Below are 70,603 nucleotides of genomic sequence, written 5' to 3' on the forward strand. Positions count from 1 at the left end.
TGGTTGGGGTGTAGCAAATGATCAAGTCCTGTAGATATCTGGGAGCAGTTCTATTGATGCATTTTTAGGCCATAACCAGGGTCTGGAATTTGATCCGGGCAGCTATAGGAAGCCAGTGCAGAGAAATGAGTAGGGGAGATACATGCAAACGCGTTGGCAAGTCAAACAGAACTCAAACACCAGCGTTCCGTATCAGGTGTAAAGGTTTGATGGCAGTAGTGGGAAGGCCAGACAGGAGAGAGTTGCAGTAGTCCAGATGAGATGTCACCATGGCCTGGACAAGTAGTTGCACAGAGTTGGTTGTGAGGTAAGGACGGATCTTGCACGTTATGCAGGATGTATCTGCAGGTCCGAGTTGTGGCTTCAATGTGCTGAAACATAGACTTGAGTCAATCGTCACTCCCAGACTATTAGGCGAAGAGGTAGGCAAAATGAGTGAGTTGTCCAGTTTGATCGATAGATCATGACAGGAGGACAGGCCAGCTGGGATGTGTAGGATCTCGGTTGTGGAGAGGTTGAGTTGTAGGTAGTGAGCAGACATCTATGCAGAGATGTCTGACAGACAGGCAGAGGAATGGTTACCTCTGAATCCTTAAGAATGTGTCCTCTGTATCACATCCAGTTCCTTCTTCACCGAGTAAAGTATACATTTTGTATAGACTAAGGTGGACTGTAGTGAGATAAGCTGGAGACCTAATTACTAGGTATTCATTTGCTATCACACTGTGATAGTGTTGATATGGTAAAGGGCTACCACTGAGGAAAAAACAGTTTTCGAAAGAACTTCTGCAACTTTCACAAAAGAAACAACTAATATAGCCCTGTACCCATATGAATGTTTTACACAAATTTTAGTGATAATTAAATCAGGATGTTACTTGACAAGTGAAATTTACGCATTAGAATAAACCATAAATTTTCTAGGGCAGCACTCCATTATGAGTTTGTTGTATGTCTATCTAAGTAAGCAAGAAAAGTGTGTAGCAGGCTGTTAGTGTAGAGGTTAGAGCTATTGTCTTTAGACCCAACAGTTACTGGTTCAATTCCCACCTATAAGTCTAATATCATAGATTGAGGTACTCACCCTAAATTGCTGCAGTAGAATTAAAATAGGTAAATAACTTTAAGTACCTTGACATTATAAGCTCCTTTGGAGAAAAGCATATACTAAATTAATAAATGTAAGGGTAGTTGTATATTAAATATCTCCAAAATATGCAGCTAGAGATGTAAAAAGATGGATGACAGTGAATTAAATCTTTAGAGGACCATTGTCAGATATTATAATAAAATAAATGTTAGCATAAGATCTCTTGGCACAGTATGTGTCAGAACCAATTAAATGGATTTTCATCAATATTCTCAAAACAAAAATATAGTTAACCATTTGGATCTGAAACAGTATGTAAACACTGCTGCAATGGTTTGGTATTAATATACATACAAGGGGTGGACAAATTAATAGAAGCACTTAATGAGAAATAGACTCACTCTGTACCTTCATAACACCTTCAGTCCTTCTTGGAATACAGTCATACAGGTCCAGAATGTGTGTGATGCCATAGGGTTCACCTGGTCCAGTGAAAAGGCCTGATATTCTTTGGCCATTGTATGACCACACAGAGCAATCACCAGACCTAATGAGCCTCAAGAGATGGCTACCTGTACTATTATACACCCCACACCGTGTTTAACAGCTGGCAACAAACTCGGGTTGAAGGCATCTCTCGTCTTTCTCCAACCGTAAACCTACTCCTACGTAGGAAATCAGGTGAAAGATGTTCTTTCATGGCATTTAGCAACTATTCTGTCAAGTGCCTACCCATCCCTCTTCGTGAGCGACCACTATTCCTCTTTGCCGATGCAGTTTGTTCACGTTGGGCATGAGCTGCCATTTTTAAGAGTGTTCCCTTTGACACATTAAGTACTTTTGCAGAGTTTGTGACCATTGGACATGCAACTTGGGCACCAACTATTTGTCCTCTTTAGAAGTCTGTTAGTTGCATCATGTTGCTCTGAAAAGTCACATGTGAAAGAGCTTATTGTCAGACTTTTTACTGCATATGCAGTATATGACACATACCTCTAATAGACAAACTAACATGCCTCACTTTTGCAGTTGAATCTCTAATTGTGTTTTGAGAAATTAAAAGTTAAACTAAAAACATCAAAGTTAAACCTTTTTCAAGCAGTATTTCCATTTATCCCCTGATCTTTCTACATTTAAGACAACTGACAAGATTAATGTAAAAATAGCATTTCTACATTATTTAATTGTAATCATTTAAAAAAATTGTATTCCTTAAATTTTATTTACTGCATACTAATTCTGTCTGGAAGAAACAACAGGAGCTATTATTGCAAGCTTTTATTATTTTACTTCATTTTATTGTGAAATGTGAATCATTACCACATATGGGTTTGATAAATGTAAAGAAATTTTAATGCTGTTTAAATACCCGCAAACAGTGACCTTTTTCGGTCTTCTTAGTACTGTTATCCAATGCAAATTTGTATTTTAAGCCCATATACAATAATTACTTTGTTACAGAAAATGTTCAGCTGTTTGAGTAAATTTGGTTCAATGTGGATGGGATGTATGTAAACTTTTGAAAACCATGCTCATAAAATAAACTGTGTAATTTTCCACAAAATACATTTCTGCATTCTGTGAAGTGCTATGGAGCTAAAGTATAACGTCCCCTATCAGCATTCCTGAATAAAAACAGTCCCTGCCAGTACCCATACTGTAAAAGTAAGACTAGAAATGATTTATATGTTCTCTCACACACACACACACACACACACACACACACACACACATACACACACACACAGTCTGAAACTGCTTGTCCCATGCAGGGTCGCGGGGAGCCGGAGCCTAACCCAGCAACACAGGGCGCAAGGCTGGAGAGGGAGGGGATGCCAGTCCATCACAGGCACCCCAAGCAGGACTCAAACCCCAGACGTGCTAGAGAGCAGGACACAGCCAAACCCGCTGTGCCACTGCACCCCCTCTTGATTTATATGCTGAATAATATAAATTAAAAGGATAAAATAAAGTATAAAATACATAGTTTATATAAAAGCATGTTATTTTAAATTAACATGGACAACAGAAACTACCATACTTTAAAAAAACAGAAGACTGGTAGAAATGGGAGCGAATACAAAAGGCACCGGTTAGTGTGGCAGTTAAGAACCACTTTTCACCTCAGAGGATGAAAAGGTTATTTAACAAAATTATAAACAATCACTTCAACCTTCTGTAAATATAAATAAGTACTTTATGTGCTTTAAATTAATCTTGTACATCTGACAGTGCAATGCTCAGCAGGCTCTTAATTGATAAGACCTAAATTCCAGAAGATCCCCAAGTACACATTATAAAAAAAATGTAATTTGTAAAAAAAAAAAAAAAAAAAAAAAAAAAAATCATCCGAGATATGAACACGAAAAAGATGCTTGTATAATATCAATAGTGTCCCAAAGAAAAAACTAACAGAAAAATCTCAGGAGCATACTGAACTTATGCCTGTCCTGTTTATCAGCTGCTGTGTTTTAAGTCCTTAAACACATGTACACTCTTCATTCGAAGCTACAATGAAACTTACACTGACCACTTGGCAGATGAAAATGTCAGTTACAGTAAAAAGCCAATATTATACACCAGAGAGTAAAATGAGGCCATTTCCATGAGTGCCACAGTCAAATATCCCCCTGTGCATGCTGCATGTAATGCATGTGCAAGTCTAGTTCCCGTGGCAAAGAACAACCACAAATCATGCACTGAAGAAGGGGATTTGGAGCAAATGGCAAAGCAGCACAATGGAGAGCACCATCCTGTTGACAAGTTTCTGCAGGCTGTGCTGCCTGCACTGGTGGTAAAGTCTGAGAGCTGGCTGGCTCCTCAGAGATTACATTCTGCTGTGTGAGATAGCTGTTCTGGGATGAAGGTGCGAGAGTGCCGGCTACATCAGAATGACTGCACTGAGGAGGTGACAAAGTAACTGGAGTCAGTGGCTTTGTGGGACCTTGAGGGTCTGCTTCCCCTGAGTGCTGCTGCTGTTTGCTTGCACGGTTCAGAGTCTGAGTTACAGCTGGTGACGTCTGAATGCCCTGCACTGCAGTTCCATCTCCGTCTGGGTGCTGAGCTTCATGAATCAGAACTGAGGCTTGGCTTCCTTGTGTTGAAGTGGATGTACTAACCCTGACCAAAGCTTGTTCCTGTTTTGGCCCGCCTCCTGATTTTTCTGATGGGCTGAGGGTCTGTGGTTGGACAGGAGGTGCTGGGGAGTCCAACATAGCTTTCCTTTCCTCCCTACAAGGAGGGGACTCTTCAAAATGGACTGCAGGCTGGCTCTCTGCAGTCGATCTGGGTGTGTCAGTGCAGCTTACTTGGTGTTGCTGCTGCTTTTGTCCATCTGCAGGGTTGTCCTGAGGGTTCTGGGCCACGGTGGGAGACTTTTCAAGTGTCCACACACCACCTTTTTCACTGCCTCGAGAATAGGCTTCATCAAACTGAACTGCCGACTGGCCCACTTGTGTGGATGCTGACCCACTGGCCCAGCTCAGATTCTCTTGCTGCTTTTGCCTGTGCCCAGATTTCTCCAAATGAGAAACACTCCGAGTTGTGACTGGATGTGTCTTGAGTCCCCATGCTGCAGTTCCATCTACTTGATGACAATAAGACTCTTCACACTGAACTGCTGCTCGCACCACTGGTGATGATCTAGCTGCACTAGCCCAGCTCACAGGCTGCTTCTCTTGGGGAACTGGCCTGTCTTGTGCTTTAGATTGACACTGTTGCTGTCGCCACTGACCACAGATGTCCAAGTGGGGTGTAAAAAAGGGGGGCTGTTGATGCTGAGCCATTCTTCTGTGCCAGTCCTGCTCTCTGGATATCTGGCCTGCATACCCAAGCAAGGAAGAAGGCGGAGCCATGTCTTCTCCTCCCACCCACCTGGGCCAACTAGATGCCCACCTGCTTCCTCTTCTGCCCCTGGTTCCTCTGGCCCTTCCCCTGCCTCTCTGGGGGGCCAAGGGCAAGGAAAATGGTTGACTGAGTCCTTGACGTTTGCGGGCATGGATCTTTTGGTGTACCAGCAAGCTGCTAAGCCATGGGAAGGACTTGTGGCATTCGGAACAACGGTGAGGCCTCTCCCCAGTGTGAGTGTTCAAATGGTCACGCAGCAGGTATGCAAGGCCAAAGCTCTTGTCGCAGAGTTGGCACTTGTGAGGCTTGTCACCAGTGTGAGACACCATGTGGCGTCGAAGTTCACCTTCCTCACTGTAGCCCTTGCGGCACTGTGTGCAGCGGTACGGCTTCTGCTGGTGCAGCCTCTGGTGAGTCTTCATGTTTTGCAGGAAAGCAAAGTCCTTACCACAGTCGGGGCACTTAAAGGGTTTCTGACCAGTGTGAATGATCAGGTGCTGCTGGAGGTAGCTGCTGAACTTGAAGGCCTTGCCGCACACCTTGCACTGGAAAGGTTTATCCCTGGAATGTATTCGCATGTGGAGCTCCAACACGGAGCGGTGGCGGAAAGTTTTCTCACATTCAATACACTTCAGCATTTTCCTGCTCAGTGGATCAACCCAGTTTCCTCTTAGTACTTCCATACCATTATTTACAGCAACCCTGCTCAACACATTTGTTGCCTGTTGTGGTGTTATGTGGCTCACCATGTGTATCTCTAAGCTTCTCTGGTCTGGCAATGTAACATGACAGCAAGGGCAAACAAATGTGGTCGTGTCCTGATCCTCACCATTACTTGAAGTACCCCTGCCCCTTCCACCAAATGCCTCATCAGCTTCATGGATCAACATGTGTGCTTTTAAGCTTGCCACATCCGGGAAGGTGAGGGGACAGAGAGGACAGGAGTTAATGCGTTGTACACCGCTCCTGCTGTTTGCACTCATCCTGGTGGCTGAAACTTCCACTGTCCCGTGACTCAGCATGTGTGCCTGCAGGCTGGTCAAGTCCAGAAAGGAAAGTGAACAGCGAAGACAGCGGTGGGTACATTTACGATGCTGCCGCCAGTGCGCCCTCATGTTCTGGGCAAAGGCGAAGGTCTTGCCACAGTCCGGGCAGCGAAACGGCTTCTGACCGGTGTGCAGGAACTGGTGCTGTTGTAGAAGACTGCTGTATTTGAAGCGCTTACCACACAGGTTGCAGTGGTGTGTTCGTTCTTCTGCGTGTTTGCGGCGGTGGTCCTCCATGACAGAGCGGTGGCGGAACACCATGCCACAGTCTGGGCATTCAAAGGGTTTAAGGGCGGCATGCGATCTCTGGTGGATGCGCAGAGTCAAGCCACATGGAAAGCCCTTGTTGCATTCCAAGCAACGGAAGGGAGTGTCCAGGGAGTGGGTCTGCATGTGCGTATTGACTGAGACCCTGTACTGAAACTCCCGCCGGCACAGAGGGCACCTGTATGGCTTCTCTGGGGCCCGTCGGCAGGGGTGGCACCTCAGCTTTCCGAGCGTGGGAAACGTTTCAGCACAGTGCTCGCACTGCAGGCTCCGGCCCTCCCTGCCATGGGGTCTCTTCTCCTCCAGTCCTGCGAGCAAAGCTTTCTCCTTGTGCTCACTGCGATGCTTAATTAGACTGCTGCGGTGCTGGAACGTGAGACCGCAGTCCTTGCATGTGAGGGACGCCAGCTCGTCCTGGTGTGTGTGGAAATGACGGTGCAGGTTGAAAGTTTCCCGGCGAGTGAACCGCTTCCCACACTCGCGACACACCAGCCTGCTCTTCCGCTGCTTCACTTGCATCTCACCCCGAGTTCCGCCACTTTCTCTCCCCTCCAGCTCCTTGCTCAGCCCAGTGCCCAGCTCCTGAGGTGACAGGGGCCCCCCTTCCACACTAAGCACAGATTCCTGAGCTTTCCCAGGGGTCACTTCCGACGAGACAGAGCTCCTGATCTCGGGCGCTGTTCCGAGACAGTGTGACAAGCACACATTAACGGTCACAAGAAAAGCAAGGACACGAACAAAACTAACACATGTCATGTGCAAAGACATTTTTGTAATTTATTCAATTCAGCTGGTACTGTGCTCCAAGCAGAAATGCAATTTTATGTTTGTGTACTAGGGTACAATTCTACTGTATCAGTTCAGATTAAGTACCTGAATGAAGGGTACAGCAGAGGGAGTGGAATTTGAACAGCTCTAACCATCACTCCACCTGCTGGCCATACATTCACTTTTTCTATTAGATGAACACCTGTAATGATCAGTGGCAGCTGTATCAACAACTATGTTCTCAGCAGCTACAGAGGCACCACAAGCTCATACAAACAAGCCAAATGAGCTACTGTTCCCGGAACAGAGCGGTTACAACTTCTCTGCACAATGTGTAAATGAAGACAAATGTCGAAGTGTCCAGAAATGCTGTTTAAATGCGCTTTGTGTGTTTCGCTCACCATCGCTCTCCCTGAGAACCGGCGTTCGCTCTCGCGACTCGTCATCCGGTGCGGACCACTCCGGCTCGCACTGGCCCTCACTGTCCCCTGCGCGGCCCTCCTGCGCTTCCACCGCAGCTTCCGTTAGGTCGACGAGGGGGGCGCGCGCTTCTCGCACCGGGTCACTCAGCTCCTTCACACTCGTTTCACTTTCACCGTCACGCACCGCCGCCATGCCGTCAGCAGACGGAGTACTTGCCCCTCCGCCGTCTTTAGTTTCAGTGCTGCAGGCCTCGGCCACGCAGTCCTGGCCCGGACAGGATGTACCCACCGGCGCGGAGCTATGTGCCATCCCGACCGGGTCCGTAACTGACCCGAGGAGCCGCTCCGCCAGCTGTGCGTCGGCTCCTGGCGAACGCACGACCGCCATCTTTGCGCCGCTCTGCGCCGCTCTCCGCGCGCTCCCAGGGTCTGTCCGCGCGGTGACGTCCAAGCGACGAGCGCGAGAGGCTGCTCACCCTTCATTTCACATCTGATGTCCAGCGGCTCGGTTCTGCTCTCCTTCCCTCAAAAGACACTGATTTGGAAACCCACCTTCGAGGGTGGTTCTCGTCATAGTAAATATAGGATCGAACAAGTGAAGAGACTCGTCATAGCCCGTCTGTGGTGCCCCAGGCTTGAAATCGTAAATTAATTCCTGAAAAAATGCCCTGCGTAGTTTAACACTCTCACTGTGTAAGATAAAGTGTTCCCTGAAATGAATAATTGAATAAAATTAAGTTTGTAAACTAAGAATGCAGTTAGCAATGTGTTATACAGTACTTATACTAGATATTCAGTCATTGGTTGGTATTAAACTATTTTAGAAGTTAAAAAACCCCACCAGTCCTCAACTAAATGTTACTTCCTAGTCACCAAAACTGTTTTTGCAGCCATCAGAATGTTAGTTTATTAATAACATTTATTTATAAGAGCCCTTTGTTCAGTTACACTTACAATGTTAGAGAAGCACTGTTACAGCAAGTTCCCCATTCATAGAGCCTGGTATTTTTACTTCGGATGCCCTGGTTTCCTCCCACAGTCCAAAGACATGCAGCTCAGGTGGATTGGTGACTCTGAAATCACCCACAGTGTGTGAACAACAGAGAGAAAGTGTGTTTCAGTGGTGTATGTATGAGCAAGTCATTATAAGTAGGGACAACTGGTAGCATAGTGGCTAGTGCTACTCCCTTTAGATGCGAAGGGTGTAGGTTCAAGCCTTTTCCTCTGGCTAGAGTACCCTTGAGCAAGGTACTAACTCTAAATTACTTCAGTAAAAAATTATCTAGCTGTATAAATGGGTAAATAATTATAACCTCAACACTCACAGTTGCTGTGGAGAAAAGTGGGTGCTAAATAAATGTAAATAGTGCACTGAGGAGTGTAAGTCATCTTGGGTGAATAAGGTGTGGACTGATACTCGTATATAGTGTTCACTAGAATTCACCTTAAAGAAAAGCATGGAAACTGATTCCTTCAAAGTGATGTAAGCAGTGCCATTTCCCTCTCCCTTCATAAACACTCCTAACAAAATTTGTCATGTCCCTTTACTTCAGTACTATACAGTGCATCTGGCTACAGTATATACAGACAAGTTTTGCATTCACTTTACAATCTCAACCAATATTATCCTACACCAGTATTGCCTTTATTTACACTCATATACATCTTCACAGAACAAAACTTTTTAGTATATACAAGACATACAAATTGTGCAAAATATGATATCAATGTTGAATTCATTTGCATTTCTGTTTAGTCAGAGATGGCATGCAGACAACAGCGCATACAGTGTACTGTACCTAGAATATAATCTGCTTCTGAAATCTTGAATAAAACCAGCTCCTTTAAGGTCCTGAAAACCAATAACCAAAGTGCTTCTTCTCTAAGTTAAATTCTTGATTAAGTGCATATAAAATGGGGAAAGATGTTTCCAATTTCACATGATTAGCTCCACATTTTAGGCCAGTATCATTTTGATTGTCTATACACAATTAGAAAAATAAGTATGAGCCTCTAAATTTTCTACACCAAACCCCTGTCAGTACAGATGTCACCTAAAGGATTTAAATAAAAACAGTTCTCTACTATGCAAAGGCATTACTGGGCTGAGCAGATAACTTTGGTAACACTGGGGTAGCATGATAATGATTCAACTAAAATCAAACAGAAAAAAATAAATTATTTTTAGTTGTGTTTGCTATATACTTCCGCTAGCGCCTTCGCCTTCTTCTCTGCTCACTTGACCTCCCACGCCGTGGCTGTTGGGTTCTCCTTGATATATCTACTTCAGGATTTGGTTGTATGGTTCCATCTAGAATATCGGGGGGAGGTGGCATAGGTGGCATTGCAGGTGGCACTGCTGGAGAAAGGTGAATGCTAGACGCCTGCTGTTGGTTGTGGTTGTGATGGTGGTGGTGGTGCTGTTGTTGCTGCTGCTGCTGCTGCGCCTCAAGAATACCCAAAAGCCTTTGCAGGAGGACATTGTTCTGCTGTAAGCTAACAGAGAGTGTTTCTTGTGATGCCACCAGTGTCCGAACATCACGCCTAAAACCTTCACCGAATTCCCGTAAATTTCGTTCCACCTTATCCCCAAGCTGCACAGCTGCTTCACCCAACCCCCTCAGTTCATCCTCAAGCCAGGAGGTGCGAGGAGGAACTTCTATGGGGCCATGCTGTGTTCCGAGGGAAGGCTGAGGGCTGGGTTGTGGGGTCCCATTAAGAAACGGAGCACTGTAAAGTGGAGAAGGAGGCAGCCAGCGATCAGATGTTGTAGGCAGCCCCAGTCCTAGACCCAGTCCCAATCCCAATTTATCCTCCATACTGCTTTCGCCTCCTTCACCTTCACCATCTCCTTCATTCACTCCTCTTCCTCCTGCCTCATCCTCCTTATCAAAACCATCCCTTTCAGATCCATCCCCTGCTCCAACTACCACAGAGAGAAGAGAACAGAAACAAAGGCATCTCTGGTTGTTAATATGCACTCATAGGCTTGTTCCTCAAAAACAAGTACAAAGTGTCCATGTAAAATTAACAATACAGCAGTAAAAAAAACTGAACACATAGTTGAAACACAACAAAATTGCTTTGAATTACCCGCATCAGCATCTGTAAAGCATGAGTAAGTGGCCTTCGCCCTGTTCCCTGTCCTCTGACGAGGTTGCTGAATTTTTGGGCTCGCCTGGCTAGACCTGCTCAGCCCAGAGACCCCTCTGCCAGGTGGCAGGCAGCAACTCCGGTGTCGAGCATCAGCCAGCCTGCCCCCGTTGCGTCGCTTTAGGTCATCCCAGCGCTTCTTCACCTCACGAAGGGTGCGGGGGACACGGGACACAGCATTGACACGTTCCAGGATCCCACCCCAAATCCGCTCTCTCTCCCTTCGCCGAAGTCTCCCTGCTGGCCCAAAGAGCTCACCCTCACACCGGGTAACCTCTGACACCAGCACTTCCAGCTCTGCTCCACTGAACCGGCTCTTCCGTTTTCCTCCACCCCCAGCTGCAATTGCAGCAGAGACACTGCTATCTACAGTAACAACAATGATAAATAATAAAAAAGGAACAATTTATGAGGACTTGTTTTGTTATCCGTTTCTTCCGAGGGGGAGTAGGTCTCTCCCTGCTAACTTTAAGAGTTTAGCATTTTGTTGGACGAGTTGCTTACTTGGCTCAAGAGGCATGATATCGTCATCTCCCGACATCATTGGAACCACGATATTGGGGTGGACAACCACCACATTGAAAGGGAGCCCCGCAGGAAGTACACCATTGTGGTCGCAGCTCCCTTCTGAGTCCTCATCTTCCCTGGTGAATCCGTCTTCTGAGACCCTGCCTTCAATGGGTCCTTCAGGAGACTCAACTTTAATGTGCATGGGGGGCGAACGCTCATACAGCAGCCCCCCTTCCTCGTAGTACTCAGTCATGGATCAGGGCTGAACTGTAGGCACACTGACTGGCCCAGACTGACAGATACACAGTCACATTCACACACTAGCTGAACAACCACCCCTCTGACATGTTGCTGCACATCCCATATTTGACCGAACTGGCTGATTTTCACTTACTCTCTGAGAGAAGTACAAAGGCACACATAACACTTGCTTCACTTGCCGTTAAATCACCTACTGATGATGAATTAGGCTGGCAGCCAACATACAAGACACACTGGGATAAACTTTCATGATGGCATAACTAGTTATTATTGACCAGTATCATTAGTCCTGTACTTGATCATTGCTAACAGGAAACAAAAAGGAGTAAAAACTTGTAGCTGTCATAGACACAAACCAGCACTGCGAGAAAGTCAGGCATTCCGTACGAGTGGCACAAAAGCGCGCTGAAAAACAGTCATGCATAAACACACGTACAGTGCGAGGAAGAGACTGAGGCACCGACACAGTGAGAGAGACGTTCGCATCTGCAAAGACATGTCCATTTACGCAGACACCCTACAGAAGAAGCGAAGACTGGGATGGCACTCCTGAAGAAGGAAAATAACAACAACACGGGAATTATCACAAAGTCATCATACTGGAACGTCAACAGGCTAGCACAGATGAGAAGAGTCCAGACGTGCAATGATTGCGACCGTGAAACTGCAATAAAAAAACTGATGCTGCCGCATCGATGCGCATTTTTTCTGCACCACATCCGCAACGGTTGCGCATTCCGCATAAATTAGGCTAGCTGGTGGCTAGCGGGTCAGAAGCTATATTTACCGGGAACCATTCTCTAAAAAAAAAGAAAAACTATAAATAATTGTTAAGGAGTGCCGCTCACCTTGTGGCATGACAACAAACCATCGATACATTTAGGGCTTAAATATATACAAATATAATGCCCACTAGCCCTTTACTAAGTATGAGACCGCCTCCTCCTCCCCACGTCTTAAAATGTACACACAGTTGAGCGCGTCGCTGGATTTAGACGTCATCAGCAATTGTTTTGTAACGCGGATACCGAGCACGAGACGCACGTGCGCTGCTGCGTTCTGGCGAAGCGGCGGACGTGCGCGTGAACAACGGAACGGCACTGTATGTAACAGTGTCTTAGGCGGGATACCAGTAAGTCGTTCGTTTTTTCACAGTGTCTGTAAGTGAAATAATGGTTACATGATTCTTTTAAAACATTACACTACCAGTACCAGCTAAACTCCAGTTTTCTTTATTTGGCCCACCTGACAGCACCGCTTCCTTGCTCCTATTTGTCTTTCTTTGCTGTTGTTCATTGATTCCACACAGTCTTGTAGTAAGTATGTATGGTGGAAGCGTACAGCCAAGTTACATTTACTCATTTTAGACGTTTTTCTCAAAAGCGACTTACACCGTCTTTTTAGAATTATTTACTCATTTATACAGTAATAAAATAAATTAACTGTTGGCATCTTGCTCAAGGAGAGATTGGAACTTGGGTCCTTCAGTAGGAGACAAGTTCATCCAGTTTTCTACCAGTTGACCCATTTAAGTAATTATATTTTATATTTTAATTATATTTTAAAATTATGTTAATTATAGAGTTATAGAAGTCTGGAATTAAGATGCATCTCAGCCAGTGGAATAAATAACATACACCTGTGCTGTGTCCAGAGCCACTGGTACTAACAGATGTTCATTCCCATGCAGGTTATTTTTCTACAAGAAATTGACCTTGAGGAAGGAACGCCTCACATCTCCACAACAGCGTACAGTATATGTCTAATGTGGATGATATTAAAGTAAAAAAAACATGTTTTCTGTATTTATAAGTATACTGAACGCAATGCACTGAATATATCACTTCACAAAAGTATGTGAGACTAATAAATATATTGTAAAATACATTTAAACTGAATTCAGATGTATTTTTTCAGTGATGAATTGCTGCATAATAGTTTTTTGTGATGGAAAAACTATATTGTTACCAGCTTCTCACAAAATTCCACATGGCGTGTGTTTGTCTTGGGCTGAGGAAAAACAATTCCTCATCCCTTCAAAATAAAGAAGCAGGAGGTTGAAATTAATTCTGCACTCACTTAGGATTTATATAATACAACAAATAATTTTTCAGTGCCAAATGTGCACTGAAACAACCAAGGTTTTAATCCCATGAGAAAAAAAACTTCTTAGTTTGAATTGCTTTAGTGAAAATTACCTCGCTGTGTAAATGGGCAAACTGATACACTGTATGTTGCTTTGTTTCCAGACCCAACATTGTACTTTGCTTTCCAAAAAAGTGTCAGGAGACAGATTGTACATATGAATAACAGGAGGGCTCACATTTTACTGAATGGAATTTGTAAAAGAATAATAATAATAAGAAGAAGAAGAATATTTCAAAAAATGAATAAGAAGAAAGTTATATTTTTTGGTGCTGGACACTTTTATGTATGAGAACTCCGTTGAACAAATATTTAACAATAAATACCCAGGCAAACAATTATTTAGGTGTACAAATGATTTTTCCTTCTATGAGTTCTCAAAATTAGTTGTGTCAAATTACACAACTTTCCACTGCAGTCAGTAATACTTATACAACTGGTATGTTTAAATTTGGAGATAACTTAGTAACCATCTGTCCATTCTCATGGAGATTACTGTTCACGAGGTGAATGTATAAAAATAGGAAAGGAGATAATGAAGGGTATATATGAAAGCAGTTCACACAACCCATCAGTGTCAAGGTGCAGACCAACAACGTGACCATGAAGCTTTTCATTCTCCTGGCTTTGTTTGGAGCAGCATGTAAGTGGGAAGAAAAAAAAATATATATATATATATATATATGTTTATTTTTCTAATATAAATTTATGTTATTTATTGTATTTATTTATATTTATACTTGTATTTATAATTATGTGTGTATATATATATATATATATATATAGAGGGGGTGCGGTGGTGCGGTGGTGCACTGGGTTGGATCACAGTCCTGCTTTCCGGTGGGTCTGGGGTTCGAGTCCCGCTTGGGGTGCCTTGCGATGGACTGGTGTCCCGTCCTGGGTGTTTCCCCTCCCCCTCTGGCCTTACGTCCTGTGTTACCGGGTAGGCTCTGGTTCCCCGTGACCCCGTATGGGACAAGCGGTTCTGAAGATGTGTGTGTGTGTGTGTGTGTGTGTGTGTGTGTGTGTGTGTGTGTATATATACACACACACACACAGGTTTTGCTGACCTCTTGTTCCTTTTTTAGTTCCTCAGAAAACAAGCTTCTTGTGTTTTAAGACTGAAGGAAGCTTGTTTTGCAGTTTTCGACATTCTTAACATGGCATTATAAATTAACACTGAATAATATACTTCTTTACGCCATCATTTGTCACTCTCTTACAGTTACCTTCCCTTTGGAGGGTGATGATGACAAGATTGTTGGAGGATATGAATGTAGGAAGAACTCTGTGCCCTACCAAGTATCCCTAAATGTTGGTTATCACTTCTGCGGAGGGTCTCTGATCAGTAACCAGTGGGTCCTGTCTGCAGCTCACTGCTACCAGTCGTAAGTTCAGACCCATTTTCAGTCTTCCATCAACTTAAAATGTCAAAAAGACCAATGTATACAATCTAGAACATACAGTTACAAAGTTAGGTGGCATGTTGGCACACGAGCTGTTGAAGCGTAGGTTTGAATCCAGCTCAGTCTGTGTGGAGTTTGCATGTTCTCCCCGTGTTAATGTGGTTATTATGGGTGACCAAGTTTGCTCCCGCAGTCCAAAGACACATGTTTCAGGTGAATTAGTGACTTTAAATTGCCCTTAGGGTGGCTATTCTGTAATGGACTGGCATCCCTTTCAGGGTATATCCTAGCTAGCCGAGAATCACGTGCTTCCCTGATAGGCTCTGGAACACCGTAACTCTGGCTTAGACAAGTAGTCGAGGGGAATGAGTTACATTGTTTACAGGAAATCATCAGTCCAAGTATCTGGATTCCTATTTTGCACAAAATATTAAATGTATCAAAATACTGTATTATTCTGATATATAATATATGAGAACCAAAAAACCAAAGGGTGCATATTGCACACATGCACAATACGTGACTGTTTAAAAAACATCAGGAAACTGAGTAAGAGTGTCTGGTCATCAAAAAGTGTTCCACTGATATCATTCTCTGTTATCAATAATTAGCATAAATATCCGACTTAATCCCCCTCACGTTCATAACTTTACAGCCGTATTCAGGTTCATCTTGGTGAGCACAACATTGCCATCAATGAAGGCACCGAGCAGTTCATCAGCTCTTCCAAGGTCATCAGGAACCCCAGCTACAGCAGCTCCACCCTGAACAATGACATCATGCTGATTAAGCTGAGCCAGCCTGCCACTCTGAACAGCTACGTCCGCACTGTGCCCCTGCCCACAAGCTGTGCTTCTGCTGGCACCATGTGTTTGATCTCCGGCTGGGGCAACACCCTCAGTAGTGGCAGTGAGTAACTAGCACCCTAGGAAAACCAAGACAAATTCCTTGTATGTGCGAACATACTTGGCAATAAAGCTCGTTCTGATTCTGATTCTGATTCTGAAATATACAACACATTTTTATCTGAGCAATACATGATTTGATTGTAAGTAACTGTTTTTCTGCTCTTCCTCCCCAGCGAACTACCCTGACACTCTAAGGTGCCTGGACGCTCCCATCCTCAGTGACACCAGCTGCAGAAATTCCTACCCTGGTCAGATTACATCCAACATGTTCTGCGCTGGGTATCTGGAGGGAGGCAAGGATTCCTGCCAGGTACAAAATAACATGCCTGCTAAAGCCCATTGATACTTACAAAAAAGACACTGTCCATGCATTAATACATACTTCTACATTGTGATATTGGCATGTCATTTGCATAAACAATTCATATTTCAGTGCATCATGTCACAATGAGTTATCATACCTTCCCTGCCAAGTTTCCACTACATCCGTTGAATTTGGCTTTCATCACTTGCCTTGACTGACCCACTGATGGTAGCGTGCTGCTCAGATGACCTCCCTTAAATCTGCTCACATAGCGCAAACACTTTCCTTACTTTTGGAATAGTTTGTTGATATTATTTACTAACCTTTACTTATATTTTTTTTGTACTTTAATTTCAGTAAAGTGCTTTGAGTCAAAAATCACCTGGATTGAAGTGATCTGAATTGAAATTTCTCTCTCCCAGGGTGACTCTGGAGGCCCAGTGGTGTGCAATGGGCAGCTCCAGGGTATTGTGTCCTGGGGATATGGCTGTGCCATGAAGAACAAGCCTGGTGTGTACACCAAGGTCTGCAACTACAAAACCTGGATCCAAAATACTATTGCTTCCAACTGAGAATGAAATAAGGCTAACAAGAATCTTATTTAGCTAAATAAAGGTATTTTAACTTGGCTGAAAAGAACTGTTGCAGTCTGGGTTGTTTCGGATGTCCTCAAGTTAACATTTTCTGTTTGTAATGCTCATTCTCACAAATGATGAGAAATGGATTTTACTTATCTTACAGACTTCCCCAAACCGCTAGGTGACATAACCACAGAAAAATTCATAAACAAACTTAAGATGAAATACGCAATTTACTTCACAGCTGCCAGCAACATGCATGTAATGCTCTAAGCAAAGAGATCATCAGCATTAAGATAACAATTTCAGTGTTACACCAACAGACTGGCTACTTCATCTCAATATGAAAAATGAAAGTACAGTCAGCTTTAGTTCAGTGCTGAAGACTGCAAATTTTTTTTTCTTGGCCTTGGCAATGTGATCTATTTAAGTAAGAATGATTTAAGGATTCTGCTCTCTGAATGTCTATTTAATGCCTACTTTGTGAATACTAGTTATTCATTTTTTTTCTGGCAGTATTCCACTGCCATGTGACTCAGTGTAGTGATTTATCCACAAAGCTTCCTAGATTAAACTTTCTTCTGAGCCACACAACAGTAGGGTCTTCACTGCTTCTGAGCAGGCTCTAGGGACAGGTGGTTGTGGCTTGTAGAACTAGTGGTAGTGTAACAAGGGAAGTGCTTAGAAGTTTGCATCTACATTTATTTATTTAACAGACACTTTTCTCCAAAGCAACTTCCAATGAACTGTATGTCATGTTATCAGCCCACACACCTTACTCACCAAGGTGACTTACACTGCTAGACACACTACTTACAATGGGTCACTCATCCATACATCAGTGGAACACACTCTCTGTCACTCACATGCTATGGGGGAACCTGAACAGCATGTCTTTTGGACTGTGAGAGGAAACCAGAGCACCCAGATGAAACCCTTGCAGGCATATGGAGAACATGCAAACTCCACACAGACTGAGCAGGGATCAAACCCATGTTCTCTCGCACCACCCTGGTGCTGTGAAACAGCAGTGCTACTTGCTGTGCCACCATGCCACCCCAAGTTATGTCATATTTCTACGTCTGAGGACAAATGAAGATGTGACAATGAAGTAAATACACTGAACCTCAGTTCATTGTCACTCTCTGGAAAACAGAGTGGGCAAAAGTGTGCAGTTCTTATAGATCACCTTTATGTTTGATAATCAGGAATCAATGGCATCAAAATCAAAACAGCAGGAATCAATGGAAAAATCTGTAATGACTCATCCACACAGGAGGGAATAAGGGTGAACTTAACCGTACCTACATGGGTGCTCTCTGTAAAGGCATGGTGAGGGAAAGGTGCAGCTGCAATCACAGCAAGTGAAAATGGAGTAGTGACTTGTACTTGACTGTCTTACTTTCTGGTCTTCATTACTATTTAAAACAATGTAGACAACTTCAGAGATGAGCTGTAAGATGATTTTCATTTTGGGTGGCCATTTGCTCAACATGGAGGAGGATACATTAAAGCAGGAAAGTCCATGCAAAGAAAATGTCATGTTTTCACATCACAGTTCAGTTAAAATAAAGATCAACAGTTTGTGATGAAAATGGACATCACGTAACACCGTGTCAAGGGCTTAAATACACTGTGTCCTAAACTTATGAACACATTCAAGACCAAAAGCCTGACTGTAACTCCATTTGTCTGTAAATCTAATGAATAATTTACAATCAACAAAAGCTTAGTAATGCAGACATCCTTTGATTTATTAACAGTTCATGCTGAAGCTTTACAAGATAAAGCTGCAATGAATTAAAAACTTGGTGTAAGACAATTTATCCTGTTTTCATCAATTGCTCATTCAGTGCAGGTTCTGGAGTTTATCCTACAAATGTGAGGTGTCAGATAGATTACGATGTGAACGGGACACCAGTTAATGACAGAACTTTTACAATCTTTTATTAAAGCAACATTAAATTTTTCTAATTTAAAACGACTGAAAAAATGTCTCCATAACCTACTATTCAATGTGTTCTGTTCTGCCTCATGTATGCAGACCAGCACCGTATTCCTCCTGTGCATCAAGTGGTATAGGGCAATGCTAAAGTGGAGCTGATAAAGGGGAGTTAACTGGGTTGCAATGAAGGAGAGTGTTGGGATAATCTATTAAAGTGTTTTTGATCTTAAATACTAAGTATGTGCCATTTGTGACTCAGGACATACAAAAATTGGTGATGAGGATGGAAAACTTGCGTCGTTACAGATTCAATCAAAAGTGTAATAATAGATACGTAACCCCAATTATTTGCTGCATTGTGTATGTAGAGGTCTCAGATACAGTAGCTATAACAAATACAAAACATGCTGTAAGACTTTTAACATGTCGATTAACATTGAGCTGCATTAAAATGAAAACTGACGTAACGTGACTGAAAATGAAAATACATGGCCCTCACAAACCGGTTCAATGCCAGCTTTTGACTATATGGAGTGTTCACTATCATTATGAAAGCAAGCTGAATGAATCCAGCCTCACTTTCCTTCTATTTGGGTGCTCTTGACTGGCAAGTAACATCTTCGCATAAACACTGTTGAGGTTTGCTCTGCAACAAGCTTTCGAAAATAGATATGTGAAGAAACTACAATTAAAAGAATAATTAAAAATGTTTGTACCTTTGAAAAACTGTGCCTGGAATGTTTGTGACACAAGGACCCAGTACATAAATTAATGCATCACAGGCTTTAAATCTATGAGCAGTTTTAAAATCTTGCTCTTCCTGAAGGTGTCCTCTTTGAAATATTAAGGTGACCAAATTTCCATGTTTCCTCTATGAAGGAAAATGACATGGGTCATACACATTGAAGCTAAAAAAAGAAATCCATTCCATAATTTCTGCTACTTGAAATTGAATCACAAATACACTACAACACAGTCCAACAGTTTGTCTTTAGGAATAATGGTTGTTTCATACAAGTCACTCTTCTGTGTTGTTATTCTTGAAGATCTGAGCCATTATTTTCTAGATTGCTAGCCAAGTTCTCTTTCTCATTCTCTTCTCAATTCCCCTCAAAGTTTATTTGATGTCGTTACTTTTGAAGTTATTCTCTTTCTTTGTCTCCACATTCTCTGTTCCTGAGCTTGTGTGAGTCTCAGTATAGTGTTTTGTCAATGAACTCTCCTGTATAAACCTTTCTCCACAAATTGAGCAACTGTAGGGTCTTGGTTGACCCCGAGGGGGCCGCAGCGTTAGGTGTCCAGGACCAGTGACGGAAGGTGGAATAAGAGGTGGTGAAGGGGGGTGCTTGGCAATCATGTGACGTTCCCAGGTGCGAGGATCCGTGAAGATGATGTGACAGTGCAGACAACGCATAGAACTAGCTGCATCTTTGTCAGTTTCACTTTCTGAAAATCAAAAAAGCAACAGGACAGACAGGTTGCAAACTAGTGTTTTAAAAACTAGGTATCTTCTAAAAGGAGTACGAAAATCAGACAAAGCTCAGAATTACTGGAAGCAAGTTTTGACCTGTAAATAAAGGTATCAAACAACCACTTACTGTAAGTCCTCTGCTCTTGTACTTCACTCTCCAGCTTCCTTTCCACTTGTGCTTCTTTGCCCTGCAATGACTTGTCCATGCAAGTGGGGGTCAAACTCCACTTGCTGTGTGTACGTTGGTGGGCTGAGAGAAGGCGTGAAGATGGAAAGGTGCGATCGCAGACACAGCAGGCAAAAACGGTGTGCCCACGGAGCTGTTGCTCATACTCAGCTGGGTGTTTAAAGCGTAGGTGCCTCTCTGCTGTCTCTGCATCACGGAATGTCATGAAGCAGCGTAAGCACTGGGGAGACTGGGGTAACTGGGCTGTGGCCCACAAGGAAAATACAGCATAGGATGTTAAAAAGGGAAACACAACTGTCGTGAGAATATCAAAAACACGATATAATACGATTGCCTACATTATGCTGTATTAATTACTCTATACTGGGGGTATACAAAAGTTGAACAGATTACCAAATTAATAAGTTATGAACATTATGAATTTTTGAACGTACAAGCAGCCCCTGAGCTATGATGGGTTTCCGTTCTGACAACCTTGCTATAAATCAACTTCGTCGTTCGTCTAAAACCCCCTTATACTGTATCACATAAACCACACACACACTTTCTGAACCGCTTGTCCCATACGGGGTCGCGGGGAGAGTACCGTGCAAAACTCTTAGCTACTTAGATGTTTCACAAAAATATTTGTTTTAGATGGTTATTTAATGTCTTCTGCATTAGTGTTAATGGAAAAGAGCAGATTTTAGATTTCCAAGCATTCCCTTTGCAAAAAATGACAGTATGAAAGTATGGGTTTTGTATGTCATTAAAGAAAGTATACACACATGGTCCGAACGCACTTGTCCCAAGCAGGGTTATGGCAAACTGGAGCCTAACCCGGCAACACAGGGCACAAGGCAAGAGGGGGAGGGGACGCACCCAGGACGGGATGCCAGTCCATCGCAAGGAACTCCAAGCAGGACTCGAACCCCAGACCTGCCAGAGAGTGGGACCCGGCCAAGCCTGCCACGCCAAGCGGTTGTTGACGATGGATGGTTACCAAGCTTTGTCGGAAGTTTATTAACTAAGAGCATTATTTTTGCAAGCATTCTCACATTTTTCCCCAACAAAATGCCTAAAACTTTTGTACAGTACTGTACACAGTCTTGACATACATGAATGCTGAGTTGGATAATACAGAATAACATAAACAGTGCAGTATCAAATTTTCCTGCTGGACAATTATTTTCACTTTCACTTCTAAATCTCATCAGTTTCTACGCCACCAAAATACTCGCGAGTTTGCTTGCTAGCCATGGTGAAAAAAAGTAACTTGAATGGAATCACAAATACATTCTGTAAATCAAAAATGTTTTCTACATAAAATGCAACTGCTGAATCAATCAGAAAAGTGGACCAGCCAATGTTATCATACGCCAGATGGAGCAGTCAGATGTCATGAGCAAACATTTGGACTCAAAAATAAAATAGTAAGGTACATGGGACGGATGTTGAAAGTAAGGCTCATCGTGAGTCACATATGCTATAAGTCAAGGGCTACTTGTAGGAAGTTTTTCCATTTTATTTATTTGTTTATTTTAACTGCAATTTCTTCTCCTATTTTATAAAATTTCTGCTTGTCACAGAGTAAACAGAACCGATGGTTTCACAGCCAGTAAAAGATACCCAAACAGACTAGGAGTGTGGGATCGCCTTAATTCATCCACCTTAACAGTTTTTCCAGCTCATGCGTGGTGGTGGTTATTGTTATCTACATTTACATTTATTCATTTAGCAGACGCTTTTGTCCAAAGCGATATACATCTCAGCAAAAGTAAAATTTATGCATTACATGAAGAGAAAGAGACATAGCTGCAGACATGTGACTCAAATAAACCTAGTTTTTTACCTACCGCTTGCTGAACTGAGGTTCATCGTTCAAGTAGGTGCATAAAACACAGGATAGACAAATCCTGATACCCTCCTACTGTTTTTTTTTAATTTATAATATTAAGATACACAAGCAAGCAAATACAATGCCGGAGTAGTGGCCAATTAAAGGCTTTATCTGGTGATGCTCATGAAATTACGGTGCATGAACATTTATACCGTACATGAGCTGGAGAGATAGATGTTGGGAGAAATGGATCCGGAAAAGGTGCGTTTTCAGACCCTTCTTGAATGTAGACAGAGTTTCTGCAGTTCTGAGTGAGAGGGGAAGGTCATTCCACCACAATAGAGCCAGAACCGAGAACCTCCGTGCTTTACCTTTCGTGTTATCAATAACAAGATTATGAATTTTGCAAAAAATGTATGGGATACTAGTCAACATTGTGGGCACATTCCCATTTTCAGTCATTTCAGCTTTTTATCTAATGTAGCTGTAAGATAATAAAAATATTAACATAAATAACCTTAAAAGAAATTTATTACAACTAGATCCAAGACCTACATAAAATAGCCCCTAGACTGACTGAAGAAAACCTGAATTATTGAAGTTATAGTGCCAAACATGACTTTGGATTTATGAACAAATCCTAATTGTGTTTTAAAGCTGAGGAGCCAATATAACTGCATGATAAGTAAAATTTTGCTAATGTTAGCAAATATTAATGGAAAATGGAATAAATATAAAGCTCACCTAAGTGACTGCTTGCATTACTGGGAGGTGTCATACTGTCACCTTCTTCTTCATCTATTTCCTGACCATGCTGGCTCAGTCTGTGGCCCCGAAGAGCTTCAAAACTGCAGAAGCTGCGGCTGCAGTACTGGCACTGGTGGCGAGTGTGGGACCGCCGATGGGATGACAACTTCCGGAGGGTCTTGAGGGTGCGACCGCAGATTCCACAGACATATCGGGACTGACCAACGTGGCTCCGTTTATGCATGATGAATGCAGTGGGCCTCAAAAAACGGTCGCCACACACTGGGCACCGAAATTCCAGTTTGGCAGCGTCTCCATCGTCCTTGTTAATTATACCAGTGCAACAGTGTCCTGTCAGCTCCCAAGAAGAGCTGAAACAACGGTGGCATAATCTGCATTGCCACAGTGAATCGTTTTTTGGGGTCTCTTCTGCCGTTGTGGGAGCCCACTCCTTCTCTTCACACAGTCTCTTCTTCCTCCTCCTCTTCGCCTTCTTTTCTTTGCTCTTTCCTTCCAGAGTGTCTGGTTCATCCTTTGGCAGACAGATGTTCATAACAAGGGGTGCGGAATGTCCTGTAGGTCGGATGGTAAAAATCATAGAGAGAGAGATATACGGACAGGGCAACTAGAACACTGAATGCGTTTAAATGTGTGAAACAACAATAAATAACAATCATACACACTGGACTGGATACACACCTCCTGGCTCCTCCTCCTTCTCCTGTTTAATGACTAACAGTGAAGACACCTGAGGTTCAGAAAACTGCTCTTCCTGCTCTTCTTCTTCTTCTTCTTCTTGCTTGACAATAACCATGAGGGTATTAGGGTCTAAAGATGCTCCATTCACACAGAAAGGCTCCATTGCACTCAGGACACACACCAAACTCTGAGAAATTGGAAGGAAGTGAGAAGGGAGAAAATGCAGCAAGAATAAGTCAGTGTTTACGCCGGTATGAGGTTTTCTTTTTTTTAAATTCATGGCATGGGGCAAATCGATACGATCCCTGTATTATTCCCCGGTGCTCACAATAATAACCCATGTAAATGGATAGAAGATACCCCTTGACATAGGTAACATTATTATATTTTCCAAAACTGCATTCATCTATGTTTCCTAATAGTATTGTTTTGTACCTTGTTGAGAATGTAATGTGATATATATATAATACGCCAATATATACGAATTTACATTTCCTAAAAAAAGTGACGAAAATGGCTCATTATTTTACGTAACTTTTTTTAAAATGTAAAACAGTCGAGAAAAATGTATACTTAAAATTGTTAAACTACTGAGATGACACGTACTAAAACTATTTACACATTTTGTCAATTGTGGTGGATGACAGAAGTGTAAAATGAATCATATAAAATTGATATTTGAAGATGCCAAATGAATATGTAAATATAATATATAATGTAAATGCAAATACAGTTTTATTTTATGAAGATCAAGATGTATCCCCATTTTGTCGGTAAAAAATAAACGCACACACACAGGTCTCTCGACAAGCAGACCACACATTAGTCATTAATAATAAGGCCTTATCTGTTTTCAGTACAAAACAGAATTGAGATATACAGATTATTATAGTAGGTCCTGAACAACGGACTGCCTAAGCTGCTCCTTCTGCTTTATTTCATAGACAAGATGATATTTGAACAGACACATGATGAACCTGAGTGTAGATCACATAATGACAGGAAAAATGACATATTTTAATCGTCATCTTTCTTACGCACCTCTAAATTATGCGCTGTCGATGCCTCTTCAGTCCGCGCTCATCATCATGTCATTACCAGCCGTAGCGCACCTATCGCCGGAGCCGTACGGCTCTCAAAGCTAAGCAAAACCTTTCGGTATCTATCTAGTCCATCTTGGTCCATTTATAGCTGTTTGTTCCTTTTCCCTCTATTTAAATGTTGCTACAAAAGACGGAAATCGAATATTGGTATTGATTGGAGCGTAATATGGCCACACTGAGATTTCCCCGCCCGGCCCCCACCACCACCTTCGACACGGGACAAGGAGCGCTTTGTGAAAACGCTTTTTAGGTGGATACGTTGACTTCCGCTCAGTTATACGGTAGGGCCGTAAAACCTTGTAACGTGCGCCCCCGTCTTTGCATTCTTTAGTTTAGAGCATCCGGCGCCGTACTTGCACATTATATAATATAGGAGCAGGAAAATCGCGTAGCGGTTTATAATTATATTGACTTTAACTCAGCTCCCGTACGGCACCGTCTCGATTTCATGTTGTGCCCAATCTGCGTCATCAGTTATCTGTGTGGACCATGTGATCACTTTTCCAACTCTTTCTTGCTTCGTTGTCAACAGCTGGGGTAGTTTAAATTATTGAAGTATTATTTCCCCAAAATGTTGCCCTCCGGAACATTGAACTGTGAATGCACATTAAATTAACATTTCTCTAGCAGATAAAGGCGTTGCACCTAACAAATAGATAGTAATTTTGGACCAAAATTATATACACATGGTGCACAACGGAGTTAAGGGCCCATAATGTAAATGAAAATTCCATCAAATAATACTTTGGCCAATGGGGGAAATGTGTTTTATTAATATTTTTTATAATTATTTATACTACCTACTGGGCAATATCATAATTCATAAACATGTAAAACAGATTAGTCAAACAACAGTTAAGTATTAGCAAGTAAATTTTCACAGAAATTTACAAACGTATTTCTTTGACTTATTGTTACATGTACAAGGAATAGAAGAAATTATATATTTTTAAAGTACTTGTAGGGACCATTTAACTGATGTTGGTTTATTTTCTGCTTGGCAAGACACTTCAAAACAATAAAGATCAGAGGGAGGCAATCACACATCCAGCTAAAATGGGGCTAATGTGAGCAAAACTAAATAAAACAGTTCCCACTAACTGGATCTTGGGAAACATAACTCTCAAAGAAGAAACTGAAGAAAATGTGATTTGATACAGGTAACAAGCCTTAAAGTGGGAGGTTTCATTAAATAAAAGACAAAAACCAAAAAAAGATGTGTGACATATTACAAAACTTGTCTCCCTTCAATGCTCTTAAAAACGACACATCAAAACTGAAACATTTTCAGTTTGTATTTCACAGAGAGAGACTTCCAAGACATAATAAATGCAATTCTTACAGTGCACTGTTCCACACCAAAAAAAAGGAAAAAAAATTAAGTATCTTCACAGTTTAAATTATGCTCATGAATACAAAATTGCATCATCTCAACTTCCCTGTGGAAGTTTCTTCACAGCTACGCAAAAAGTTTTTTTTTTTTTTTACAAACAAATCTATCAAATCCCAAAGGACTACATAATATGGTGTCAAAATTACATCTCGAAGTATTAATGCCAGTTACTGTTAATACAGATGGTCAGCACTCTACACAACTAATATGTTCCAGAAAGTGCCAGCTAAAGCAAAATCACATAAAGCAGGGTCAGTTTTCCTGTAAGAATGATAGAAAACATGTGAACCAATATGACATAGCAAATGAAAAGCATGGAAGCCTGTTTGGCTTTCCATGTATTTCCTGGGTATGCTTTAGATTCTGCATGGCGAACTTTTGAACAGACATTGGATGGAAAAAACAGGAAATGTATAAAAATAAGTGGCACTGTGTAAAGGCACATGTTATGGGGGGGGGGAACCACACAGAGCAAAAAAGTAGCAGCATGCATGTTGGACAAAAAAGAGAGCAAAATGATGCTCCATGGAGGCAGACAAAGCAGGAATTGTACAGTGTAAGAAACACAAATTAAGTTTATCTTCAGACCCTTATCTAATTTTTTTAGCATGTGGGATGTAGATTATTGTAGCAGGGATGGAGAACATCTTTCGTTCCTGAAGAAAACAGTATGGCACAGTTAAAGACATGTACTTGTATACTTGCATTAACCCATTTTATAACCATGAAACAGTTTTAAAATAAAACATGCCTTGTTTTTTCTAATTTCTAACTCAAGCTAAGTTTGAGTTAAAATGCTCATCTTCAGGTCTAGCAATGCTGAAGTGTTTAATAATTTGAAATGGTCTCAAGGAGTGATGTATCTGCAAAACGATGCATAGCAGTAAACTATAGCAGGGACCACCTGTAAAAAAAGCACCTTCATTCAATGTGATGGAGAGACACTACACTGAATTTACTGTGTAAAAGGGAAAAATTCAAAACAAAAAAAGGAAAAGGCTAGTACCTGCAGTATTTTGGGATTTGGGACCAATAACAATCTGTTTTTCAGCCCTATAATTAGTACAGTCTTGATTGTAAAGTCCACCAGGTATGACCCTTCCTGTCACTGATTGAGGTATTCTGTGTAATTAAAACTATTTATACAAATACAATTAAAATGGAATACTTACATGTGCTGAGAGTGTTTAAACAGAAATGAAAGAGGCAAATGTCTATCTATTACAAACTAAAAATGAAAGTGATACTGTGATTTTTGTTACATCTTAAATCAGAACATTAAACCTCTCCCCTTGCATGCTGTAAATAATGGTCATATAATTCTGGAACTTCATCAAATTGCTCTCCACATTCAGCACACTCAAAACTCTGTCCCAATTCCTCTTCACTTTCATCATTTACAGAAAATGACGAGGACCCATCTAAACATGTCGATGACTTATTGCTGGTATGGGGTGGTTGAGCAAGTTGTGTTTGGTCAGTCTGAAGACCAGTAGGGACTTGGGAATGTTGTTGTGAAAGTTCATGTGAGGATGGTTGCATCAATATCCCAGTCTGATTAGGAAGATGGAGAGAACAAGGCTTAGAAAAAGGCACAGTGCAGGAAGATGAAAAAGTCTGAGGTAGACATTTACAATCCATCAGGGAGGTGGGACTGGGTGGGTGGCCTATCTTGTTTCCTCTATGCTGAGAATGGCTATTTAAATTTGTAAGTGGAGAAGTGTGCCTGATGTGAGAGCCATCTTGTTGATGGGCTGAATCTTTATTACAGTAGGAGATCATGGGAGCTGAAGCTGAAGAAGCAGTGTAAACACTGCATGTGTTTGGGTATGGAAATAAGTACTTGTTCTTGTTTTGAGAGATGTTTGCTGATGAACTTTCAGGTTGAAAAAATGGTAGACCTGTAGATGTGTTATGTCTATAATGCTGTGGAACCTTCTGGGGGTGAAATGCATTTGAGACCTGGCCAACAATCTGCCCACTTTGCCAGGTCATTGTGCTTCGAGAGGAATGGCAAAGCTGATGCCGAAACAACAAGTTTAGAGTTTTGAAACTTGCATCACATCCCCCACACTGATAAGGCAGCAAGAGGGGTTGTGATGACAGTGATGTAAGAGGAAAGTTTGCATTTGCATGAGTCTTCAGGTGGAGCTGCAACTCACTAGAGTCAAAAAATGAGAGACTACAGAAAGAACAATGGTATGATTGAACTCGGTGGTTAATGAAAAGGTGTCGCTCCAAGTTCTCCTGATGGAAAAAACCCTTCTGACATATACTACAAGTGTAAGGTTTAGAAGATCCGTGCCACTCATTTTGATGGGCCTTCAAATTTTCTTCACAGGAACAGGTATAAGGACAGAGGTGACATAGATAAGGTTTTTTCTCAGTGTGCTCCTGCAAATGCTTCCTGTACAGTCCAGCAAAACGAAATCCTTGACCACACTCTGAACAAAAGAAACGTCCTCGTTTTTGTCGATGAATTCGCTGATGTATCCAGAATTTGTTCCAGTTTTCCAGAGTTTTGCCACAGCGACCACACGTGTAGCTGTGCCCACGAACATGTGTCAGCATATGGGCTCTAAGTCTGCCCAAGTGTCGGAAAAGTCGACCACAGCGTGGGCACAAATACTTCCTTGGGTCAGATTTACGGTGTTCACGAAGTGACTGAAAGAGGAGGTGCCTTGGAGGGTAATGCTGTGGATAATTTTTAAAGTCACTTTCAGAAGTTTGTACAGCAGAGGACTCTATGTACTTAGAGTAAGTTAACATTTGAATGGGTTTAGAGCTTTGTGCTTTAAAGTGAGCTGACTGCTTAAACACTCCAGGGTGAGTTTGCTGGTAACCTTCATTCGGTGGTTGCGGATAGGCGTGCGACTGAAATTTCTGGTAACTTCTGGACTGTGAATGCAGCACGGACTGGCAAGGAGAATGCTTATCACCTTGAATTTGAGATTTCTGTGAACCAAAGGAGACTTCAGCCAGCTGTGTTGTCGTTTCTACGGATGATACCCCATCTCCACTGTAGTTCAGGCAGGTTTGGCGGTGAATATTGAGGTCAGAAACCTGGGTGTATTTCTGGCCACAGATATCACAGGTATAAGTTTGAAAATCTCCATGAGTTCGAATATGGAGGTTGTATTGATGTCGAAGACCAAAGCTTTTTTTACAGATGTGACATTGAAAGGTTATTGGAGACACTGCCTTCTTTTCTGCCTCTTGTACTTGGTCTTCAGTCATGTGTGTACAAAGGTGAGTTTTCAGAGTTCCAAGTTGGGCAAATCCTTTACCACACACATTGCAAACATAAGGCTTGACTGACCAGTGTATTTTCTCATGAACACGAACACTGCAAGCCTGACTGAAAGCCTTGCCACAGACTTTACAAGAATAAGGTTTCTCTCCACTGTGAACACGTAAATGGATCTTCAACATTGAAATAAAGCGAAATCCTTTACCGCAGACTTCACATTCATGAGGTTTGCCATCCTTGGGCGCAACGGAGCATCCATCGGTACTACTTTTAGTATGTACCTCTACATTTAATCTTTCATTCCTCAGTCTCCCACTTAAACTTGAAAGGTTTGAGTCATGGTTATGTACACGGCAGTGCTCCAGAAGTCTATCCCTTTCTGAGAACCTACTACTGCAGTATGGACACTGCAGCTGTTCTGGCTGCCTATGCACCTTCCTGTGTGTATTGAGATTTGAGCGTTGAGCAAAAGTCTTACCACAATCCTGACAACTATAAGGTTTCTCACCTGTATGGATGCGGCGATGTATAATGTAGGAAGAGATATGATGAAAAGTGCGTCCACAGTAACTGCATTCTATAGGTTTCTTTTCTTGACATCTAGGTGGGCGTCCTGGGCCACGAGGCTTTGAAGACTCAGTTACAGAAATCTCAGTTGCACTTTTTATAGAGTTTTCATCTGTGCTGCTTCTTTCCGTTTCTTGCACACACTGTTCAACCCCTTCCACATTATCTTTCCTTGCTTTTTCATTTAGGACTTGTTTGGAAAATAAGGACTGTGAAAAAAGATCTCTGTTCTTTACCATTTCATCAGGAGAATGTGATGGGACTTCAGGCAAAATATTATTTTCCACAACAGCTTCAGGGGAATGTGTCTCTGCTTCACCTGGGATTTCAGACTCAATAGCCTTTGAAAGGTCAACAGCAACGGTGTCAGAGTGGTGTTTCTGCTCAGACAACTTTATAGCATCTCTTTTTTGTTCTATTCCTTTCACCAAGCTTTTCATCTTACCCCTTCTAGGAACCTCAAGTTTCTGTCTAAAATCCTCTGCTGTTAGTTCTAATGCTTCCACTTCCCTTGCACTTGGAACTAGAGATTTTGACATCTCAGTTTCCTCTTGTGAGTCTGAGTAAGTCTTCTCATTCAAATCTTCTGAACTCTTATTAGTTATTGTTTTGCATGACTCTTCCATCCTTTCTGAATTCATGATTTTCAAGGACGATCCTTTATCATTCTCCAAAATGCAAACTTGAGTTAGACTATCTGTCTTAGTGTTATTAATAAGTGGTTTCTCTGTAGACTTCTCCGAGTTGCCTTGCTCTTCACAATTGTTCTCACCAAGAGAGAGAATTTTAAGAAGTTTCCTTACACCAGAAGATTCTGCTGCTAAAATTTCTCCAGCACGTTCACATTCCTGAGTCAACAACTGGCACTGCGTTACAGCTTCAGCAGCTGTTTGTGATGCAGGATGTTTCACACAACCTGATTCATCTGGTTGCTCAGTTTCTGTTTTACTGATTGTAGGAGATTTCTTCACTCTTTCAATTTCTGCCTGATTTTCGTAAGACTGTAGAGAAACATCTGGTGTACTTTGTAGCTTCTTTTCCAACAGCTCACCCTTGGTTTTACCACGATCATCCCACCATGACCTTTTCCTCCTGCGTCTCTTCCTGGAGCCTACTCCTTTCCTTGTCCATTTTGTAAACCGGTCTGTACTACTGACTTCCACCGACTGTTGGACAGATGAAATTTTTCCAGTATCAGCAATACACAATGATTTAACTGGCCAGGCATTTCCAGGTAATTGTGGCTCTTCCGAGAAATTTTTCAGAGAAACTGCCTCCAGTTTTGGTTGCTCAGAATGGGGAGCTATATACTCCTGTATCTGCAACTGTGTATCTGTTTTAGAAGTTTCAACAGCTGCCTCTCTCACACCTTCAAGTGCTTTCTGGTTTCTGAACTTTTTTTTCCGCCGGTCTACTTTATATGTTTTTTTCATTTCAGCTGCTGATGAAATATTCAAAGATGAACCCACCATCTCTAAAGATGTGGGATGCCATGCTTCAGACACAGAGCATTTCTGATCTTCAACTGAATATATGGGATCAATTTCTTTTTTTAACTCTTGAGTCAGAATTGTCTTGCGTGGCCTTCCCCGTTTCCGAGGCACTTTACCACTAACAGTACTAACAGACATTGATGCATCCTGAGGTGTTGGTAGATACTTGCTGGGAGTACTATGACACGAATCAGACATACTGTTGATAGATTGCAATGTACTGACACACTCCTTTTTCTGAGAAATGCCAGCTTTCTGTCCATATTTGTTTATTTCCAATATATTTCCAGCAGTTTGAACAATGTTTGAACTCACCTCTTTCCCAGCAACATCTGGCATGTACTCAGACATTAGAAATAATTTGTTTGGTACCACAGTGTTCTCACAGATACTGCTGGTGCTTTCTAACTGTTCGTCTGCCATTTTTCTTGCTTTCCTTTGCTTACTCCAAGGTTTCCGAGGGGTCTTTCCAAAGGAGAGAACTGAATCATGTCCTGTCAATGTTTCTTGTGAAAGCTGTGGCACAGTCTCTGGGATAAAATCAGGATTCTGCACCTTGGAAAAACTGGACAACACTGGTTGTTGACTTTCTTCAACTATGATATTCAATTGCTGATAATTTCTTTTTTTCTTCAGAGGTTTTGGTGATTCATTGTTGCAGAGAACATGCTTTAATTCTGGGTTTGGGGAAAGTACTGCAGATGCATGAAGTGCATTTTCTGAAATCAGAAGAGAATCAGGAAGACTTGAGGAAGGTGACCAAACAGATTTACTGCCTTTACAATGAACTTTTCGTTTCTTAACTGTGCCATCTGAAGTTAACTTACATGCTCGGGTATATCTTCTCAAGTGGGTATCTTGACACAATTCATCTTTCTTTTCTTTCTTAACTTTACTTTTTCTGGTACGATGGGGAGCAATGTGCTGAGAGACATTATAAGTCTCAGGATCAGCAATGAGATCTGTTTCCATGGAACTTTTCCTCCCTTGTTGTGCAAGTACCACCTGTTTTGCCATTTTAATCAACGTTTTCTTTTTGTATGGTCTACTACTTTTACGTTTCAATTTTAAAGCAGAGCTGCTGGACTTTAGCCCAACAAGAACTTCACCTGTTTGCCCTGGCTCTTCAACCACTATCCTTTCTTTTTTCACTACTTTCAGAGTCTCCTTTGTATTTCTTTGTCTGTCTAAACTCGTGAATTTATTCAACACTTGAAAATCTTTTGAAACTGCAAGACTGTTTCCTGCATCTGGAATCCCAGTGTCTATACTCTGTCTGTCTGAAAACACTTTGGAAAATAATTCTTTTCCTTGTTTTAATTTATTCAAATGAGCAATGTCACATTTTTTGGATGTAATGTGGCTTTCTTGCTCAAAGTTTCTTGGCGATGCTGATAATGCTTGAACCGTCCTCTTCCTTTTTTCTGACTCTGTTGGCATGGTTTTGTGGCGACCACATTTTAGCTGCTTCTGGGATAAAAGTCCATTTGGGTGAGATGCAGTGTTTGGGAGACCACAAAAAACTTGAGTACTTTCCATTTGATCTTTTCCTTGTATCGCACCTGCACCTCTTGAAGAATGGACCTTTGTTTTGTACACTGAGTTTTTTTCACTTACTTTCTTCCCAGGTTGTTGTTCAACTATAACTTCAGAAACAGAACTTTCCACTTGTTGTCCCCTACCACTCCTCTTCTGCTTCCTGATACAAAGACTTGCATTTCCTAATGACCTTTTGTCAGTTAATGCACGGGGAGACTTTGCTGACTTTTTAACAGAAGTACCAATGTGAGGTGTTGGATCTATTGTCTCTATCATAGTATTTATACGTTTTTTCTGTCGCCCAACCTTCTTTTTCTGTCTTTTGCTTGTGGAAATTAAAGAAGGAAATTCTGTTTGAACAAGGGTGCTAGAGGACGGAGTATGAGAAGCATCTTCCTCATTCAAAGTGTTTGCACAAATTTTACTTGTCTTTTGCTTTAGAACAGCCTTCTCTTTAACAGCATTAAGGGGAAAGGAATTTTTTATATTCTTTTTAGATTTGTCAAAAGTGCCCTGGGTAACATTTTTAAATTGTGCAGGCTCAAAATCTTGACGGCAATCAACACTTTGCACAAGCTGCGTTTTTGCATTTTGTGGTTTGTTCTTTGGCGGACGACCAACTTTCCGCCGAATTTTAACCTCAGGTTCAGGTAACTTCCTTCCATCTATTTGTTCATTTTTACCTTTTTCTGTAGGTTTAACAACGTGTACACTATCCGACTGTAAGAAAGTTCCATCGGAATTCAAGGAATTAGGTTGACAGGGCTGGCACTTGACAATTATCTCCTCCATAACATTTCCTCCATAAGTTACTGATTGAGGTTCTTGTTGCTTTAGCCGTTTGTGTACTGAAGATAAATCAATACCTTCAGAATTTGGAGGCATAGTACATGAAGAGGGCGCTACTACTGTCAGTGACTTCACAGTTTGGACGTCTTGCTTTTCTTTGTCATTTTCATTGCAGAACGGTTTATTCAAAGGCTGCTGTAACACCACAGCAGCTTGACTTACACCAAGCATTAATGGGACAACAGGCTTTTCTTCTGGTAATGGCTGGCTATCCTTATTAGTAATTTCTCCAGTCCTTAAATGATATGCTGTGTCAATGTCTGACAAGTGACTGTGATGCATAGTTTTTGGAGGCAGACAGTTATCTTGCATGAGGAGGGTTGTTTCTGTTCTCTCTGACATTACTGGCTCATCTCTGCTTACTCCACAAGCAACAAATGAATCACTGTGTTTTTCAGCTGTAGCGCATGAAAATAATGTTTGCTCTTTTCTACTGATCCCTTTCAGAAGGTGGTGAAAAGGGTTTCCATTCTCCAAAGCTTTTGTTGAATCTGTGTGCTGTTGCTGAATGGCATTCATTGATATTTTAATACTATGCTCCTCGGCCACAAGTTCCTTCTTGATTTCTACAACCTTTTTGGGACGACCCCTCCGTTGTTTAGGAATTTGGCGGTTTGCAGTGGGTAGAAACCCCTGAGAAGGGACTACCGATGGTTTCATAGCCGTTGTGGCTAGCATTTCAATCTCTCTTGCTGGTGTTCCACTGTTATCGGTGTCTCCTTGTCTCTTCTCAGCAACAGTACACCGGTCATCTTCTTCCTCTTCCAGCATTGTAGGTTGTGTTTACCCTTCTTTTTGTGGTTTTAAAGATGCTGCCGTTGATATTGTAAGAACAGAGATTCCACTTATCTTAAAAAGAAAGAAAACACTAAATCATTAAATTTGCATGTGCATTAAAAACCATATTTCTCCTAAAAACTTACTTTTAGCAAAAACCATCAATAGCATTAAGAGTTCAAAGAACAATTTGAGGAAAAAAATTTACAATCCAAATGAACGGGTAGAGAAGGAAATGCACTACAATTAGAAAATATTTTGAAAAAATATCCTGATGCAGGGTCATGGTAGTCTGGTGCCCATCCCAGAAGAATAGAACATGGGTCATGGCACACCCTGGATGTGATGCCAATTCACTGCAGGGCAATCACACACACAGTCACTTACACATTCACATACCGTGGGCAATTTAGAAACTTCCAGTTCACCTGCAACACATCTTTGAAGCACTTGGAAGAAGCCCACACAAACACTAGGTGAACATGCAAACTACATACAGACTCAACCAGATTCAAGCCCACAGTTGAATGTACAGCCCAGACACTGTGAGGCACCGGTGTAACCTACAGCACTACCATGTCACCCTGAAAGAAATGTATTGCACACAAACATAGAAATTATGTAAAAGTTCTCTTATAACATACATACATAATATATACACATATATATATATATATATATACACATATATATACACACATACATACATATATACATATACATACATACATATATATATATATATATATATATATATATATATACATATATATATATATATATATATATATATATATATATATATATATATTTATTTATTTATTTATTACATAAAGTCCACCATAATGTGTTAAGTGAGGTCCATAAAATTCAATCGCTTAAATGCAGGATTGCTTTATGAGGTTAACTAAAAATATTTTTCAGTCAGTCTTTTAGTAACTGTGTGATAAAAGGAATTTTTTTAAATAATTTCTCGTGTAGGAAATAGACTTATTACAAATAAAATGTGCATGTGACAAATACTAATACATTGCTCAAACAAACCATGAGTAAAGAGCTGAATCTAAATCTTTGTTGTTGGGAAACTTTACTTTCTATCAGTACAGGCTGGGATCACCTTCTATAAAACACAAGGTTGTGTTTTTCTCCCCCATCCTCTTAGATAAGACTCACTATCACCAAGAGCTCTGAACAGCTGGGTTTGCCAATTGTGTTATATCCCCACACACACACACACACACACACACACACACACACACACACACACACACACACACACACACACACACAGTCAGAAATCGCTTGTCCCAAGTGGGGTTGTGGCGAACCGGAGCCTAACCCGGCAACACAGGGCGCAAGGCTGGGGGGGAGGGGACACACCCAGGACAGGACACCAGTCTGTCACAAGGCACCCCAAGTGGGACTTGAACCCCAGACCCACCAGAGAGCAGGACCCGGTCAAACCCGTTCTTGGGTTTCCCCACACCTTGCAGGGCTAAGCATAAGCATAGTATTTATTCACATCAAAAGCTAAGGAACTAACACAAGAATGCAAATTAAGGGTTATTAGGTAGCCTGTGAAATCGATTTGCGCTACAGAATATTTTCCTATTATTGTGACCATTTCTGAAACTTAACGTTGAATTCATGTAATTCATGAAAATTGACTGATCAAAGTGAGAAAATCCAAATATTCAGAGTAATGACTTTGTAATCATGAACACTGATTCCCCCTCCCAATTTTGAGGGGAAAAATATATTTACATATCACCTTTACAGGTATTCCACAACTAATGGAAGTTTCATGAACTAACTGCAATGTGCATTTGGAAGATCTGCATCAGCACAGAAATGTAAAAAATGTTACAATTCTAAGTATGATACTTGCATAAAATACTCTCCTACTTTAAGCCACACTGCTGTATGCAGCCATGAGTGTCTTGAGGTCATACCTGACTAATTAATTGAGCATGACAGAGTTAAAAAAAGTGATGCAAGTAAAAGAGGAAAAGTTAAAGATAGGACTAAGCGTAACTGGCCCAGATTATATGCTCGAGCGTGCCAGATGGCTGGGTGACCTGCATGGGGCTCAGTCCAAAAAGACTATGTGGAGCCACTTTATGAGTTCACCAACCACAGAGTCAGGGGTGGTGGGCCGGTACAGTGCCTGTTAGGCTACAGGAACAGCTTGAAATGATCAGAATCTATGCAATGAAAACCGGCTCTCAGGATATGCTAGTGAGACAGGCAGAACAATACAAACTACATATAGTCAGTGTTACCTGCATACTCAGTATTGGTTCTGGAACCAGACATCTTGATCAGGGGTAGTCGTTCTACTTCTCTGGAGTCACCTCAGGTAAGAAGGCTCAGGCAGATGTGGGGAAACTCATTAGCCCATGGCAGGTTGTCACACAGTTTGGGTTTGTCCCAGCAAAGGAGTCACCTCAATGTGACTACAAGTTTCATTAGGGAAAACTGACATTTGTGTGTACACCAACCAATTGGGCAGAGTATGAAGCATTTCTGGAAATGGTAGACACTGAGCTTGAGAAGATGGCACATAAACTCTCTAACCCTGCTGAGACTTATGCACGCATAAGTAACAGGAAAGACATCCGGTAGGGATGGGAGAAGCAGCTTTCCACATATGAATCCAAGCAGTGAGCTGCTATTAAATTTTTATGATGGTCAGATGACCATCAAATGTAACTGACAGCTCAAGTGAGAAATAAAGGTGTCCTGGCAACACCTGGTGAAGGCATCCAGACTAATGACTTCAACATCTAGCCCACTGAGTTTCTGCTCAATCAGTTTCTGTATTTGAGGAACAAGAGCTCTGCCCACCTCTTCAGCATTATCCAAGCCTTATTCTGTGTAGGCTTCACATTTCACCACAGGTGTGTCTTATCTCCTTTCAGGCATGTAGTATTCATGGACAAGAAATCAAGACGCGGTCAGGTTTTGAACAGTATCCATGTTAAAGAGATCAGGATTTATGGAAATGAGACCTTTTTCACAAGTGACAGCAGTGCAACTTGCCTTGACTAATGGCTCAGTGCAGCATATTAAGTTTTGCAAAGGCTGTACAGCACTATGTGGTTAAACAGGAGCTGGGTCCTTGGAAAAAGCTTACAATACACAATGAACATTTTCTAATATTTGGCTGACACCACAGTCCACTACAATGAAATCTATACAATCATTCAAACATCTATACAGTGGAGCAATGATACACACTCATTCACTCATACACCATAAGGAACCTAGAGTCACCTAGAAACACGCATCTCTGGACTGTGGGAGGAAACTGAAGCAGCAGGAGCAATTCCAGGCAAAGCTGCAGGAAGAACATTCAAACTCCACACAGATGGAGGTGGATTCAAGCCCATGTCTGAATACACAGCCAAGGTGCCATGAGGCATCAGCACTTGTCACTGTGCCATGGTATTTGGACATTCATCCAGTGCAACTAATACTGATGAACAGACAAGGAAGTTGCACTGTTACTTAAGGGAAAAGAAATTCATGCACGATGGAATGCCTACACATGATCCATTCAATAGCAAGGAGCAACAAAGAACATAAACAGATGCAGCGCTTTGTCAAGAGGTTCTGAGCAGGTGAAAGTGAGAGGTGTGCATAAAAGAGCGTGACTATAAGGAGATACTCAAAATTAGGTCTGCAGGGGGGAAAAAAAAAAAAAAATGGCAAAAAAAAAATTAATGGCACTTATCCTAAGGCAAGGTCGCAGTAGTCTGGAAGTTATCTTGAAAGCATAAGGCACTAGGATATTAGGGTAGACCCCAAATGAGCTCACAGTTCATCACAAGGTAGCTAAACATATGCAGACAAACACCCTACTACTTAGAATCATCAATTCACCTGAATGTTTTTAGATTGTGGGAGGAAAGCCACATGAACAACATGCAATCTCTGCAGCCTGAGCTGATATCAAGCTGGCATCCAATCATGCATCCCTGGCACAATGAGAAACCTGCTTTAGTGGTTCCAAAAAACCCATCAGCCACGCAACATTTGAAAAATGGATCATCATCAATTAAAATTAAACTACAGAACTATACATAAACGGTGCTTAAAAATGGGTCTTCGAAGGGCAACACTGATCATTTAAACAGGCCATCAACATGACATTTAAGGCTGCCACAGTGGCGTAGCAGGCAGTGCTTGTATGAGAAGTTCGGATTGTCAGTTTGAAAGTGGCGCACTCTGAATTAAGTTTGTTTTTTTCCCTCATGTTCTACATGATTTTCTTCCACAGTCCGAAAATGCATATCAGATTAACTGTCCTTAGTGTTTACCTGAGAGGGTGAGTGTGCATGTAACTGTACTGTGATGGACCTGTGCCCCATCCAGGGTGCAGACTACCTTGAGCTCTGTACTCACTGGGCTTGGCTCCACTCCACTCCACTCCACTGGGAAGCTGTACTGGATAAGTGATTTCTGAAAAAATGGATGGATAAATTACAGTATTAAATACTGTGACTAAAAAGGTGGACATGAGAACAGAACTAAGACTTGTGCCAATGTTGCAAATTGATCTACGAAGGTAGAAATCAAATGAAAATTAAGGTATAAAAAGTGTTCCTAATTTAGTTGACAAAACTGGAAATATAAAGTCTTACATGAGCAAAAGAAGTTGCTGGTTCAGTAAACAGAGCATCAGCAGCAAAATAAAATGTCAAGACTGCCCCAGTACTGAGTATTTTCTAAATATGGTTGGGCAAAAATACAGGAATGCGTAAAGGAAAAATCTAGATAAATACACACCACTTTAAACAAAAAGCATGACAATCAGATTTTGGAGAGCGTTATGCTTTGTTGAATTCTACCCTAATGAAAAAATTACTATTGTAAAGGTACTTAACACAAAAATAAAAAGAAATACAGAAGAGTAAGATTCATTGTATTTCTAGACTGTAATTTTTTTAGTAGGGCAGCATGGTGGTCCACAGTTCCTGGGCTGTGGATTTGAACCTGGCTCAGTCTGTGCAGTTTACATGTTCTTCCCATGTTTGTAAGAGTTTTGTCATAGTTCAAAGATATGTTTTTGGTGAACTGTAATGCAATCACACAGTATCACAACACATTTGGATCCCATCATGAATGCACCGTGCCTCACACCCTATGTTTCTGCAATGTGCTCCGGATGAGTAACTATCGAAAATTAAGACAGATTTCTCTTATACAGTTGAAAATGTTCCTATTCTACAATCCTATATGCAGGATTTACAAGACAGGCTGCTCCACATCTGCTTTTATAAAATGCAGAACCTCAGCTGATGGCAGCAAAGCACAAAGATATCAAATATTAAGATTACAATGTGAGATAAAAACATATGAGGGGAAAAACATAAGGAAGAAATGCATGTGATTGCTTATTTTGAGATATTTAGGGTCAAATGAGACTGGCTGTTTTTACACCTTAAATACTGTTCAGTGTTGTAATTAAAAAAATTATAGTACAGGAAAAATTAATGATGGACAACGGAAGCACGGAGGGGGAGTTAGTTCAGCTAAATAAACGTTCCAACTACCCTTTCAGAGCAGCATCCTATTATGACAGCTGAATATTACACAGCTTCTGCATATAAACAAAAATGCACCTGTTAATAACGAACAGGAATCATTCATGCCCCATATGATGTACAAGAAACTTTCAAACCGGATTTAGCACTTAGGCTCAGATTTTTAACTGGCAAAACACTTCCTGTCAATAGTAAATGTTAGTGTCTATGGTGCTAAGGTTTGCAACATATATAAATACACATCAGAAGTGTACTTTATTCGTGACAGTACCTTGATGTCAGGAAGAGGCCTACAGAGTTTCAGCAATAGTGATAACGAATAGCAAGTGCAAAATAAAAGTATCCTTTAAGAAGTGAAATACAACCCCCTAAGAAAGTTGATTATTCTAATAAATCTCAAGACAAAGACCTTGGAATTTGGGACTAGGTTCTGTAGGTAACAGAAAATCATAAACCGTGATACATTTGGCATTAGGATAAAAATAAAAACGTGACAGCACGATGGCATTTCAAAATCGGTAGTATGGAAACTGTAACATGTTACACTGCAACTTAAGCAGGAAAATAAACAAAACGCCCCTTCCAACAACAGAAGTGGTTGAGAAATCAAAATAACTATATTAACCCCCCCAGGGGTTTAATATAGTTATTTCAGTATAGTAATTAGATTAATATATATAGTATTGCAGTCACTTCTGCTATTATTGGGAGCCGTTTTGTTTATTTTCCTTTAAAAAAAAAAAAAAAAAAAAATCTGTTATTCAAGTGAACAGAAAGATCAGTGTTCAAATAAGTTGGGCAGCTTTGAAAAAGAGACAATAATTATACATAATTATTATATACTATTACTATAATAGTATTGTTATATACTATTATTATTACTATAATATAATCATATATTAATAATCTAGAATTAATTTTGTTGTATGTGCAACGAAATTGAATTCAATTGAAGACAGACAGCAGCGGCCGGACTCCACACTCACGGCGGGACATGATAATAAAACGCGTTTCGAGCGGAAACTGTTCGGCGCTACTTCGTTCGTTCTTGCTTTTAAAACGGCACCACCTTACGTCGCTAACCCAGCGGAGCCCTCGCAACGTCCACATACATGTTCCACAAGAACAGCACACTCGCTTACAACGCCTTTTATTTGTTACTTTGCTTTATCAACCAGTGGTGTCTTGTCCCTGCCTGGCTGGACATGATGACACGTACTTACTAAGTAGCGCGTTTTCCTCGCTTCTCCTTCCTTGTGCAGTAGCGAGCTAGTAGCTGCGGCACTGCAAACCCTCGGCCTCAGCCTCCGCTCTCATGTTCGCTTAAGTCGGCCGAGTTAAACAGCCTCGTTACGACTGGAAAGCACTGTCATGACAGACCTTCTGCATGTGTCGAACAAACACACGCGTGCTTATTTATGTCGTTTCTTCCTATCTCGCTATTTCGCCCAGTTTTCTATTGTTCCCGATGTAACAGCCACGCTCAACCGGAAGTCGCTGCTCCGCAGCCCACAGATGACTTCATCGACTGCGCACAGGCGGCGGAAGTTTTAAAATCCCGCGCTTAGGGCGCACTTAGGCACGCGTGTAAAATACAGTATAGGCTGCGGTTGATCGGAATGCCGCTCTTTATGTCAAACGTACTCCTTCGTAGCTCTCAAGTGTGAAACCTCGGCCGTGACGCGCACAGTTGTGAGCAAGGGAGGAGGAGGGGTCGCCCTTCCCACACTGTTTTTGTCTGTCTCTGATCGGAGAGCTCCGATTGAATTTAATTAATATGTAATTACTACAGTGTAATGCGATCGCCATCGAACTGTCCCGTTTTTCACAAGGTGATGCTCTTAGCCTGGTTTCTTAACTTTCAAAAATGACTTCTAACCACTTAAATATATAGTCTCTGGAACAAGAGGGGTGTATGTATATATATGTGTGTGTGTGTGTGTGTGTATGTGTGTGTGTATATATATATATATATATTTGTTGGGGGTCGAATGGCACAGTGGGTCTGGGGTTCGGGTCCCGCTTGGGGTGTCTTTTGACGGACTGGCGTCCCGTCCTGGGTGTGTCCCCTCCCTCTCTAGCCTTTCGCCCTGTGTTGCCGGGTTGGGCTCCGGCTCCCCGCAACCTGGTATGGGACAAGTGGTTTCAGACAGTGTGTGATATATATTTGTTTTGTTGTTAATGGAGCTCTGTAGTTCAAGTATAGACAGTACTGTTGAACTATGATGAGTACAATATGCAGGTCTGCTTCTCACCCAGTCTTCACAAAAATAAGAAAGCAGTCAGGGTCTTACTCCAAAGAGACATTGTTACAGTTCCCTAAGTGATCTCATATGGAATTGATTTGTTAATAATGTCACTTGGAAAAAAGGTGTGGAAGTGAAGTTTGACAAATTGAAGTTTCTTTTGACTAATAAAATGGGAAAAGTTTCCTACAGATTAATTCATATATTCTGTGCAAGTAAATGCATTACTCAAAGACTGAAGGCAGACGCTAACACCAGGTACTCATTCTGTGAAGGTTCCTCAGAAACGATTCTTCATCTGTTCCTGCGCACAGAAATTCTGCTCAAATTTTGCAGTAGAAATCTGGTTTTCTTGTGATTTCTCTTTTACTTTTTGACATGTATTTCTTGGATTTCATGACTATGAGAGAGGTACCAGTACCTAATAAAGTGGCCAGTGAGTGAGCACTGCACACACACGCACACACACACACACACACATATATATATATATATATATATAAACAACGTACCAGTGAACAGATACAGAGTGGAAAAAAAAGGATGCCACTTACATAACTTCCATAACACAAAACTTTCATTTAAATTTTCATGGTAATTGATTTTTTTAAAAATTTCTTAAGTTGGCCTCTTAACCTACACATATCTTAAATCTAAGTTTTTTCCCCCATTCTTACATCACCTCTTTGTTTAGTAATCACTGTCACTTATACTTTTTTTTTTTTTTTGCACACACACACACACACTTTCAGAACCGCTTGTCCCATACGGGGTCGCGGGGAACCGGAGCCTACCCGGTAACACAGGGCGTAAGGCCGGAGGGGGAGGGGACACACCCAGGACAGGACACCAGTCCATCTCAAGGCACCTCAAGCGGGACTCAAACCCCAGACCCATGAGAGAGCAGGACTGTGGTCCAACCCACTGCGCCACCGCACCCCCACATTTTTTTTATATCTTTAGAAAAATTCTTAAACTTTTGTAATAATCCACTAGAAGTTATATTCGAAAGAGTAACAAAAAGCACCTCAGTAAAATACTTTCAATAATTCTATTATATTGAAATGGATAGTTACTGATGTACAACTGTTACAATATGTGAAAACTTTTTGCAGATATTATAAATCAGTGCAAGGCAATATTTAGGTGTAAAAGTTAAAATACCTGCTCTGTAAACGACAGCTGAGTCATGTTAGATGTCCGGACATCCAGCTGTCCAAATAGGAAGCACGGAGAAAACATATTGTTTAATCACCTTAAAATAAATTTCTCTGTCCTCATAATCCTTTCTTCAAGGAAGGATAAATTGCAATGATTAAATTATACATGCAAAAACAATGCATTTTCTTGAAGCTTTCTATAAAGCTGTACATTAAAAAATTTTCAGCAAATTTAAACAGAAGAAAATAATTACTTAGTTAATTGCTAGTGGGGCACTCTTGTTTCTCCTACACATGTTCTTCCTTATTTTCTGAGACAGGTGACCACTGGATATTTTGGGTTGTGATGAGAGAAAACAGAGGGGTGTGATGGTGCAGCAGATTTGGCTTGTGCCTGCTCTCTGGCAGGTCTGGGGTTCGAGTCCTGCTTGGGGTGCCTTGTGGCGGACTGGCATCCCATCCTGGGTGTGTCCCCTCCCCCCTCCAACCTTGCACCCAGTGTTGCTGGGTTAGGCTCTGGCTCACCGCAACCCCGCTTGGGACATGCAGTTTCAGTCAGTGTGTGTGTGTGTGTGTGTGAGATCTGTGAAAACTTTTCTGTTGACTAACTATATTTACATTTATTCATTTAACAGATGCTTTTGTCCAAAGCGATGTACATTTCAGCAAAAGCACAATTTATGCATTGCAAATATATATGTGACCTCACATCTGCAACAAACTTATTTGCGACATTATCTGTCTATTTTCTGTCCCATTTGTTATGGGTGGGCAACGATGGAGGCTCCTATTTGGTTTCTACCTTGCCACCAAAATGACAAGCACATTTAATGGATGGTGTGTTAGCTGTATTGCACTCTTCCTCACTCTCAGATTTAGCTGAGAGCAACTTCTTTTTGGAAGTTTCAGGTTTGGGTGAACAGCAGATTGCAGTATTTAGCCTAAAAGACTGGGACACATTCCCTCCCAAAGTTTGCAAGGCTGGTACATACCACAGAAAGGTTCCAAGTTGTTATTGCAGTAAAAGGTGGCTGTCCCATCTATTCATGTATAAGATTTGCACCTATTACATGCAGAATATTTTTTAATCACTCACGTTAACCACTTTTCCTTATGAGAGTGGCAGCTGTCCAGAACCTATGCAGGAATCACAGAAACAGAAACAGAAACAGATCACCGGGTGAAGACAGAATCACTGCAGACATGGTGAAAGCTGATCCCACCACAAGTGCCCGAATATTTGAAGAACTGTTCAACAAGGTATGGGAAGAGGAGAAAGTATCAGATGCATGGAAGAGAGGGATAATCGTGAAATTACCCAAGAAAGGTGCCCTGTCGGTATGCAGCAACTGGAGGGGTATTAACCTACAGTATTATCAGTGCCAGGGAAGATCTTTTGCAGAGTCCTGCTACAGAGAATACGACAAGCCATTGGAAAGATCCTGAGAGAAGAACAATCAGGATTTAGACGTGAAAGAGGATGCATAGATCAAATCTTCGTTTTACACACTGTAGTAGAACAGAATAGAATTCCTTGCTCTACATCAACTACATCAGCTTTGAAAAAACTTTTGACAGTTTTCACCACCCCTCCCTCTGGAAGTTTCTATAAGCATACTATATGTAGAATGCAACCTAAGATCTACAGGTCAAATGTCCAATCAGTTCTACTCTATACTGCAGAAACTTTGTGTCATGGCCACGACTTTACCACAGATGCCAGCACTTGCCCCAAATCAGAGCAGCAGGGTATAAAGAGGCTGTTCCTGCATCCCTGACTGCAGAACCTTATCCAAGAAACCCGCTTCATTTGCACTTCGTGAAAACTTTACCTCCTTCCCCATCCGTCTCAGACCCTCATCCTCCTTCGTCCCTCATTCCTGTTCCTGACATCGACAGCTCCCGACCTCGGCATTGCTTCTTCGACTTTGACTCTAGATTTGCCCTGAGAACGACATTAGCTCATCGACCGACCCACGCCTGTTCCTGACTACGACTCTTGCCTGCTCCTTTTGTACCAACAATAAAGAACCCGCAATTGGGTCCACACTGACTACTCAGTCTCCTGTCCTCATCACTGATACCTGGAGGACTAACAAGAAGTTACAGAGCCAGCTTTGAAGCTGTGAGGGAAGGTGTCTTCGATGCATCCTTAGAATATGTTGGGAACAACATGTCAACAACAGAGAAGTGAGCATACTCAGAGGCGTCAAGAACATCGTGGATGAAGTGAAAAAGAGACGATGGAGGTGGTTGGGACACATGCTATGGATGAGCAAGACCAGGTATCCACATATTGCCCTCAGATGAACACCACCAGGAAATAGAAAGAGAAGCAGACCCCTGGACACATGGAGGAGAACTACTGAGAAGGAGATGCAAGTGATTGGCAAGACCTGGATGAAGTCACCTGGCTCACTCAAGACCGAGATGGATGGAGAAGACTAGTTGGCACCTTATGCTACCACCAGAGTGATAAGGACTGACTAACTAACTAACTGACTGACTGACTGACTGACTAACCAACCCACATTTATTCTAAGACACAGGGAGAAAATGGAAATTCCACAGAGACTGAGCTGGATTCAAATCTATGTCCAAACAGCCCAAATACTGTAAGACTGCAGCACTACCTACTGCAACACTATACCACCCGACCTCAGCCGATATGATCTAACATCAGTTTTTAAGGGCTGGTGAAAATAGTCAACACCAGGTGGAACTGAACTTGCTGGCAACCTTCCAAACCACTTCAGCACAGACTGGATAATGTAGGTTGACTGAGACATGTTCCCAGACATAGTTCAGACAAGCCTGCTGCCTGATATAGCCATGTCATCACCCAGATGAAAGACATAATCCTCATAAAACTGACAGTTCCTTGTGAAGAGAGGTACCAAGAAGCTTTTGAGAGAAATGATGCTATGGATGCCATCAGAAGCAAAGGGCGGAAAACCTTGTCATTTCCAATCAAAGTAGGACGCTGTGGTTTTCCAGTTCAGTCATTCTGGACAATGTTTGGAAAAGTGGGAAAAATTGAAAGAGACAGAAAGACAGCAGTCCAATAGGTGATAGAGGTGGCAGAGAACGTCTCTGGCTGGCTCTGGTACAGACAGGATGAACCAGCACGGTGCTTACAGGCAAGAGGTGACTGATCACATCAGCTGCCCTGCTATCCTGAAAGAGTACTAGGTTAAAGGGCAAAACTTCTAGTATCAAACAGACCCAGCTGATTATGCCAAGGCTGACTCCTTCATGTTGTCTGTATTTGTACACTTTACAGAACCCAATTCCATGCTCTCTTTTATAAACTAATGAATTACACTTTCCATATTTAAATGTATGAACACAATGCTTCTGGAAATAAAATTTTAAGAACACACACATTTTCAGAACCACTTGTCCCATACAGGGTCGCGGGGAACCAGAGCCTACCCGGTAACACAGGGCATAAGGCCAGAGGGGGAGGGGACACACCCAGGACGGGACACCAGTCCATTGCAAAGCACCGCAAGCGGGACTCGAACCCCAGACCCACTGGAGAGCAGGACTGTGGTCCAACCCACTGCGCCACTGCGCCACTGCACCCCCGCACCCCCCTCACACACATTTTCAGAACCACCTGTCCCACACGGGGTCGCGGGAAACCGGAGGCTACCCGGCAACACAGGGCGTAAGGCCGGAGGGGGAGGGGACACACCCAGGACGGGACGCCAGTCCGTCGCAAGGCACCCCAAGCAGGACTCGAACCCCAGACCCACCAGAGAGCAGGACCGTGGTCCAACCCACCGCACCCCCTTATTTTAAGAACAGTTAACAGCAATTTTAAAAAACATTTAACATCAGAGCTGAACCCTGTGTTCTTAATTTTCTGATATCACTGTGCTAGATGAAGAATTACTTCAGGATGGACCTGTATGCAATAACAAATCTTGTGATGTAGCACAAATAAGCAAGGAAGTGAACTGAGCTGGCTGTGAAACACGAAAAAGCGTTTCAATGTTTTTTTCCACCCGCTGCAGTATCACTGAATTTGCTACTGATCGGGTAATAAGGTGGACAGACTAGTAGAACTGATATTAACTGAGAAACTATGTCAAAGCTTTGGTTGCTGTCAGGGATGAGCACTGAAGACGGGCAAGTAGAGGACCCAAGTGCGGGTGAGCTTTATTCAAGTAACCAGGTTCTAGGGACAAGGCGAAATCAGAGTCGGGGACAGGCGAAGGTCTTCTGGGCGTGAACGTCACAATCCGGGTAATCCAAGTCACGATCAGGAAGAACAGGCAAAGGTCAGGAACAAGAAAACAGGCAAAACACAAAGGGCGAGAACGCTGACACTGCAAGGGCACGAGATGATTGCAAGAATTCGCATCCAGGTGTGGACGCGGAGCCTTTTTATCCCCAGGCTTCCTAAGTGGGCACAGGTGTTGTTGCTTGACTCGTTCCCGGGGGCATGACAGTATTCCCCCGCCACTACTGGCGGCTCCAGCTGCCCGCCGAGGCCGAGGTGGGCGTCCCCGAGGCCGAGGCGCCGGACAATCCAGGTGGTCTCTGTGGAAGGAGAGAATCAGGTCCGGATCCAGGATGTCGGATGCCAACACCCAACAATGCTCCTCCGGGCTATAACCCTCCCAATCGACCAGGTACTGTAGTCGGCCGTGATGGCGACGGGAATCCAGGAGTGCTTTCACCTGATAGGCTGGGGACCCATCCACCTGTACCGGTGGAGGCGGCTCGGATGTTTCTGGGACCTGGAGGTGAGGTATTTTGTAGGGTATGAGCAGGGACACGTGGAATGACGGGTGCACCCGGAGAGACAGGGGCAGGCGCAGGTGGTGAGTGACGGGGTTTATCTGCCGGACAATCCGGCACGAGCCTATGAAACAGGGGCTGAGCTTAGGAGACAGGAGACGTACTCTTAGGTTCTTGGTAGACAACCAGACTCATTGCACGGGGCGAAAGGAGGCCTGGTGCCGGTGTCGGTCTGCTTGCTATTTATGGCGCTAGGTGGCGTGGCGTAGCCTGTTTGTGATGGTACTCTAGGTCTCCCTGCTGTTCCGGGTGCCAAAGGAACAGAGGTGGCTGGTAACCTAGAACACACTGGAAGGGTGTGATATCAGTGGAGGAGTGAGGCAGGGAGTTGTGTGCATATTCTGCCCAGGGCAGATATCGGGCCCACTGGTGCTGCTTGCGGCTGCAGTATGACTGGAGGTATCGGCCCAGGTCTTGGTGGAGCCTCTTGACTTGGCCGTTCGCCTCTGGGTGATACCCCAACGTCAGACTCACCGCCACACCCAGTCTCCGCCAGAAGGTCTTCCAGAGTCGCAGGTGAATTGTGGGCCTCGGTCTGAAAGGATGTCTTCTGGAAGGCCGTACAGGTGGAACACGTGATTGAACAAGGCCTCTGCAGTCTCCAACGCGGATGGGAGCTGTGGCAGGGGTATCTGGCAGCATGCCTTAGAAAACCTGTCCAGGACAGTGAGTATTACGATGTTACCTTGTGACAGGGGCAGGTCCACCAGGAAGTCAACCGACACGTGTGACCAGGGATGCGCTGGGACAGGCAAGGGTTCCAGCAGGCCGGCAGGTTTCTGATTGGGGGTCTGGGCTTGAGCACACGTCTCACATGCCTCGATATACTCCTGCACGTCTTCTTCCATGGATGGCCACCAATAGTGGCCGTGGATGAGTGACAAGGTCCGCCGCGCACTGGGGTGTCCTGCTGCTGAGGAGTCGTGTACCCACTGTAATAGGGAAGGTCGGAGCCTGACAGGGACATATTCCTTACTCTCCGGCTGGTTCGGTGGCCCAGGGTACTCTCGGGCTTCCTGAAGCTCCAGATGGAGGTTCCATCTCACTGGGGCCACCACCCACTGCTCTGGCAGGATCGGGGCTGGTTCTGCGTGGTCTGGGTCTCTGTCGTGCATCCTCGACAGAGCGTCTGCTTTGCCATTCTTTGACCCTGGTCGGTAGGTCACAGTGAATCGAAACCTGGTGAAGAATAGGGCCCACCGCGCCTGCCGGGGGTTCAGGTGCCGGGCCTTTTGCAGGTACTACAGGTTTCTGTGGTCCGTGAGCATGAGGAATGGGTGCGCTGCCCCCTCAAGCTAATGCCGCCACTCCTCCAGGGCTAACTTGATTGCCAGTAGCTCCCTGTTACCGATGTCGTAATTTTGTTCTGCAGATGACAGTTTCCTGGAAAAATAAGCACAAGGGTGGAGTTTGGGTGGGTTACCTTGTCTCTGGGAGAGGACAGCCCCCACCCTGGTCTCCGAGGCATCCACCACAATTGGGAGAGTCGGGTCGGGGTGTCGTGAGACTGGAGCCATGGTGAACCTGTCCTTCAGGGCTCAAAAGGCCACCTGTGCCTCTGCAGTCCACTGCAATCTCCTCTTGTTTCCTCGTAAGAGGGGAGTGAGTGGGGCAGCCACTGGGCTGAACCCCCGAATGAAGCGTCGGTAGAAGTTGGCGAAACCAAGGAACCTCTGGAGAGCATTGATGGAGGTGGGTTGGGGCCACTCAAGGACTGCCTGCACCTTCCCGGGATCCATTGCCACCCCCTCCTTGCTCAGAATGAAGCCAAGGAATGCGACCTGATGTTTATGAAACAGACACTTCTCTCCCTTCACATATAGGCGATTCTCCAAAAGCTGGGACAAGACTTGTCAGACAAAACGGACGTGTTGTGCCATCGTAGGTGAATAAATCAATATGTCGTCCAGACACACCAAGACCCCCTGGTTCACCAGATCCCCCAAGACGTGGTTCACGTATTCCTGGAACACGGAAGGTGCGTTTGCTAGCCTGAATGGTATAACAAGGTATTCATAATGGCCCAGCGAGGTACTGAACGCAGTCTTCCACTTGTCGCCTTCCTTGATACGGATCAGGTTGTATGCGCTGTGCAGGTCTAGTTTGGTGAAAACACGGGCACATTGTACCTGTTCCAGGGATGCGGTGATTAGCAACAAGGGGTGTGGGTATTTCACAGTAACTGTATTAAGCCCTCGATAAACAATACAGAGGCGCAGCCCTCCGTCCTTCTTGGCTACGAAGAAGAACCCGACGGACGCGGGAGAGGTGGACGGCCTAATGAACCCTGAAGCTAGGACCTCCTTGACGTAATCCTGAAGCGCCTGTTGCTCTGGTAGGGACAGTGGGTATACACGGCTCCTTGGCGGGGCTGTGCCTGGCAGCAAGTCAATGGCGCAGTTCCAGGGCCTGTGTGGCGGTAGGACAGTTGCCTTACTCCTACTAAAGACCTCTGCCAGGTCCTGGTATTCCAGGGGGACTACAAGAGTCGGACATATCGGGACTCTCCACGGAGGTGGCCCAACAGGGCAAGACCAGGCACGAGGGGTTACAATTCAGCCCCCAGGCCACCAGTTCCCCCTTACTCCATGAAAAGACGGGATCGTGCGTTGCCAACCAAATGAACCCCATTATCACGGATGTTTCTGGTGCCCTGATTAGGTAGAACACAAGGTCCTCCATGTGACAAACCCCGATTCGGACCCGCAATAGTTCGGTTTGTCTTTCCACTCTACCCATACCCAGCGGCTGTCCATCCAGGGCCTTGATCTTGTAGACAACATCGCACTCGCATATTGGTATGCCATGGAGCTGTGCAAAGTCTGTATCCATAAAACAGCTCGCAGCTCCCGAATCGACCAGTGCGCGGACCTGTATGCGCAAGAACCCCCAGCTCGCCTCCAACGGTACCATTAGGTGGGCATCTAGGCGATGGATAGCATTCATCTCGGCTCCCGGGCGCGATCTGCTAGAGGGCCTCCCTGGGCAGTAGACGCGGAAATGTCCTTCTCCCCCACAATACAGGCACAGCTGGCCCTGGATTCATCGTGCACGCTCCTCCTGCGAGAGATGCCCTCGGCCCAGCTGCATGGGTTCCGGGGCCTCCGCAGGCTTTTCCGTCTCCGCTGGTGGCAGCCCCGGGTGGGACAGATGTTCTCGGGTGAGGTTATCGATGAGGATGGCGTTCTCAATTAAACAGTCCAGGGTCCAATCCTCCCCACGGAACGCCAGCTCCTCTTGAATGTGGGGGTTCAGGCCGTGATGGAACGAGGCCAGGAGGGGCGTTTGATTCTAACCACTCTTCTCCGCCAGCATCCGGAACTCCAGGGAGTAGGCTGCCACGGTACAGTTCCCCTGCTGAATGGCCATGAGTCAGTCGCTGGCGGCGCGTGCCATCAGCAGGTGGTCGAACACTGCCCGAAAACGTTTGAGGAAGCATTCAAAGGAAATTATCTCTTTCTTCTCCCACACCACTGTTGCCCAGTCCAGCGTGGGGCCAGTAAGCAGGGAAATCATATAAGTAATCTTACTGATGTTGGTCTCATAAGCCTGTTGTTGGCTCGCGAACACCAGCTCGCATTGAGGGATGAACTCCCGGCATTTTTCGGACACTCCATCATACCTCATAGGTGCGACGGGCTGGGGGCCTTTGTTGGCAGTACCGGGACGACTGCTGATGATGTGGCGACAACGGTCGGAGGCGTTTCCATGTTGGCTGGTGGAGACGCCACGGGGGACTCCAGTTTCAGGTTTGTGGGTCTCAGATCTTGGAGTGTAGTCAGTATCTGTTGCAGAACTTGTTCGTGTGTCCCGAGCAACGCATCCTGCGTTGACACCACTCTCCGTAGTTGCTCCAGTCCTGCTGGGTCCATGATTGAGGCGGATTCTTGTCAGGGATGAGCACTGAAGACAGGTAAGTAGAGGACCCATGTGTAGGTGAGCTTTATTCAAACCCCCTGCTTTCTGCTTCCATTACTAATGATGAACTATTACCTGTCCTTTAGACCCATTTATTCATTCTCAACAACCACTTGATTGCAGGGTTGCGGTGAACCAGAGCCTAACCCAGCAGCACAGGGTGCAAGGCTGAAGGAGGGGGGAACACTTGTAATAACCCAAGTAATTATAGACTCAACTCCAATCTACCATTTTTATCACAAATTTTTAGAAAAGATCATAGCTTCTCAAATTGTAAAATATCCTAATCATCATAATATACAGTACTGTGCAAAAAGTCTTAGGCACTTAGATGTTTCACAAAAATATTTGCTTTCGACAGTTATTTAATGTCTTCTGCATTAGTGTTAATGGGAAACAGCATATTTTAGATTTCCAAGCATTCTTTTAGCAAAAAAGTTACAGTATTACACTAAGGGTTTTGTATGTCGTTAAAGAAAGAAAGCACACACACACACACTGTCTGAAACCACTTATCTGAATACAGGATTGTGGCAAACTGGAGCCTAATCCGGCAACACAGGGCACAAGTCTGGAGGGAGAAGGGACGCACCCAGTCCATCGCAAGGAACACAAAGCAGGACTCGAACCCCAGACCCACCAGAGAGTGGGACCCGGCCAAGCCTGCTGCGCCATGCGGTTGTTGACGATGAATGCGTATTAAGCTTTGGTTACCTTAAAGTACCTGTGATCGATAAGACACGTTCACTCAGGAATATCACTATGTAATGTAACTCCACTTGGCTGAGTTTCTGTTTTCCTCCCCTGTTATAAATGGTCTAATTTTGTTAAGTTATAAATTATTTTATTACTTAATTTCTTTGTTGAGCATTCTTTTCGTACAATAAGACCTGAGGAGGCTGGCCGGCAGTTACAGAAGCACCCTATGCTGACCGAAGATGACGACCAACCGCCATGATGGACGAGATGTACCTTGGTGAACTGGGAAATCAAGCGACCATACAGCAACAATGGCATTATTACCTGTAAACTGACTTAGAAGTCTTATTTAATCTAGAATTCCCAGGAGGGTGGGGGGCAGCCACTGGCACTTGGACTTTGAGAGGTTTTTTCCTCCCTCGATTTTCAGTTGGGAGTTTTCTGTTCCTGTTCTCCATGGCTAGTAGGCATACTTATAGCTTTATAAAAGCACTGATAATGTATTACGCTAGTCTGTAGTCAACTGTCTTCTTCGTATCGTCTGATGTATTTGTTTCTTTGCCTTATGCCTGTGTTCATGCACTGTGTGTCACTGCGTGAGAAGAGCACTCTATAAAAATAAATTGAATTGAATTGCAGAATAGCCACACATTCACACACTATAGGTGATTTAGAGCATCCATTTTACCTGAACTACATGTCTCTGGACTGCGGGAGGAAACCAGAGCCCACAGAGGAAACCTACAAAGAAACAGGAAGAACATGCAAACACCACACAGCCTAAGCTGGATTTGAACTTGTACCTAAACAGCCCAGGCACTGTGGTCTGAAACATATCACACAATACAATCATATAACAAGGGGGCAACAGGTAGTGCTGCCACTTCTAAATTCAGGGGCTGAAGGTTCAAATTTCACCCCCTGCTGTAATACCCCTAAGCAAGATACTTACTCTCAAGTGCTAAATATTACACAGTTACTGGATAAATAATTATAAGGTTGCCTAATATTGTAAGATGCCTCAGAGAAAAGTATCAGCTAACTTAATAAAATGTAATCAGATCATGGCCGTGCATTTTATTTATTTATTTTTTTGTATAATTTATAGAATAGCTATTGCTGTTGATCTTCCCTTTAATTAAAGTAATTATAATTTACTTTATTTAATAATTATTTACTTCATTTTAGAAATGTTTCACACATCTGTTCAAACAGAGACAAGAAACTTTACAAATGTATCAACCAATGACAGTATTACTAAAATCTAATTCTCTGACATTTTATTTCATCAACAGTGTTGGACGTAACACTCAACATTATTACTTTACCAGGAAATGAAGCTACATAACTTGTTACGTGTATAGTCTAAACCAGACCTGGGCATTTGACGGCCCCCGGGCCACATCCGGCCCTTTGGCTGTCCCTGTCCTGCCCGCGAGAGATCAATCGGAAGTTAGAAATCAAATGTAAGTAAGTGTACACCACGTACAGAATACAACTGCATTGCTTTTATTTTGAAAGTAACGGCTATTTTCTTTCAATTTACGTATGTGTGTGCATGCCGTAACGAGAAGGATCGAGGACATCGGTCGCGGGAAATCTGGAGCTTCAGCTGCAAAACAAAGCGGACAATTTTGACTTTTTCTCCTTGGCTTTCATGACAGCTGTGATGTCTGCAACACAGCCCAGTTACTCGTCTTTGTACGTGGGATAACTAAGGAAAGTTTAAGGTTACGGAGGAGCTGGCAGCAATGCGGTCAATGAAAGGGACGACACCAGGCAGGATAAAGTGATTGAAATTAACCCAGAAACTAGTATTTTTACATTGTATTATATCAGAAGGTGTTGTAAGTCAGTGTAAAAATTAACCATGTTATTGATGTTGTAATTAAAAAAGTTAAATTCATCAGGCATGAGCACTGAATCAGAGATAGTTTTTGCACTTTTCTTTTTCCCCCTGAAGTGTGGATAATACACCCAGCGATGTTCAGCTCAAACTCATTGACCTGCAGTCTGATACACTACTGGCAGAGCGCTTTTAGTCAGTATCACTGCTCGATTTTTACTCTTCTCTCAAAGAGGAGAACTTTCCACACATGAGGAGGCATGCTCAGAAGATGTTTGTTCTCTTTGGATCTACCTACATATGTGAACAAACATTCTCAGTGATGAAGTTCAACACATCCAGATACAGATCCTCTCTCACTCATGATCACCTGTCAGCTGTCCTTCGTATATCCACCTCAGACATTCAACCAGATTTAAGTGCACTTGTTCAAACCCAAGACAGACTGGATTTTTCTCACTGAACACAAAAAAGTACCAAAAAACATCAAAAGCACTTATTGCTTTTTGTATAAAGTTAATTAATTGTTGATCTTTAACATACTGCAAAACATACACATTTTCAGAATTGTTTCTGTGAAGGTTAAAAATGTTATGTTAAAAATAAAATGAAATAGTAGTGTAATGATTGGCTTTTCTACCATTTTTTACTGCTCTATTTGACCTATTCCACATTTTCATACCCTTATCATAACAGGTATTCTTACGCATAGCAGCTAATCAAAACCATATAATTTACTGCTTTTAATGAAGCGATAAAATTAGTATTGATCTGAATTAAGTTCAGCCTTTTGGTTTGGCCCCCCACAACAGTCCCAGTTTCTCATGTGGCCCCTTGGGAAAATTAATTGCCCACCCCTGGTCTAAACAATAAAATAGTACTTTGTGACTATATGTCAGATGTCTCTGATCATGTCCCATTCCTGCAATGTCATTCAGAAGGAAGCCTTCAAGCTGCTTTTTGTGCTTGGCTGTACAGTAATATTGCCACATAATGGAGCATGTATACCATCTACAAATCACTAATCCATACCCTCTTTCACAGATTAAGTAATATTCCTTTCCATATTTAAATGTATGAGCACAATACTCAGGGGAAACAGAATTTTATGAACGGTTAATTGTCTCAAGGCTGAGCTCCATGTTTGTCAATAAAAATTGACTGAGTGAATATATAAAAAGCATGGCTTTTAAATACAGTATTTCAGAAGTTTAAAAAAATACTACGGTACCATAAAGTATAATTGCATTTAAATAATTATTTATGCAGGAAACTATCTGGATTATAATAATGAAAAGCACATTTAAAGAAACCCTGAAAACAAAGGACCAATGTGAAGAATCCAGATTTAGCTACTTCCGGTGAACTAAAAAAGTAACAACACTTTTCAAATGGCTGTATCTGCAGCTGTCAAGAAACCATCTTCATGGTTTAATACTAGAGTTTAACTGCACTCAAGACGCACGTAGGTTGTGGCAGGGAATTCAAACTCTAACAGATTATAAACCACAGACGCGGACATTGACGGGTGCCGCTGTGTCTCTCCCTGACGAACTGAACGCGTTTTATGGCCGTTTCGAGCTTGCAAAAAAAGACCCTCCAGTACGAGCTCCCACAATGCTGCATGTCTCCAGTCTCACCGTCTCTGTGGCACAAGTGAGAAAAACTTTTAGCCGAGTCAAGAACCGCAAAGCTGCTGGTCTGGAGGGAATTCCAGGACGAGTTTTAAAAACATGCAGTGAGCAACTGGCTACTGTCTTCATGGATATATTTAACACCTCCTTAAAAAGCTCAACTGTACCCACTTGTTTCAAAAACACCACCATTATCCCCATTCCTAAGAAGAACAAAGTGAGCTGCCTTAATAACTATCGCCCGGTGGCACTGACCCCCATTGCAACAAAATGCTTTGAGAGGCTGGTGCTGGGACACATTAAGGACACCATCCCAGACACTCTGGACCCACTGCAGTTTGCCTACCGCCACAACAAATCCACTGAAGATGTAATATCACATATACTTCACACCATTCTGGCTCACCTGGACAATAAAAACTGCTATGCAAGGCTATTATTTGTAGACTACAGCTCAGCACTTAATGCTGTCATCCCGACCAAGCTGATCCATAAACCACTAGGTCTGGGACTGAGTGCCACATTGTTCAACTGGATCCTGGATTTCCTCACCAACAGACCCCAGCATGTGCAGACTGGCAGAAATACCTCCTCCCCACTGACCCTCAACACTGGCACTCCACAGGGAAGCATCCTGAGCCCGGTGCTGTATTCCTTGTTCACACATGACTGTGTGGCCAGTCACAGCTCCAACACCATCATAAAGTTTGCTGACGATACCACCGTTGTGGGTCTGATCACCAACAACGATGAGAGGGCCTACAGAGAGGAGGTGAGGCTCCTGGCAGAGTGGTGCCAGGACAACAACCTGTCTCTCAATGTCAGTAAAACTAAGGAGTTGGTTATTGACTTCAAAAGACAGGATACGGCTCATGCACCCATCTAGGAGGGGAGATAGGAGGGGTCAGCTTCGAATTCCTTGGGGTCACCCTCACTGCCAAACTCACATGGACTGAGCACACAGCATCAACCATCAAAAAGGCCCATCAACGCCTCCACTTCCTCAGGCGTCTGAAGAAAGCCAGGATGTCCACTACAGTCCTCACCACTTTCTACAAGTGTGCTGTGGAGTCTGTCCTCACAGTGTGTATTACATCCTGGTGTGGCAGCTGCTCCATAGAGAACAAGAAAGCCCTACAGAGAGTGGTCGAAACAGCTCAGGAAATCATTGGCACACAGCTACCAGCAGTCCAGGACACCTACACCACACGCTGCCTCAGAAAGACGATGTGCATCATGAGAGATCATAGTCACCCCGCACGGGCACTTTTCTCTTTTCTGCCGTCTGGAAAGCGGCTCAGGCCTATTCGAACCCGCACTGCTAGGTACAAGAATAGTTTTTACCCCACTGCTGTTAAGAGTATACAACACTCACCAATGTGACACCTTTTGTAACTAGAGTTGGACTGCTCCTTCCAAGCACATTGGTAGATTACATTGTCACTTTAAACATTCTCATGTTCTGAGTTCTCTGGCTGTCTACTGTTATTTATTGTTATTATTGTTACTGTTATTCATTGTTATTGTTATTAGCATTACTCATTGTCATTGTTATTGTTCTGTTTGTGCAATATTTCTACTGTTTTTGTTCATAGTCTGTGGAGAAACATTCAAGAATTTCATGATACTTGCACACGGTACTTGTACTTATGACAATAAACTTCAAACTAGTGTTTTTTTAAAAAAAAAAAAAAAACTTTGACATGAGACACAGCTGGAAGTCAAAACTGACCTTTACTAAGTCATGCACCGTAGGTGAAATTAAAGAATTTTAATTTATCATTAAAACATTAAAACAGGAGAAACAGGTTTAGCAATGTAAATGACAATTTTATCCATGTAACCAAATAATCACTTGTCCAATGCAGGGTCACAGCAGTCCAGAGCCTACACTGGTAGCAGAGGTGTGAGGATGAAAGACCCTGGACAGGATCCCTGTCCATCACAGAACAATCACATGGGAGCTACCAAATGTCCTATTTACTATTTTACTAAATACAGTTAACAACATTTCAAAATGTCTCTTTAAAATCCATTTTTAATAATGTAACATCTAGAGTTATGGTGTATGACTAGAAGACTTTGACAATAACAAAGACTACAGTTTCATACTACTACTTTTCAAGAAAAATGTTGACACCAAGACGTCATTTGTAGTGTAGTACTACACAAATACTATAGAAAATATTTTGCACATAGGTATAGGCAACATGGAAATGAATGTCACCATCCAGACAAAACTAACAAAAACTAGAATAACCACTGTTTTTAAAGAGTTCAAAAACCACAAATAAAATCTTTTGTTATCACTTCATTACATCACCCCCCCTCCCCTATTTTGACTGTACAGCTTGAACACCCCCAAGTTTGATGTGGTGAACCTTTCTCCTGTGGTCTTTCAGTGACTGGAGGCTGGGATAACTCCGCTGGCACAGCAGACAGCGAAAGGCATTGGGGTGACTGTGGGTGAACAGGTGTTTCTGAAGTCCCTCCTTGGTACTAAAACTACGGGTGCACGTGAGACAACGGATGAGCTTGCGGGAAGGATTGTGCTGACAGTTCTGTATGTGCAAGGAGAGACTGGGGTAGCTGGACAACTCCAAGCCACAGTGGGAGCAGACAAATTTTTTCCCATTTGGGAAATTAGCTTTGCATCTATTCTTGGTCAGGTGTCTAACGAGTGATTTCTGGAGGGTGAATGTCTGTTTGCAATTTGGGCACACTGAACGCTGGTGTGTGTGCAGGTGCATCTCATAGTTGGGCCAGGAACAGTAGGTTTCTCCACACTGAGGACAGATGAAGGATTCCTGTGCATGCATCTGTAGGTGCTCAAATAAGAGCCGAGGACAGGTAAATACAGACCCACACTCACAAGTCACTTTTCTTGGCAACACTGAAGGCAATGACATAATGCCCCAATCTCCCACAGTAGCCTGATTCTCGCTTCGCATACCACTGTCCTCATTTCCTGGAGGTGGGGGAATTATCAGCATCCTTTTCTGGCTTACAGGCTCCCCTGATGTGCCTGGGCTCTGCTGTGGTAAAATGTTGGTCCTACCCTCCATTTTGGAGTGGCTTCCAGATGCTACCACAGTGGTATTCACAAAGTGATACCTCTTTTTATGCAGGACCATGTTGTACCTGCGACTAAAACTTTTTCCACACTGGAGACAATCAAAACTTTGTTTTCTCTGACATGATGACATGCCTTTAATTAAGGGGGATTTCTTAGTGTCTTGCTGCATTGGTGTACCTGCAGGTATCTGACATGACTTGAGGTGCTGCTTAAGGGTAAAACGTCGAGCATAGCTTTTTCCACAGTTATGGCAGACAAAACGTTTCTTGCCTGCTTCAGAGATGTGCGTCAGATAGTTGCCGGACAGCTGTGTGGACAAAGAGCCATTCTGTACGGATGAGGAGCCTACATCTCCTGTATCCGTCTCCATGAGACATAGGTGCTCTTTATTTTCTCCCTCCACCAGAACATCAATTTCTGATTCATCAATTGGTACAATCCATTGTCCTTGCTCATCATCTTCCTGTGCACTGTTATTAGTTACCTTATCTTCTGTCTCAATCTTTATCCTTTCATCCAGCTCTGTAGCTGGACACTTCTGCATAGCTGTTTTAGATATAAAAGGCATAAAGCTTTTGGGTGAACCTGGTCGTGCAGGACCCTTCTCTTGTGGTTTCAAAAGAACAGCTTGTGTAGGACCTCCTTCAAACTGCTCCACTTTGACAAGACCAGGGGCCTCGGTGCTGACAGCAACATTTTTATGAATCCGTGACTCTTGGTTTTCCACCATTTTCTTACTACTTGAATTTACATTCACTTTAGATTTCTGGTGACTGCTGCGTGCATGAGAAAAAAACTGACATTTGTGCTTTTTCAGACCGTAGAGCCGCGTGAAACCATGTTTGCATAAATGACAAAAAAAAGGGCCTCTCACAGAACTATGCTCCAGTGTGGACTTTTGGCTAGAATTTACTAAATTTCCCAAGGAAGATGGGAGTACAAACCCTTCTGAAAATGCATGCTTTCGAGATATGTCTGGAGGACAAGCATGGTGTAATGGAATTGCTGCTTTAGTAATAAGAAGCTGCTTGCAGCCACGGCACCCAAATATTTTTTCTTTCTTGTGCACTGCATGATGCAGTATTAGGTTATCTACATGCTGGAATATCCTGCGGCAAAAGCCACACTGATGTCTGCCCTCCTGGCCATCTTTGCTGACCCCCAACAGCTTTTGACGTGTCTCAAGAGCCACCACAGGCAGAAAAGTGTCATTCAGATTTACAGTATTTCCAACTGCTTGGGTTGATGGTTTATTTGAACTTAACACTCCTAGAGTATTTTTTGCTGCTGCTTTTGTCTTATTTGCCGATTTGGTCAGCAATCTTCGTAGGTGCCGAACAGATGACCCCAAGGGTGCAGGGGCTTCAGTTGATGCTTCCGGTGCTACCGTTTTGGGTACAACATGTTCCTTGTTAGGCTTCCAGGATGTCTGAGCTGGTGGTAACCTTTCCATAAAAGCAGACACCAGCAGTTTCTTTAAGGTTTTCTTTGGTGATCTGACATCCTTTTGCTCAATTCCCGACACTTCACTGCCAGACAGAGAATTACTTGGGGATGGATCTGTATGCAGTAATAAATCTTGTGATGAGATATGAATAGGTAAGGAAGGAAATTCAGTTGCCTGTGAAACAGGAGAAAGTGTTTCAGCTGCTTTTGCACCCATCTCAGCATCAGCGAGTTTGCTGCTGAGCTGTTGATAAGGTGGATGAACCAACAGAACTGGTACTGACTGTGAAATGACATTAAAGCTCTGGCTGTCAGGTGAAAATGTAGAACCATGTTGACTGGGATTGCTGATTTCACTGGCATTATTAGTTGCTGGTGCTAAGGAGTTAACTTGTGGATTCACTTCACATGATTTTCTGTGCTCATTTATGGTGTTAACATCTTGGAAGTCAGATCCACACTCACTAATGTAAACCGAAGCAGAAGAAGAGGTTTCCACAGCCTTACAGTTGTGCTGATCCAGAATATCTTTGTTGGCAAACATGGTTCCACAACTGGTGCATGGCTGTTGACAGGAGTCAGCAGGAGACTGAAGGCTATCTGGGGTCTTATCATTTGCATGGGAAGCCTGGTGTACAAGCAAGGAGGAAAGTCCTGGGAAAACAGCTGCACAAGCCATGCAACGGTAAGTCCTCGCTGGCAGAGACCCTGCATCAGGTCTGTTTTCTTGAATTCCCAGCATCAGAAAAGATTAGAAAGTACTCAGGGCCTTGAGAAGTGTTTTCAGCTATGGTAGACAATATTCTTTCATGCTCTGTGAAATTAAAAAACATAAGGGAAAAACAATAATATATTTTGATCAATTTAGCCAATAAGCTGAACATTAATTTGCCCCTCAAACCTTCCGAAAATATTTTTAAAAATATTACACTGGCGAACAATTTTTTTTTTTCTATCACGCAAACAAAAACTGAGAAATCTGTATTTTTTACATTGAATTTGTATATATTTTTAGAATTTCTCTATCAGGCAAAGTTTTTGAGTGACACACAACTTTAATAACAGGCTACATTTACAAGTTAATTAAAACCACAAAAATTTTAACTAAAAAGATGAAATGTTCCACTTTCTGCTATATTTCACCTCAGGAACATCTCTAAAGGTCCAGCAGTAGTCATCCAGCATACTGGGACTCCACTCGAATTGGCCCCCCTTTTCCATATTGGAAATGCTCTGGTGAAATCATTCACCATGCTCGTTACTTACTGCAGGTAAAAAGTCCAAGAAATTAACTTACAAAGACATGGTGCATCCCATAACCTGGTACGACTTCAGGAGATCAGTCACTATTTCACTATGGTTTCCTACTTTATGATTTCACAAAAAGTTTCTGCAGATACATATGAATGATTGCCATGCAGCTTTCTCAATTTCACTTATCAGATTTATAATCTTTTATCAATTCTTTTACCTGACGACCTACAAAAATACCTTCCCTAATCTCAGCATCACTAATCCTGGGAAATGTATTCCTCAATTACATTAATCCAGTTCCAGTTTTATCCATCGCTTTCATTAAGTTTATCATAAGTCCAAGTTTGATGTGTAAAGCAGGATGGTAGATCTCTTCAGAGTCAGCAAGTGGACTGTTTACAAAGTAGGCTGTTTACCTTTGTCTTGAGGTTATTCATGCTAGAGAACAATAATAATAATAATTACTAGATATTGCTCAATGATTGTTAATATCATTGATTGCAAATATGCTACTATAGTTAAAATGTAGTCCTATAATAGCATTAATTCAACAGAACAATGAAAATGGGATCACAAAAAAAACTAAGCCTGATGGAAAAAAAATCAGCTTTTACTTTTGAATCAGCATGACAAAGGGCACCCATTACAATCCATATGAAAAATTGTTGTTGACCAGTGTTATTTATTCAAAACTTGACAACAGACTTGTTCTTGGAGTTACAAAAGGCCCACTTACCCACTCTATGACTAACAGCTTGTCCAGGTAAGGGTCTTTGTAGTCTGGAGCCTATCCTGGAAGTACAAGACACAAGGCTAGTAAATGATACACCCATAACAGTACAACAGTCCATCAAAGGGCAGCAACACGCACTCACAAAAATCACACACTACAAGTGATTTAGAGCAAGCAATTAACCTGAAATGTATGTTTTTTGGCTGTGGGAGGTATCACATGCAAACATGAGGAGAGCATGCAAACTCCAGTGAGTCATAAGATTTTGGAGATTTTCTCAAAAATATCTGCATACTGGAGCAAACACATGTGTCCATGTGGCCAATGGAAGGTGTCAATTAAACACACCAAAAGAGACCAGAAATGTGTGACCACCTTAATTCAACTCACTACCTTAGTGTTTCCAACATCTGCCAGGTGTGCATGAGTATTATTGATTTTAACAGAGCCAGAAAGATGCGTCTTATTACCATGGAGAGCAAAGCAGAAACAATAACCTACGCCAGAAAGGGACGAAAACATGAGGAAGGTTGCAAACTGCAGATAAATCAGTTGACAGTTTGTAGACACACACACTGACTGACTGACTGAAACCGCTTGTCCCAAGCAGGGTCGCAATGAGCCAGAGCCTAACCCAGCAACATGGGGCGCAAGGCAGGAGCGGGAGGGGACACACTCAGGACGGGACGCCAGTCCGTTGCAAGGCACCCCAAGTGGAACTCGAACCCCAGACCCACCAGAGAACAGGACCCAGCCAAACCCGCTGCGCCACCACGCCCCCTAGATTGTAGACAATATATTTTTATTTTCAATCATTTTAAAGTAGTTTCATAATGCATCTTAAAATTAATACAACATTTTAGAGTAATAAGAAAAATTACAGCAATGTCCATTTCTTACAGAACTTAAACCAAAAATAAATCAAGGGATGCCTGTATTAAGATTTTTTGCTTGGGAAGTAGCAACTGAAATAACTTTGGAATTATGAACAAAAGACATTACTAAAAATCTCTTAAGGACAACTGTGTCTATTGAGTGGTCAATAATACAACACGTTGGACATTGTTCATCACTTTAATAACATCAGTAATGCGGTCGCTGTATAGGACTGTAGTGGTGAAGGGGGAGCTGAGCCATAAGGCAAAGCTCTCCATTTACCGGTCGCTCTATGTCCCTACCCTCACCTACGGTCATGAACTTTGGGTAATGACCGAAAGAATAAGATCCGGCCCAGGACCCGCTGGAGGGATTATATCTCACACTTGGACTGGGAATGGCTAGGGATCCCCCAGGCTGAGCTGGAGGAAGTTGCGGGGGGACAGGGGCGGCTAGGCCTCTCTGCTCTCCCTGTTGCCACTGTGACCCTACTAGGACAAGCGGGAAAGAAAATGGATTGATGGATGGATGGACATGCATATACATGCATTAAGGGCTATTTAGAATCACCAATTAACCTGAAAAACTTCTCTTCAGACACTGGAAGGAAACCTGTGGGAATACAGGTAAATGCAGGCATATTTACACGGGGGCAGTATGTATCATTATTCCATGTTTTTAAGTAATTCCAAGACATCTTATCAACAAGTTTAATATATGTTTTATAAATTTTTGTGTATAAGCAACTTGATTGTAGCCTATCCCATAAGGTTCATGTGGTAACAGAGTTAAACATGGTTTTTGGCTTTACTTTCAGTGTCAGTACACACACAAAAACGAAAGAACAGGCGGAATCTCACGCTTTGTTAATCGGATGGTGGGGTGGCACGGTGGCACAGTGAGAAGTGCTGCAGTCTCATAGCATCTGGGTAGTGCGAGAGGACATGGGTTTGATCCCCACTCAGTCTGTGTGGAGTTTGCATGTTCTCCCTGTGCCTGTGTGGGTTTCCTCCAGTTTCCTCCCACAGTCCAAAGACATGCTGTTCAGGTTCCCCCATAGATTGACAGAGAGACTGTGTTCCACTGATGTAGGGTTGAGTGACCCAGGGTAAGTAGTGTATCTAGCAGTGTAAGTCACCGCGGTGACTAAGGTGTGTGTGTGTGTGTGGGCTGATAACACTACATACAGTTCATTGGAAGTTGCTTTGGAGAAAAGTGTCTGCAAAATAAATGTAATAACTATGAAAGAGCAGAAGGTACACAAGAAGACAGTCATAGAGCTATATGTTAGCATAAATGGGTGTCACATTTGGGGCTCAGAAACATAATTTTTTTTACCATTTAAATTAACATAATATGAGTATTCACCTTGCAAATGTTTTTTCAGAAACACATTAACTTCATAAGGTGGAAAAGATTACACTATCTAATCCACCTCAAAGGAAAAGCCTTAAAACAAGCCCAGACGTCCGAAGTGTGACACGTGGTAAGATGTTATGGGACACAACATGAGATAAAAGTTGGAAATAGACAGATAGTGTTTCACACCGGAAAAATAACACACACATGCACGCATGCGCACACGCACACGCAGTCTGAAGCCGCTTTTTCCAAGCAGGGTCGCGGGGAGCCGGAGCCTAACCCAGCAACACAGGGAACAAGGCTGGAGGGGAGGGGACACACCCAGGATGGGACGCCAGTCTGTCACAAGGCACCCCAAATGGGACTCAAACCCCAGACCAACCGGAGAGCAGGCCCTGGCCAAACCCACTGCGCCACACACCCCCCCCATAAAATGTTTTGTTTATATTTACATTTATTCATTTAGCAGACGCTTTTCTCCAAAGCGATGCACATCTCACAGAAAATGCAATGTGTACATTACATTAGCAGAAAGAGAACGTAGATGCAGACGTGTGATTCTAAAGTGCAATTAGTTTCTTACTATCCATTATATGAACCAATGTATACATCACACGAGTAGCTGCATAAAGGTTTACCCAAATCATTGACAATTCCGAATCACCTTCCTAATAATTTTTTAATTAAACACTTACATTACAAGAGTAGCTGCATAGAAGTTTATCTGTTGTTTAACAGGTATGATCTCAAAGTTTACATTTACGTTTATTTATTTAGCAGACGCTTTTCTCCAAAGCGACTTCCAATGAACTGTATGTAGTGTTACCAGCCCACACACCTTATTCAGCAAGGTGACTTACACTGACTACTTACAAAGCATCACTCATACATACATCAGTGGAACACAGTCTCTCTATCACTCACACACTGTGGGTGAACCTGAACAGCATGTCTTTGGACTGTGGGAAGAAACTGGAGCACCTGGAGGAAACCCACACAGACACGGGGAGAACATGCAAACGCCACACAGAATGAGCAGGGATCGAACCCATGTTCTCTCACACCCCCAGAAGCACTACTCACTGTGTCACCATGCCAAGTTATAGACCATGAACACTTACACATTACATGAACTTAAGAAATCATGGGTGAAATGATTTGGAAGAGGTGAGTTTTAAGACCCTTTTTAAATGTACACAGAGATTCAGCAGTTCTGAGTGAGAGGGAGAGGTCATTCCACCACACCGGAGCCAGACAAGCAAAGCATATGTTAAATCATATCAAGTAAATAAAGTGTCAAATTTTATAAGAATTCACCAACAAATAACTGCGACATGTGTTTCACTACAGACTGGCTGCCAAACTTTGCACAAATGGCACAAAACTACAGTTTAGTTTTACTGGATATATTTTGCTTTTGTTGACCCTATGCCTCACTTTTATGCTTCAAGTTTTGATAACCCGTCGGATAACAATGGTGGACCACGCTGTCTTTACACAGACACACAGAACGGGACTAAATGTTTTCACACATTGAATGATCCACCTTTGCAACACTGGCTATATAATAAATTTAGCGAGCAAGAAAACGCAATGAAACACGTCTACAATCAATGCTTATTTATTAGTTATCTAATTCTGATCGCAAATCATTTGCCAAAATTTTCAAAATGTATCGGGTATTTCAAACAGAGTAACTAAACGTTACTTATATTGTTCACGCCCAAGCCTAATTAAAAAATCTTTCACAACTTAACTTAAGTGTGCTTTGCCTACACGTTCGTGCAGAACGTATCAGGCCCGCGGGTAATGAGCCACACGTGCTCCGCACGAGCAGCACACTTAACTCGCGCCACAACAATATGTACGGACTAGCAAGGATGTCCGATGTGCACGCGAGCAAGAAAGTCACCAGGGAAAGAGCCGCATGATATGCATTTGAGCAATTTTTTTATTCGTGTATTACTTAAATATAAATTTTCCAGGCACAAAAAATTAAACTAACCTTATTTTAGAAACATGCAACGACTTACCTTGTGGATTTTTAAAACAGAGTATGCCGCTAGCCTGGATGAATCACAGGGCACAGCAGACAAGCTATTTACACGGTAGGCTTAGCTAGTGGGCTAAATTGATGGGTTTTTTTTTTTTTATTTTTAAACTGCACAGTATGAGTTGTAAGTGCTTTACTGTTTCGAAGATTTTCAGGCGAATTTATTAATTTTCGTTGAAGCGCTACCAGCATTCAGTGGTCCTAATGGCGGGGTACAAACCGACTTCCGGTTGTTTCTCCAATACTTTGGGCAGGCCGTCTGGCGGATGACGGCTGATAGGAAGTGACGTCGGCTGACGGACAAAAGGGGCACCAGTACATAAGAACTTTGATAGCGGGGAGAAGCGTCTAACTGTATACATGCAAATATAAATAGTCTGTTTGGTGACAGTACAGCGTTTATATTTACATTTATTCGTTGAGCTGACGCTTTTCCCCAGCGTAACGTGTAAGTCAGAGTGGACAAATGTGAATTTCCCCAATAAGCGATAGAGATGAAACGCGATTCACGAAAATTGTCACTTAGTCCAGCACTGCCATTTTTGCCAGCATGCATAGTGACATTACACGAGTAGCTGTATGTGTAACAGATAATTTAGTGAAAGTTTGTGAAGCAATTTGTGAGCAGGAGAGAGGTCCTAAATTGATTTGTTATGAGAGAGAGAGAGCTCATTGCAGCACGTGGAGCTGGAACTGAGAACCATTGGGCTTTTAATTTTTTTTACCTCTTTTGTGTGGGACCAACAAGCGGACAGAGGTGAAGGAGTATTGTTGTCTGGTTTGAGTGTAGCAAGTGAACTACATGAAACATTCAATTCAGCTAGCCACAGCAAATGCATAAACTTTGTGGATGACCTGGTTCATCAGCTTCAGTGGATATTTGATCAGTTTTAGCTCTAGCAGAAGAGTTACATGCAGGCTTGCTTGAACACCGATGGGCATCCCTGAACCTCTGCTATATTTGAGAGTATTAAGTTGTTAGTATAATAGTCTATGCATTCTTCTTCTGCTAAAACAGAACACAATGGGTATCATTTGGCCTTAATTTGACATTTGTAGTTTTTTTTTTTGAAATATCATGTTTCACTGAAATATTTAAAAAAAACATGAATTTGGTCAAATGTACAATTTAGTAAAAAGGAACACTTTAGAAATGCAGGTTGAACTGTATGTAATGTACGTGTTTGGTCAGCTGGTAGCGTAGGGGGTAGCGCTACTGTCTTTGGACCCTCAAGTTCAAATCCCACTTTGAGCTGTAGTACCCTTGGAAAAAGGTTCTTGGCCTAAATTGCACTGGTAAAATTAACCAGCTATGTAAATGAGTGAATAGTTGTAAGTAGCTTAATACTGTAAGTTGCTTTAGAGAAAAGTGTCATGTGAACTCAGTTTTCCATATATTCTTGTACCTCAGCTTATGAACATACTTGGGATCACAAGTCTGTTTTGTAGTCAGAATTAATAATATATTTTTCTTCCTCATTATATTTATGGGTTAGATTCTGTTCAAAACATCAGATAAATCTAACATAATCAAAGATTTGCATTAAGACTTTTCTGTTTTCATCAATAACTCATTTACATTTATTAATTTACCAGACACTTTTTGCCAAAGCAATTCCAACAAACTATGTAGTATAATCAGCCTATGCCTTATTCACTAAGGTGACTTACAGTAGTAGTACTGTACACTACTTAGAATGGCTCACTCATCCATACATCGGTGGAACACACCCTCTTTATCACTCACAGGCGATGGGTGAACCTGAACAGCATGCCTTTGGACTGTGGGAGGAAACCCATGCAGCCCCAGGGAGAACATGCAAACTCCATACAGACTGAGCGAGAATTGAACCCATGTTATCTCGCACCACCCAGGTGTTGTGAGAGAGCAGCGCTACTTGCTGTTCTACCATGCTTCTCAACTCATACACTGCAAGGTCTTAGTGTTCCTCCAGTCTTGGGCATGAGACATGATAGAACATGAACATGATGCCAGGTTCTGTTGTCTTTTATTAACATGTAGCAAATCTACTGTAACATGACAACATAAATATGTAATGTTCACCGTTTCTTAATAATTGTGTACACATTTGAGACAGTGCAGTCTTACGCATGTGCTGCACGTACCACTGGAGAAAGAAACGGTAGATTAGAGAAAGTACAGAAAAAGTGTTCGGCCTTAAAATTCTATTTTACTGTCCATGAGGAAGTGAGCGATTCATCACATGAACTCATGTATCAGCATTTTATCACATTGTTTTTCAATCAGAATGTACCTGATATGTACTTGTGTTTATCCAGTGGGTAGGTTCTGTAAGTTTTCAACATGTCTGTAATAAATAAATAGATACGCAGAATGGAACAGATCTGGAAAATTCACTGTGAATCACCACCATCTTGTGTTACCTTGCCTACCCGCTTCCCCTCCTTTTCCCTTCTGAGTGCATTTTACTGCTCACTAGTGGCAGAAACCAGAAATGTAGGCCATTTTTGTTCAACAGAGCCACTTTAGAAAATAGAATGCTGGAGAAAAAATTACTAAAAATAAATACAGTAAATTTGATAAAGTTCAATGTGTAAATGTAGTGCACTCAGAAAGAATCTCTTTTATGGATCAGAAGGTCCTGCATTTCAGCAAATGTATTTTCTAGAATCTTTGAATCTAGGAACTCATATTTTTGAAATTATAAACCCATATCTAGGTTAACCTCTGACTATATGTATATCTACTCCAGTCCAGTTTACTCAGTACTTTCTCATATCTGGTTCAGAAAATGTCTTTTTTGGATTTAGGGGTTCTTTGTCTTTGCATACTGACTCATAGCATTTAAAACTTAGGCTGGGTTGGCCAAGTTTAGTTTTTCCTTTTTCCTAGCAAAACAGCTACTGCTGTTTTTATTTAAAAAGAATAATGCTTTTTAGTTCAAGTCAGTTAATTGAATTACCTTAGTTCAGTAAACCTTGCCCATTACATTGCATAAAAATGTGCAACATAAAAGTTAAGAGCACCAAACAGTAGCTAAAAACAGAAGTTACATTTCCATTTATTCATTTAGCATGTGCTTTTCTCTAAAGTGACATACATCTCATAGAAAATACAGTTTCTGCACTACCTTAAGAAAAAGAGACATAGCTGCAGATGTGTGATTCTTAAGTAATTTGTTTCCTTCATATGCACCAATGTTCATCACACAAGTAGCCGCATAAAACTTTACCAGAATATCGCCGATTCCTAATCACCTTCCTAGTCTGTTTTTTTATTTTTAAATATACATATAAACATAAAGGGGGTGCGGTGGCGCAGCGGGTTGGACCGGGTCCTCCTCTCCGGTGGGTCTGGGGTTTAAGTCCTGCTTGGGGTGTCTTGCGACAGACTGGCGTCCTGTCCTGAGTGTG

General features: G+C 42.5%; 6 protein-coding genes across 12 annotated transcripts; 1 reads left to right on the plus strand and 5 right to left on the minus strand.

Annotated features, from left to right (window-relative positions):
- Positions 1–3,444: 3,444 nt before the first annotated feature.
- On the minus strand, positions 3,445–7,827 carry LOC108922187 (zinc finger protein 629). Its single transcript, XM_018732161.2, has 2 exons — positions 7,419–7,827; positions 3,445–6,926 (listed from the first exon to the last, which is right to left on the minus strand). The coding sequence occupies exons 1-2, from the start codon at positions 7,825–7,827 to the stop codon at positions 3,709–3,711; spliced, it is 3,627 nt and encodes a 1,208-aa protein (XP_018587677.2). The 3' UTR covers positions 3,445–3,708.
- Positions 7,828–8,944: 1,117 nt separating this feature from the next.
- On the minus strand, positions 8,945–12,341 carry LOC108922226 (nuclear apoptosis-inducing factor 1). 2 transcript variants are annotated; one of them, XM_018732225.2, is made up of 4 exons: positions 12,212–12,341; positions 11,097–11,912; positions 10,533–10,931; positions 8,945–10,365 (listed from the first exon to the last, which is right to left on the minus strand). In XM_018732225.2, exons 2-4 carry the CDS (start codon positions 11,353–11,355, stop codon positions 9,650–9,652), a joined length of 1,374 nt encoding a protein of 457 aa, XP_018587741.1. In that variant the 5' UTR covers positions 11,356–11,912; positions 12,212–12,341; the 3' UTR covers positions 8,945–9,649. The 2 variants fall into 2 exon arrangements, with proteins under 2 accessions (XP_018587741.1, XP_018587739.1); XM_018732223.2 differs by having other exon boundaries at positions 10,533–10,958.
- prss1 (serine protease 1) lies at positions 11,904–16,705 on the plus strand. Its single transcript, XM_018732160.2, has 6 exons — positions 11,904–11,977; positions 13,054–13,112; positions 14,734–14,896; positions 15,570–15,823; positions 15,996–16,132; positions 16,549–16,705. Exons 1-6 carry the CDS (start codon positions 11,904–11,906, stop codon positions 16,696–16,698), a joined length of 837 nt encoding a protein of 278 aa, XP_018587676.2. The 3' UTR covers positions 16,699–16,705.
- Positions 16,706–18,145: 1,440 nt separating this feature from the next.
- LOC108922227 (zinc finger protein 771-like) lies at positions 18,146–24,930 on the minus strand. 2 transcript variants are annotated; one of them, XM_018732227.2, is made up of 5 exons: positions 24,614–24,930; positions 23,573–23,759; positions 22,871–23,446; positions 20,248–20,550; positions 18,146–20,095 (listed from the first exon to the last, which is right to left on the minus strand). In XM_018732227.2, the coding sequence occupies exons 2-5, from the start codon at positions 23,733–23,735 to the stop codon at positions 19,767–19,769; spliced, it is 1,371 nt and encodes a 456-aa protein (XP_018587743.2). In that variant the 5' UTR covers positions 23,736–23,759; positions 24,614–24,930; the 3' UTR covers positions 18,146–19,766. The 2 variants fall into 2 exon arrangements, with proteins under 2 accessions (XP_018587743.2, XP_029101911.1); XM_029246078.1 differs by lacking the exon at positions 24,614–24,930 and having other exon boundaries at positions 23,573–23,802.
- Positions 24,931–25,565: 635 nt separating this feature from the next.
- Positions 25,566–41,884, minus strand: LOC108922223 (uncharacterized). Of its 4 annotated transcripts, none has more exons than XM_018732219.2 (3): positions 41,316–41,884; positions 38,866–39,007; positions 25,566–34,615 (listed from the first exon to the last, which is right to left on the minus strand). In XM_018732219.2, exon 3 carries the CDS (start codon positions 34,535–34,537, stop codon positions 27,347–27,349), a length of 7,191 nt encoding a protein of 2,396 aa, XP_018587735.2. In that variant the 5' UTR covers positions 34,538–34,615; positions 38,866–39,007; positions 41,316–41,884; the 3' UTR covers positions 25,566–27,346. The 4 variants fall into 4 exon arrangements, with proteins under 4 accessions (XP_018587735.2, XP_029101910.1, XP_029101909.1 ...); XM_029246077.1 differs by having other exon boundaries at positions 38,933–39,007; positions 41,312–41,884; XM_029246076.1 differs by having other exon boundaries at positions 41,312–41,884.
- Positions 41,885–58,715: 16,831 nt separating this feature from the next.
- Positions 58,716–67,440, minus strand: LOC108922225 (zinc finger protein 84). Of its 2 annotated transcripts, XM_018732221.2 has the most exons (4): positions 67,188–67,440; positions 64,371–64,404; positions 62,920–62,975; positions 58,716–61,743 (listed from the first exon to the last, which is right to left on the minus strand). In XM_018732221.2, exon 4 carries the CDS (start codon positions 61,669–61,671, stop codon positions 58,741–58,743), a length of 2,931 nt encoding a protein of 976 aa, XP_018587737.2. In that variant the 5' UTR covers positions 61,672–61,743; positions 62,920–62,975; positions 64,371–64,404; positions 67,188–67,440; the 3' UTR covers positions 58,716–58,740. The 2 variants fall into 2 exon arrangements, with proteins under 2 accessions (XP_018587737.2, XP_018587738.2); XM_018732222.2 differs by lacking the exon at positions 64,371–64,404.
- Positions 67,441–70,603: the final 3,163 nt, after the last annotated feature.

Source organism: Scleropages formosus, chromosome 18, assembly GCF_900964775.1.
Source record: "Scleropages formosus chromosome 18, fSclFor1.1, whole genome shotgun sequence".
NCBI classification, from domain to species: domain Eukaryota; kingdom Metazoa; phylum Chordata; class Actinopteri; order Osteoglossiformes; family Osteoglossidae; genus Scleropages; species Scleropages formosus.

Excerpts from the sequence above, each read along its gene's own strand:
- LOC108922187 (XM_018732161.2), bottom strand. The coding sequence starts at position 7,827 with ATGGCGGTCGTGCGTTCGCCAGGAGCCGACGCACAGCTGGCGGAGCGG. Across the intron at positions 6,927-7,418 it reads GGTTCTCAGGGAGAGCGATG|CGCCCGAGATCAGGAGCTCT; the intron begins GTGAGCGAAACA and ends GTCTCGGAACAG.
- LOC108922226 (XM_018732223.2), bottom strand. The coding sequence starts at position 11,355 with ATGACTGAGTACTACGAGGAAGGGGGGCTGCTGTATGAGCGTTCGCCC. Across the intron at positions 10,959-11,096 it reads TATCATGCCTCTTGAGCCAA|ATAGCAGTGTCTCTGCTGCA; the intron begins GTAAGCAACTCG and ends TTGTTACTGTAG. Across the intron at positions 10,366-10,532 it reads CTTTACAGATGCTGATGCGG|TTGGAGCAGGGGATGGATCT; the intron begins GTAATTCAAAGC and ends TCTCTGTGGTAG.
- prss1 (XM_018732160.2), top strand. The coding sequence starts at position 11,904 with ATGGCACTCCTGAAGAAGGAAAATAACAACAACACGGGAATTATCACA. Across the intron at positions 11,978-13,053 it reads TCATACTGGAACGTCAACAG|GTTATTTTTCTACAAGAAAT; the intron begins GCTAGCACAGAT and ends ATTCCCATGCAG. Across the intron at positions 16,133-16,548 it reads GAGGCAAGGATTCCTGCCAG|GGTGACTCTGGAGGCCCAGT; the intron begins GTACAAAATAAC and ends TCTCTCTCCCAG.
- LOC108922227 (XM_018732227.2), bottom strand. The coding sequence starts at position 23,735 with ATGGAGCCTTTCTGTGTGAATGGAGCATCTTTAGACCCTAATACCCTC. Across the intron at positions 23,447-23,572 it reads GAAGGAGGAGGAGCCAGGAG|GACATTCCGCACCCCTTGTT; the intron begins GTGTGTATCCAG and ends TCCGACCTACAG. Across the intron at positions 20,551-22,870 it reads TAATGCAAGCAGTCACTTAG|CCCAGTTACCCCAGTCTCCC; the intron begins GTGAGCTTTATA and ends TGTGGGCCACAG.
- LOC108922223 (XM_018732219.2), bottom strand. The coding sequence starts at position 34,537 with ATGCTGGAAGAGGAAGAAGATGACCGGTGTACTGTTGCTGAGAAGAGA.
- LOC108922225 (XM_018732222.2), bottom strand. The coding sequence starts at position 61,671 with ATGCTGGGAATTCAAGAAAACAGACCTGATGCAGGGTCTCTGCCAGCG.